Source organism: Acinonyx jubatus, chromosome B2 (genome assembly GCF_027475565.1).
Source record: "Acinonyx jubatus isolate Ajub_Pintada_27869175 chromosome B2, VMU_Ajub_asm_v1.0, whole genome shotgun sequence".
Taxonomy (NCBI): domain Eukaryota; kingdom Metazoa; phylum Chordata; class Mammalia; order Carnivora; family Felidae; genus Acinonyx; species Acinonyx jubatus.
In genome coordinates, this window is record NC_069385.1 from 147,081,602 (window position 1) to 147,153,690 (window position 72,089).

General features: G+C 40.6%; 4 protein-coding genes and 1 pseudogene across 4 annotated transcripts; 1 reads left to right on the top strand and 4 right to left on the bottom strand.

Moving 5' to 3' along the window:
* Nucleotides 1–2,866: 2,866 nt before the first annotated feature.
* Nucleotides 2,867–3,811, bottom strand: LOC128315738 (putative olfactory receptor 2B8; annotated as a pseudogene).
* An 8,314-nt stretch (nt 3,812–12,125) lies between these two features.
* LOC128315741 (putative olfactory receptor 2B8) lies at nt 12,126–15,044 on the bottom strand. The gene has a single exon (XM_053223296.1). It carries the CDS (start codon nt 14,560–14,562, stop codon nt 13,624–13,626), a length of 939 nt encoding a protein of 312 aa, XP_053079271.1. The 5' UTR covers nt 14,563–15,044; the 3' UTR covers nt 12,126–13,623.
* A 19,492-nt stretch (nt 15,045–34,536) lies between these two features.
* Nucleotides 34,537–35,481, top strand: LOC113597918 (putative olfactory receptor 2B8). Its single transcript, XM_027055079.2, has one exon. It carries the CDS (start codon nt 34,537–34,539, stop codon nt 35,479–35,481), a length of 945 nt encoding a protein of 314 aa, XP_026910880.2.
* Nucleotides 35,482–43,010: 7,529 nt separating this feature from the next.
* Nucleotides 43,011–44,600, bottom strand: LOC128315737 (putative olfactory receptor 2B8). Its single transcript, XM_053223291.1, has one exon. The coding sequence runs from the start codon at nt 44,598–44,600 to the stop codon at nt 43,659–43,661; it is 942 nt and encodes a 313-aa protein (XP_053079266.1). The 3' UTR covers nt 43,011–43,658.
* A 17,076-nt stretch (nt 44,601–61,676) lies between these two features.
* LOC128315742 (putative olfactory receptor 2B8) lies at nt 61,677–62,856 on the bottom strand. The gene has a single exon (XM_053223298.1). The coding sequence runs from the start codon at nt 62,613–62,615 to the stop codon at nt 61,677–61,679; it is 939 nt and encodes a 312-aa protein (XP_053079273.1). The 5' UTR covers nt 62,616–62,856.
* Nucleotides 62,857–72,089: the final 9,233 nt, after the last annotated feature.

Here is a 72,089-nt window from a genome sequence, read left to right on the forward strand (position 1 = left end):
GTGATCTGCAGGGATACTGTTACCACATACACTAGGATGTATTTGTATTTCAGAACATATTGGAAATACATCATGTATGAGCCTGGCACTTCTAAGTAGGATAAGCTCAAGGAAACATATTTTCTTGTAGTAATCATCTTCACAAAAGGGTTCAGAGATTGGCCCACAGGTGATTGGATATGGAGCACATTTTGTGCACGAGCATGTCCGTGGGTGTATGTGTTTAATAATATATTAATATATATATTGCTTCTACCTAAATGAAAACCAAAATGTAACACGTTGTGGCAGACTATGAGGAGAATCATTCTGTGGGAACAGAGATGGTTTTTCTAAGAGGGAGGGTGAAACCTGGGAGAGGCTGATTTTAAGCTAGAAAGAACACATTCTTAGTCAACATGCTTCCTTTAAATACATTAAAACTGAGTTCTCATTAGAGATAAGTTACTAAAGAAGCTTTCCAAAGAGAGTCTTTCAAAACCATTTCATGTTTCCAAGTGCTTGAAATGACGACTTACAAATGTGAAAAAGCATTATGTGTGACCTGCTACCACAGATTCAGGGGGACGGGGCCCTGTCAAAGGCTTTGACCACTGATCAAGACAGGCCATTGATCCTGGAGATCCCAAATAACCCAATCAATAGAAACATTCACGATGCTTCTCTGAGACTCAACACACAAGTACACCTGAACAGCCTCATCCTGAAAAGGGGTTGAAACCATTCTCAGAAAAGGTTCACGAATCAGAAGAACTTACACTTCCTAGAGACCTCATAGATTTCATTCACTCCAGTGGTTGAAATAAATCCACCCAACAATGTAAATCAATAGAATTAAATTTTTTAAACGGAGCAAGTGTGGGAACCCAGGGAGGCCCCCCAACGTGAACCTCAACAGCATATTGATCACCGTGAATAGAAGCTACTGGGGAAAGAGCAGGTGGGAGGACATCACACCCTCCTCTGTCCCCCTGGAAGCAGGAAATATCTCCCAAATGAAAGTCTCCTCCCAGGTCCAAGAAGTAAAAACAACCAGTTATCACCACAGCTAGGGACCTTAGAACTGAGAAGCCTGTAGAAATAAACCTGCTACTTTTTGCTAACCCACTACCTCAGCCCACGTTCTGCTTCGCATTCCCTGCTAACTGCAGCTGCAAACCCCAGTCTTCTTTGTCCTGTCAATTCCACGCTCATCTGTTGTCTCTCTGTAAACAGGGTAAAAACCACCTGGTTGTTCATTTCTTTGGGTCTTAATGTCCAGATTGGGCCTCCGTGTGGTGGTAATAAAACTTTGGCTGTTTTCTCCTGTTACTCTGTCTCATGTCAACTGAATTCCAAAATAGCAGGAAGGGCCATGGGAAAGAAGGAAATGTCTCCTCCCAGAAGCCAGTGTCCTGTCTCTGAGGCCACCTAGGGGAGCCCTTCCCCTGACCCCACTGATCTCCAGGAGTTCACCTTCTCCTTTCTGCATTGACACCCAGCCCCCCTTGTCCCTGCAAACCACATGTCTACACACGGTGGTTCCCAGTCTGCACCATCACGGCTCAAACATGACACAACACCACAGCAGTGAAAGAGAGCTCTCACCCGTGTCACAAAACAAGCATCCAAAAAGCAGTCACCTGCGAAGGTGGAGTTGGCAGCGGTCTGTGACCTGTTCCTGCCTCCTCCATGAGCCTGGTCAGAGCGGGACTCTGGCCAACAGTAGTGGCAAAATATGCAGACTAGGAGGTACAGGAGGGACTTACAGGGGTGATTGCGCTCTGATGACTGATCCAGGAGTGAGTTTAGCAGGATGCAGAGGGCGTGTTCAGAGTGCAGTCAACCTACACTGCACACCCTGACGTTATGTTAACATGTGACAATTCTAAGGCCAGGACAGGGCTACGAAGGTAGGGACGCATGAACTGAGAATGTCCCTTCCCTTCTCTGGGCTCACTGCTGCCACAGTGGATGGCCTGGGGGAGGGGTTAAAAAGGTGATGGAGATTAAAGAGAGCACCTGTGATGATGGAAATGTTGAATCACTATATTGCACAGGAAAGTACTATAAAGTACTTTATAAAGTACTGTTAAAGTATAAAGTAATATAATATAATGCTGTAAGTTAACTCTAAGGGAATGACAATAAAAATTAAATTATTTTTAAATTATTTTATTTTTATAATACATAAATTATATTTATTTTAATTATTAAATTATTAAAATTAAATTATTTTAATTTAAAATAAAATAATAAATATTAATTTCAAACAAGAACATTTGAAAACAAAGAATTGTGTTCAAAACGAAAACAGTGTCAGAATGGCAACATTACACCACAGAATGATATGTGACCAGCTTTATCAGGATGGATGTTTGCAAGCTTTCTCTCAGCTAAAGTCTGTTTTTCCTACAGTTGCCCTCCTACTTCTGGGAAAAAGTTGTGATCCAGTCAGGCTACAGCATTGTCATAGAGCCGTGATCAAATTGCAAGAATAAGCAATAGGCTCCAGCAATTGCTGGAGAATGCTACAATATTTATTATAGTGTACTGGTGGTTTCCATTCTTATTTTGCTATGTTTTAGGGTGTGTGTGTCTTTGTTCTTTGCAATTAGAAATGTAATAGTGTTCCCAAATGAGGGTGAAATGAGGAAAATCCTGTGAAACTTTTTACAATATTAATAGGATGCAGATGGCTTACGAACACTAACTCAGCATCTCTGGAGGCTGCCATGCGTCCATGAACTTAGAGTTTGAACACTCACTTGCATGAAAGAATGAATTAAGGAAGCTCCCTTCAGAGTTGTCAGGGGAAATGTTGAGGACACAGAAATCTTAAAGATTCTGGCATTCAAAGTCTTCCATGAAAGTGTCTTCCCCCCAGTCATCTGGAGTCATAGTCCCTACACAACACCTTCCTCATTGCTCCCGTCACATCCTTGTTCCGCAGAGTATATATGAAGGGGTTGGCCATGGGGGTGACGATGGTGTAGAAGAGAGAAATGAACTTGCCCTGATCCTGGGAGTAGTTGCTGCTGGGCTGGACGTAAATGTAGATGCCGTGCCATAGAACAGGGAGACCACGGTGAGGTGGGACCCACATGTCCCAAACGCTTTCCTCTGCCCTGTGGCTGACTTTATTCTTAACACTGCCCTGACTATCTGACCATAGGAGAATGTGATTAATGCCACAGGTATGAGGAGAATGATCACACTGGCAAAGAAGATCTCATTCTCATTCCCAGTGGTGTCAACACAGGCAAGCTTGAGTAGTGGGGCGACATCACAAAAGAAGTGGTCTATTTTATTTCTCCCACAAAGTGGTACAAGAAAGATGAGCACCGTCTGCAACGAGGAGTTGGCAAAGCCAATGAACCACGATGCAGAAGCCATCAGGGCACAGAGACGGGGGTGCATGATCACTGTGTAGTGCAGGGGCCTGCAGACGGCTGCATAGCGGTCAAATGCCATCACCCCCAACAGAATGCATTCTGTGGATCCCAACCCTAGAGCGACGAACAGCTGAGCTACACAGCCAGCGAAGGAGATAGACTTGTCTGTTCCCCTGAGATGAACCAGCAGCTGAGGAACAGTGCTGGTCGTGTAACACAGGTCCAGAAAGCTTAGGTTGGACAGGAAAAAGTACATGGGAGTCTGCAGGTGTGGGTCCAGGCGGGACAATGCAATGATGCTTGTGTTTCCCAGCAGGGTGAGCAGATAGAAGATGAGAAGAACCACAAAGAGGACTCGCTCCAGCTGAGGCCGGTCAGAGAAACCCAGCAGGATAAAGCCAGTGAAAGAACTTCCATTTTTCAGGTCCATCCTTTCATACCACATATATATCCTCTTAAGACCAAGTATTTAGCAATTTTTACGAGAAACCTTCAAAAGGAAAAAAAGGTGGCAGGGGGTTGAATTGATTGTATGAGAGGACAACGTCATGGACTTTATCAGTAATAATTTGAATAATGATATACTCATGGAAATTGACATAGCTTATACCAATACAGTCCACATTATCACAAAAAGTAAATCATTACTATTTAATGTAAGAAAAATCAAATATGGACCTTGTGTTTGCATCAGTCATAGGAATATAAGGTCTTTCAGTCCACACTTACTATAACTTAAAGTACTATAAAAAGGTATGTATGTTGCAGATTTAAGCTATGTAAAAATGTATAAGGGAGAAGGAGAGATGTTATTATAAATATGTGTCTCATGATTCTATACAACTGGATTTGCACACACCACACATGCATTAAAATAATATGGTGACACCTGAATGGCTTAGTGGGTAAGCACCCGGCTCCTGGTTTCAGCTGGGGCCATGACCTCATGCGTCGTGGGTTCAAGCCCTGTGTTGGACTCTTCACTGACAGCACTGAGCCTTCATGGGATTCCGTGTCTCTCCCTCTCTCTCTGCACCTCCCCTGCTCCCTCACTGTCTCTCTCTCAAAATACATAAATACACATTAAAAAATACATATATATATGACATATATATATATATATATAAATATATGAGCACTTACTGTGGAAAAAGCATGCTGATATAGGAACTTATGACCTAGGATGTACTTATATGAAGAATTCAATTACATTCAAAATCTCACTGCTATTTCTGCATAAACAGTCGGCAGTATTGCCTAACTAATGTATTATATTTGGAAAGACACAGGTTTTGTTTTGTTTTTGTTTTTGTTTTTTTTTTTTGGTAAGGTAGTAAAAAAATCAGAGAAAACCGGAAAACCACCATTCAGTTAAAATTCTTAACTTTTGCCTGAAAAATGCGTCAAATTATCATACCAATTTAACAGGAACTCTGAAAATTCATTGACCGTGCAGAACCAGCTGGAATCAGAACTCTAAAATCCATTGACCAACACTTTCCTCTTCCTTCTGGAGATTTCCATCTCACACATTACCAATTAAAGTTCATAAAATTCCTGAAAGAGGTAGGATTATTCCTTATCGACATCCTAATCAGAATAAACATTTTAAAAGTTTAGCCAACCATGTAAATATGTACAATCTGTAATGTTTTACATCACTCCTTATGATAAAATAAATAAAGAGATAAACACACAGAGATAAAGACAGATACATTCTCAAAGCAATGATGGGTCAAAGAACTATAAAGCAAAACTTAAAGTAGTATAAAGAAAGATATAAAGAAACCAATATTTTGGTGTTATACAAAATCTCAGACATCCGTCCACATTATGTCAACGATCACCTTTCTGGGAGCTACCTTTCAGAGTTAGTGACAATGGACCAAACACATTGCCAGATATGAGGTTGGGTGATGACCATTTTCATCCAATGCTTACTGTAACTGAAGAAGATGAATAGTTATACAGTGACGAAAGAGGCATCAGAAAATGAGTCCTTCAGTTGTATCATATTCAAATGGTAGGGCATACCATGCATTTTTAATTCTTCTAAGACTTTGCAACCTGAATCAGGTTTGGGGCAGGACCCAATGATGTGTGAAAGAAACAGGTACAAAACAGGCATCAAATATTCATAATATTTGGAGAGAGGATACGGTATTTCACACTATTTTATACCTCATTTGATTTCATATAAACATATGATCAGTGGTCTCCACACAAAAAATCTATGCAGAAAATTTTTCTTAAAAGTAATAGTTATACAGTTATTTGTGACAGTCTAAATGTGCAACAACAAAACGTGTCCTCTGACTAACATCTGCTCAGAAGAACAAATAAAAACAAACCATGCTTGAGTCTCATAGGCACACACACAGATATTGATACGTTTACTTGAAATAATTGCCCACAAACTTTTTAATGGGTCTGATAAAGGAAGCACTACTAAAGTGAAGAAGGGCAAAACTAAAATGTAAACTCATCCCAAGAAAACACCGATATGCTACTGCACCTTTAGAATAAACTAATGATACATGTTAACAATATCATGTCAATCAGGACAAAGAAGAAAGTTGAGAAAAGATAAAATCCTGGTGAGATGAACTTGTACATATGATTTGCTGCTTTCCAGGATCGTGTATGTGCGTGTGCGTGTGCGTGTGTGTGTGTGTGTGTGTGTGTGTGCGTGTGTGAAAGAATACATAATGGCTATCTATCTGACAGGTACAAAAATGATTATGATTTTCAGTTGAAAAATACAATATCAGACAAAGGAGTCTGCACTGAAGATGACAAGAATGTCCTCATCCCTGTGGTACAATTGCTCCCAGTGTCCTGAGGAGAGCACGCGGGGAGGGAACTACAGGACTCATATCATAGTCTACCATCTTCTGCTATTGTTGTTCTCATTACAATTCAGGAAAATCATTATCCTTTAGTAACACCAGACATGGGGCAGATCAGGCTGCGAAATGCGTTCTCCCATCGAGTCTCACGAGTATGTTCTGTTGAACTGGGTCACTCTGTTCCTTCCCCGTCCCCTTGCTTGTGCACCACACAGAGCAGTCTTCCAAGAGAAAGGACATGTGTCCACTGAGGTTAATGGGAAATTGCATTTCATTTCCTTCTCACCACATTTAAAAAATGTTGTAATTGGGGGCACCTGGGTGGCTCAGTCGGTTAAGCGCCCACGTCAGCTCAGGTCATGATCTTGCGGTTCGTGGGTTCAAACCCCATGTTGGGCTCCATGCTGACAGCTTGGAGACTGAAGCCTGCTTCAGATTCTGCGTCTCCTTCTCTCTCTGCCCCTCCCCTGCTCGCACTCAGTCTTTCTCTCAAAAACAAATAAATATTTAAAAAAATTTGAAGGATGGTGTAATTAGACAAAGAACCATCATCTATGTTTGGTAGCATGAAATAACTAAATGCCGTAAGATGGATTGATTCATCTGAGACAAACTATATAAATAAAACTGGCTGGAAATAGTGAACATGTCCTTCCCGGGCACAGGAGCAAAGTATGTGTCCCTAGTAACTATCATAATATGACACGGGACAGGAAAGCCCAGTGATAGATTACACCTATATTATTAATTTGCATATGAAAGATAAATACTTGAAAAAACCCAAAGATTATACATGGAGAGAAAGAAAAGTTATTAGTGAAAAGAAAAATTAACAGAAGCTACAAAACAAAGACACTGCCAATCTATGTAATAATTCACATCAGAAAAGTATATAATTCAAACGGCATCTCAATGTTACAATAATAACTAAGATAATTGTTTCAAATGTGAGAGGTTAAATTCTTAGTACTGACACACGTAAGGTGATAGAGTAGGAATTTCCAATTACCGTAATAGCTCAATGCTGACATACAGTTCTAAGTTTTAGTGCAAGAATACATAGTTTCACAAAAGTAGATGCTCAGTATGCAAACTACACATTTTAAAGAGAAAGTATCTTAAGAATATGTCTCTATTTAAGACATTTCAAATATATAACATTCACTGATATATTTGACATACACATGCTGCCCTATCCGGTTCCTGAATGAATCCTGAAAAATTGCAGGCAAGATTTGTGCAGCCTCAGTGCTACGACTGAATCGCTGTTGCTTGCTTGATGCTTCTGTCTCATGGGTCTAAGTTGACCTCAGACATATGAGAACAGGCCCCCGATGACGAGGGAGGACGAGCAAATGATGGGATATAGCCATCACTACATAGGAAATGACAGATGTGATGAACACTGACAGGGCTGTAGGGCAGGTTCTGTGGAGGAAGACGATGAAGTAGGATTTCCACTGCATGTTTATTCAGGGAATGCTCTCGGGATAAATGGGGTGAGGGAAGGAAGACAGCAGAGAATGTTGCTAAGCAAGGATGTGGTCTCCAGTGGAACAGAGCAGGAGCCTGATCCCATGAGATGCTGGCCAGGACTTTCCAGAAGAACCATCCATCTGTGATGGTAGAAATTCTCTGTTCTCACTGTCCAATACTATGCTCACTCTCTACCTGTCATACCTGAGCATTTAAAATGTCCTAGCTAAAAAAAAAATTAAAAAAATAAAATAAAATAAAATGTCCTAGCTAAGAAGTTGAATTTTATATTTTATTTAATTTAATGAATTTAAATGTAAGCAGCTAACGTGGCTATTTACTAAGGTATTGGACAGCACAGCTCTGGAGCATGAATTGCAGTCCTGCCTTGGCATTGGCACCTTTTGTCCATCTCATAGTCTGTCACTGGCTGTGAGCTGCCCCCACCAGTTTCCCCAGACCTCCTGGTAATGTGACTCCCTTTCAGCTGAGGGAAATTCTCTCATGAATGGAACGGCTGTGAACTCTGGAGCCCATACTCATACCAAGTAGGGTTTGGATTGGAGCCCCAGCAAGTAAAGAGCATCTGGCAGGTCACCAACAGTGGTCATACAAGAGTCCACTCATGATTGTGTGTAAGGATAGAAGGACAGGACCTGGTCTACTTTACACATCACCTCAGTGCAATCACACACACAAACATTCACATACGCACATACACATGGACACAAGTTGTCATTTGGCGATGTGGTCTCAAGTGGCAATGATAAATGAATGAACATTCAACTATCTTCATAACTTTGTCTCTTTCATATTGGTATTTGTATTCCCATGAGTGATCATCATACCTTGTTAACAATAAAGTCAACATAAAGATGCATTGAGATAATATTCACAATATAGAATTTCCCTGTTGTAATTTTCAACATACCATTTAAAATCTCCATGCATATTTTAGATATTGTGGTAACCCATAAGGGAGAAAATGAGCATTTAGAAAATATAAATACTCATAATGAGTTTTTGCATAGGGAACAAATATTATCCCATTTCACACATAGTAAGGAACCAAAGAGAAAGCATGGGAGCATGTAATCTAATACTTGTACACTTATGCAGAAAGGGCACATTTTATTATCACTAAACGTGAATATTTAATAATTTTCCACACGTGCATCTGGATGTATAATGAATGTACTGAAATAGAATGAAAAGTCTAGGAATGACTTGGTGGCATTCTAATGAACAATTAAATTTAGTTATATTATTTGACAACTTTCCATAGTTGGTTCCTTTAGACAACTGACCATACATGCAAACCATTTAGTATTTTTGTTTCAAGAACATTTGCATCTGAAAATAACCCAATTTGCCAATTTCTAGAGCAACACAGAGACTTTGTTCCATTTTACTCACCTTCTCTCACCTTCTCTATTGGATCTAAGCTATTTCCCTACCTCCACTACAAGTTACTGCCTAAATACAGCTCTGGGGATAGGAACGCAGACATGTCGAATCACTGCCTGCAGGAAACCAGCATTGGGGCATCCGTACGTTTTTCTTAAGCAAAAGGACACTTTCTCAGGATGACTTCACACGTCCTCATGTGACACCAGAGATCTGCACTTTGCCTCTCGGAGGTAGAAGGTGAAGGCAGTCACAAACTCTCAGTATGGTTTCCCGAATACAATGACCTGCCTCTGTGACTCTGAGACCCTTACGAGCAGGCGAGATGGTGCCGTGACTCTGAGCTGTGGCTGGGCTGGCACACAAAACCAAGTCCCTTCCTCCGCTGATGTCTCCTGGGAAAGGATGTCCCACACTTTTAATGAGCCCTTGTCACTGAGCTGCCCAGACATGGCAATCCTCAGGGACAATGACTGTGGAGGACAATGCCAGACAGACCTAATCTGTCTCTTCTATTACTTCACGTATCTCTTAGAGGACAAGTAACTCCCTAGACCTCCTCAGATACCTTAGCTCCCATCTGTGAATGACCTACATGTTTTATAGAAGACTACAGATTTTTTCCTCATAACTGACCAAAATATTTACATATAAATATGTAAGGAAGAATCCATTCCCTTACTTAATTTTAATTTTAAATATGTGAATAAATTCTTCATTCAATCTCATTCAGAATGACCTTATATTGGATCACAGAGCTAATAATGAAGCACATTCTAATCTTTAGCATGAATATAAAGGAGGGCAACCAAATTCTACCAAACTTCCAATATAGTTATGGGGAAAAAGTCTTAAATCCTCTAAAACACTGTTCAGTTTGTACCCGAGGGTTTTAACGATTAACTGAAATAAATTTTTACAGTATCTATTTTTTAAATACAGCGTACATGGGTTTTTTGAAACTCAGCTAGTCTCTGCAATCAAATTCCAAATCTTTTTAAAATAAATATATATATTTTAATTTACGTCCACATTGTGAGCCTATAGTGCAACAATGATTTCAGGAATCGAACCCAGTGATTCATCCCCTACACATGACTCCCAGTGCTCGTCACAAGTGTCTTCCTTAATGCCCCTTGCCCATTTAGCCCATCCCCCCTCCCACAACCTTTCAGCAACCTCAGTTTGTTCTCTGTATTTACCAGTCTCTTATGTTTTGCCCTCCTCCCTGTTTTTACATTACTTTTGCTTCCCTTCCTTTATGTTCATCTGTTTTGCATCTTAAACTCCTCGTATGAGTGAAGTCATTTTGTCTTTCTCTGACTTATTTCACTTAGCATAATACCCTCATCTACGTTGCTGCACATGGCAAGATTTCATTCGTTTTGACTGTTGAGTAATACTCCATTGTATATATCTTCTTTATCCATTCATCTGTTGATGGATATTTGGGCTCTTTCTATAATTTGGCTATTGTTGATGATGCTGCAATAAACATTGGGGTGCATGTGCCCCTTCGACACACTACACCTGTATCCCTTGGATAAATACCTAGTAGTGCAATTGCTGTATTTTAGGGCAGTTCTATTTTTAACTTTTTGTGGACCCTCCATACTATTTTCCAGAGAGGCTGCACCAGTTTGCATTCCCACCAGCAGTGCAAAAGAGATCCTCTTTCTCCAAATCCTTGCCACATCTGTTGTTGCCTGGGGTGTTAACTTTAGCCATTCTCACAGTCATGAGGGGATATCTCATTGTAGTTTTACTTTCTGTTTCCTTGATGATGGGTGATATGGAGCATTTTTTCATGTGTCTGTGGGCCATTTGGATGTCTTCTTTGGAAAAGTGTCTATTCATGTCTTTTTCCCATTTCTTCACTGGATTATTTGTTTTTTTGGGTGTTACGTTTGATAAGTTCTTTATAGATTGTGGATGCTATCCCTTTATCTGATACGTCATCTGCAAAAATATTCTCCCATTCCATTGGTTGCCTTTTAGTTTTGCTAATTGCTTCCTTTGCTGTGCAGAAGCTGTTTATCTCGAGTTCATTATGAATCAGTAGTTGATTTTTGCTTTTGTTTCCTTTGCCTCCGGAGATGGCTCAGGTCTTGTTCTCAAGGTCCATGAGTCCGAGCCCCATGTCAGGCTCTATGGTGACAGCTCAGCTCCTGCAGCCTGTTTCAGAGTCTGTGTCACCCTATCTGTCTCTCTGCCCCTCCTCCCTCTCTAATAAATAAATATTTAAAAAACCTTTTTAAGAAGAAAAAAGAAGGAAACAGGCAAAAGAGCATGATCCAAGAATGAGAGAAATAATATTGGCGAGAGTACAGAGAAAGAGGAACCTTCTTGCACTGCTGGTGCGAATGCAAACTGGTGCGGCCACTCTGGAAAACGGTATGTAGGTTCCTGAAAAAATTTAAAACAGAAATACCCTATGACCCAGCAATAGTGCTACTAGGTATTTATCCCAAGGATACAGAAGTGCTGATTCAAAGGGCCACATGCACCCCAATTTGGATAGCAGCACCACCGACAAAGCCAAAGTATGTGAAGAGTATAGATGTCCACTGAGAGACGAATGGATAAAGAAGATATGGAATATATATACGATGGGATATTACTCGGCATTCAAAAAATGAAATCTTGCCATTTGCAACAACGTGGATTGAACTAGAGTATGTCATCCTAAGCAAAATTAGTCAAAGAAAAACAAATATCATATGACTTCACTCATATGTTCAATTTAAGACAGAAAACAGGTGACTATAAGGTAGGGAAGCAAAAATAATATGAAAATGGGGAGGGGGACAAAACGTAAGAGACTCTTATATACACAGAACAAACTGAGGTTGCTGCAGGGGTTTTGGGTAGGGGAATGTGCTAATTGGGCAAGGGTCTTTAAGGAGGACACGTGCCGGCATGAGCATTGGGTGTCCCATCTGTGGGATGAATTACTGGAATCTACTCCCGAAATCATTACTGCACCATACCTTAAGTAACTTGGATGCAATTTAAAAAATTAATAAAGTAAAAAATAAAAGGAAGACTACAATGTCACATTCACTTGTTATGGGATGTTTCTATTTCTTACTCATCACTCAGAATTGTATAACACTTATTTCATAATGAGATGGCTACTTGTAAAGATAAGACATATGGAGTTTTTTTTTTACAATTAACATACAATCCTATTTTGTTTAAGTTTCCTCCTGGGGAATCTGAGCAATCTGCACAGAACATGGGATTTTCTGGGAAGTAGTATTCATTTCCCATATTTTCATAGTATGTCGCCGCATTCAAATATATGGGGCCCTTGGAGGATGTGAGATATAAAAGCCTTGATCACTTGAAGCCTGGATAAAAGAATTTGAAAATGGTATGAAAAGAGGATCTAAATACCTTTTACCCTTTAAAACGTTTCCTGTGTCACTATAGGTAAAACATGTAGCATATGAAATATGACTTGGGTCATGTATTGTTCCTCCATGATAATGTCCCCAAAAGTCATTTCTAATGAACGGGTTGGATCACAAACTGAATCTCACCAACGTGCACACCGCACATTGGTGCTTCTCCGACTTTGCACATAATGACACGTGAGCACCACCTGGCGTGTTACCAGCTCAAGTTCTTAGTGTCACTGGCAGGTATGCATCATGCCCTCCCCCTCCGTGACATGAAGGCTACATAAAACCATTGTCATACCTGTGAGGTCACACGAGGGCCTGATATCTGAATGGGTTTATCTGGATTGATGTTAGTAGGTTTTTCTTTGACCTAAAAGTTTTTTACACTGTTGCCCCACCTACTTGTGTCAAAGAGCTGTGATACAGTCAACTTATGGACCTTCTATCACAGCCATGATCAAAATGCAAGAAAAAGGGATATGCCTCCAGCAATTGTTAGAAAATACTAAAATATTAATATTTCTGGTGTGCTTGGGTGGCTCAGTCAGTTAGGCATCCAAATCTTGATTTTGCCTTGGGTCATGTTGTCACAGTTTGTGAGTTCCAGCCCCTAATCATACTCTGGGCTAGCTGCTCAGATCCTCCTTGGGATTGTCCCTCTCTTTGGCTCTCTCTGCCTCTCACTCACTTCTGTTCTCTGTCTCTCTCTCTCTCTCTCTCTCTCAAAATAAATAAACATTAAAACAAATTTAATACATAATTGTTTCTGACACTGTATTGGTGTTACATATTCTTATTGGCTGTGTTTTTATCATATGTGTGTAGATTCTGTTTGCAATTAGGAAAGAAATAGTGCTCCCAAAAGGGAGTGAAATAACAAAATCTTGTGGAGGTTTTTGAAAAATAATATGACGCAGATACTCTAAATCAGAATCTCTGGAGGTTGCAATGAATCCATGAACTCAGATTTTGAACACTCACTTGCACGAAAGAGGAGATAAGAAAATCCCCTTGAGAGTCGTCAGGGGAAATGTTGGATGACACGTGCAGGACACAAAAGCAGAAAGACTCTGAACTCAAATTCTCCCATCAGAGGGTCTTGCCCCCCAGTCATCTGGAGTCATAGCCCCCACAGAACACCTTCCTCATTGCTCCCGTCACATCCCTGTTCCGCAGAGTATATATGAAGGGGTTGACCATGGGGGTGACAATGGTGTAGAAGAGAGAAATGAATTTGCCCTGATCTTGGGAGTAGTTGTTGCTGGGCTGCAGGTAAGCATAGATGGCCGTGCCGTAGAACAGGGACACCACCGTGAGGTGGGACCCACATGTCCCAAACGCTTTCCTCTGCCCTGTGGCTGACTTTATTCTTAACACTGCCCTGACGATTCGACCATAGGACAACGTGATTAATGCCACAGGTATGAGAAGAATGATCACACTGACAAAGAAGAGCTCAGACTCATTCACAGTGGTGTCAACACAGGCAAGCTTGAGCAGTGGGGGGACCTCACAAAAGAAGTGGTCTATTTTATTTCTCCCACAAAGTGGTACAAGGAAGATGAGCACCGTCTGCAACGAGGCGTTGGCAAAACCAATGAACCACGATGCAGAAGCCATCAGGGCACAGAGACGGGGGTGCATGATCACTGTGTAGTGCAGGGGCCTGCAGACGGCTGCGTAGCGGTCAAATGCCATCACCCCCAACAGAATGCATTCTGTGCATCCCAACCCTAGAGCGACGAACAGCTGAGCTACACAAGCAGCAAAGGAGATAGACTTGTCTGCTCCCCTGAGATGAACCAGCAGCTGAGGAACAGTGCTGGTCGTGTAACACAGGTCCAGAAAGCTTAGGTTGGACAGGAAAAAGTACATGGGAGTCTGCAGGTGTGGGTCCAGGCGGGACAATGCAATGATGCTTGTGTTTCCCAGCAGGGTGAGCAGATAGAAGATGAGAAGAACCACAAAGAGGACTCGCTCCAGCTGAGGCCGGTCAGAGAAACCCAGCAGGATAAAGCCAGTGAAAGAACTTCCATTTTTCGGGTCCATTCTTTCTTACCACATGTTTCCTGTCAAGACCAAGTATTTAGCAATTTTTAAAAGAAATCTTCAAAAAGAAAACAACTTGGTAGGGGGTTGAAATGATCTTATGAAAAGACAAGGGCATGGAATTTATCAGCAATAACGTGAATAAATGATGTACTCCCTGAAATTGACGTAGCTTATACCAATATAATTTCACATTATCGCCAAAAGTTAATTATTAATATTTAATATGAGAAAAGTGAAATAATGGACATTTTGTTTGCATCAGTCAAAGGAATATAAGGTGTATCAGTCTGCACTTACTAGAACTTGAAGTACTGTAAAAATGTGTGTACATTCCAGACTTAAAGTTCTATAAAATGTATAAGGGAAAAGAGGAAGAGCTCAGAAAGAATCAGAAAGAGATGCAGAGAGAAGGAGAGATGTTAATACAAATATGTGTCTCCTGATTCTACACAACTGGATTTGCACACACCTCACATGTAATAAAATATAACAACAGGGGCACCTAAGTGGTTCAGTGGGTTAAGCATCCGACTCTTGATTTCACCTGGGGCCATGATCTCATGCAGCATGGAATTGATCCCTATGTCAGATTCTTTGATGACAGCAATGAGTCTGCTTGAGATTCCACCTCTCTCTGTCTCTCTGCACCTTCCCTGCTCCCCTCCTCTCTCTCTCCCTCTAAAATATAATAAACATTAAGATAAAATAAACATTAATAAACATTAAATAAAGAATAAAATAAACATTAAAATATAGAAAATAAACATATATATGTATATCTACATATATATATGTATGTATGTATGTATGTATATATAACAATGTGTACAAGCATTCTGACATATGAAATTATTACCTAGGATGTACTTATATGAAGAATTCAATTACATTCAAAATCTCACCACTATTTCTGCATAAACATTTTGGCAGTATTGCCTTTCTAACTAATGTATTATATTTGGGAAAGACACAGTTTTTGGGGTGATATTTTTGGTATTTGTAAAACAATAAACAATCAGAGAGAACCCGAAAAACCACTGTTCAATTACAGTGATCAACTTTTCCTGAAAAATGCTTCAAATGACCCTACCAAGTTAACAGGAACTCGGAAAATTCATTGGCCATGCAGAGCCAGCTGGAATCTGAACTCTAAAATCCAGTGACCAACACTTTCCTCTTCCTTCTGCAGATTTCCATTGCACATATTACCAATTAGAGTTCTTAAAATTCCTGAAACAGTTAGGATTATTCCTCACTGACATCTTAATCAGAATTAACATTTTAGAAAGTTATCTGACCATGTAATTATGTACAACCTGACATGTATTACATCACTCCCTATGATAAAATAAAGAGATAAACACACAGAGATAAAGACAGTTACGTTCTCAAAGCAATGACGGGTCAAAGAGCTATAATGCAAAACTTAAAGTACTTTAAGAAAAGGCATAAAGAAACCAATATTTTGGTATTATACAATATCAGACATCTGTCCACATTACGTCAATGATCACCTTTCTGGGAGCTACCTTGCAGAGTTAGTGACACTGGACCAAACACATTGCCATGTACGAGGCTGGGTGATGACCATTTTCACCAATGCTTACTGTAACTGAAGAAGATGAATAGTTATACACTGACCAAAGAGGCATCAGGAACTGAGTCCTTCAGTTGTATCATAGTCAAATGGCTGGGCATAACGTGCATTTTTAATTCTTCTAAGACTTTAAAATCTGAATCAGGTTCAATGGGGAGGACCCATTGGTGTGTGAAAGAAACAGGTACAAAATGGGCATAAAATATTCATAATATTTGAAGAGAGGATATGGTATTTGACAGCTATTTTATACCTCCTTTGATTTTGTATAAACTTCTGATCATGTGGTCTCCACACAAAAAAATCTATGCAGAAAAATTTTCTTAAGTAATAATTACAGTTATTTGACAGTCTAAGTGTGCAAAACAGGACATGTCCTCTGACTAACACCTGCTCAGAAGAACAAATAAAAAAAACCCTGCTTCAGTCTCATGCACACACGCACACATATCGATACATTTACCTGAAATAAATTGCCCAGAAACATTTTAATGTGCCTGCTTAAGGAAGCACTACCAAAGTGAGGAAATGCAAAAATAAAATGTAAACTCATCCCAAGAAAACACTGATATACTACTGCACCTTTAGAATAAAATCATGATATATGTTAACAATATTATGTCAATCAGGACAAAGAAGACAGTTGAGAAAAGATAAAATCCTGGTGAGATGAACTTGTACATATGATTTGCTGCTTTCCAGGATCATGTGTGTGTGTGTGTGTGTGTGTGTGTGTGTGTGTGTGTGTGTAAAAGAATACGTAATGGCTATCTATCTGACAGGTACAAAAATGATTATGATTTCCAGTTGAAAAATAAAATATCAGACAAAGGATATGCTCACTGAAGAAGACACAAGAATGTCATCGTCCCTGAGTGGTACAATTGCTCCCAGTGTCGTGCTGGAGAGCACGCGGGGAAGGAACTACAGCACCCATATCATAGTCTACCATCTTACTGCTATTGTTGTTCTCAACAAAATTCAGGAAAACTATTATCCTTTAGTAACTCCAGACATGGGAAAGATCAGGCTGCGAAAGCGCTTTCTCCCATCGATTCTCAGGAGTATGTTCTGGTCATCTGGGTCACTCTGTTCCTTCCTCTTCCCCTTCTCCTCATCCACCCCTCTTAAAGCTTGTGCACCACACAGAGCAATCTTCCAAGAGAAGGGACATGTGTCCACTGAGTTTAATGGAAAATTGCATTTCATTTCCTTCTTACCACATTGAAAGACTGGTGAAATTAGACTAGGAACCATCATCTATGATTGGTACCATCAAATGACTGATTGCAGTAAGAGGGATGGATTCATCTGGAAAACTACGTAATTGAAACTTGCTGGAAATATTGAACACGTCCTTCCTGGGCACAGTAGCAACGTATGGGTCCCTAGCAACTATCATGATATGACACGATACAGGAAAGTCCAGTGATAGATTACACCTTATTATGACTTTGCATATGAGAGATAAATACTTGGAAAAAGCACAGAGTATATATGGAGAGAAAGAAATGTTATTAGTGAAAATAAAATTAAACAGAACTACAAAACAAAGACATTGCCATTCTATGTAATAATTCACATCAAAAAAGTGTATTATTCAAATGAAATCTCAGAAGAACGCAATGTTCCATAATAATTAAGAGAACTGACTCAAATGTGAGAGGTTAAATGCTTAGTACTGACACACATAAGGTGATAGAGTAGGAATTTCCAATTACCCTAACAGCTCAATGCTGACATAAAATTCTAAGTTTTAGTGTAAGAATACATATGTCCACAAGACTATATACTAGTCTATGCACACTACACATCTTAAAGGAAATATCTCAGGATAATGTCTCCATTTAAGACATTTCAAGTATAAAACATTCACTGATATATTTGACATGAACAAGCTGCCCTATCTGGTTCCTGAATGAATCCTGAAAAAGCGGGGGCAAGGTTTCCACAGCGTTAGTGCTATGACTGAATCACTGTTGTTTTCTTGATGCTCTGTCTCATGGGTCTGAGCTGACCTCAGACATATGAGAACAGGCCCCGAATGACGAGGCAGTATGAGCAAATGAGGAGATACAGCCATCACTACATAGGAAATGACAGATGTGATGAATACTGACAGGGCTGTAGGGCAGGTTCTGTGGAAGAAGACGATGAAGTAGGATTTCCATGGCGTGTTGTTTATTCAGGGAATGCTCTCGGGATAAACAGGGTGAGGGAAGGAAAACAGCAGAGAATGTTGCTAAGCAAGGATGTGGTCTCTAATGGAACAGAGCAGGAGCCTGATCCCATGAGAAGATGGCCAGAACTCTCCAGAAGAACCATCCATCTGTGATGGTAGAAATTCTCTGTCCTCACTGTCCAATACTATGCCCACCCTTTACCTGTCATACCTGAGCATTTAAAATGTCCTAGCTTAGAAATTGAATTTTACATTTTATTCAATTCTAATGAATTTAAATTTAAATAGCTTATGTGTCTACTTACTAAACTATTGGCCAGCACAGCTCTGGAGCATGGATTGCATCAGATTCAGTCCTGCCTTGGCATTGGCACCTTTTGTACCTCCCATAGTCTGTCACTGGCTGTGAGCTGCCTCCATCATGTCACCCAGACCGCCTGTCAATGTGGCACCCTTTCAGCTGAGGGTAATTCTCTCAAGAAGGGAATGGCTCTGAACCTTGGAGCCCATACTCGTAATAAGTAGGGTTTGGATTGGAGGCACGGCAGGTAAAGAGCATCTGGGCAGGTCACCAACAGACTTTCATGAAGAGTCCATTCATGATCATGTGCAAGGATAGAAGGATGTAACCTAGTGTATTTTACACAACACCTCAGTGCAATCACACACACACACATGCACACACACATACACACCACGTCATTTCTCTAATTCATCAATATGTAAATGTTTAGGTTTGTTATTACTTTTTTCTCTCCAAATGGTATTTTTAGAATTTATTGTCAGAGAGGGAGAGAGAGAGAAAGAGAGGGAAAGTGGGGGAGGGGCAGAGAGAAGAACAGAGAGAATCTCAAGCAGGCACTGCACTCTCAGCACAGAGAGATGAGGGTCTCAAAACCACAAGCCATGAGATCATGGCCTGGCTGACATCAAGAGTCAGACGCTTAACTGATTGAGCCACCAGGATGCCCATTCAAATCAGTATTAAAACTCATTACAAGGGTCACCACTTATTGTTAAAATAAAGCCAAAATAATTTTCCATGAAACAATATATATTAAATGGAAGTTTCCTGTTGTAATTTTCAACATAGATTTTTAAAATTCCATGAACACTTTAGATATTTGGGGAGAAAATACATATTTAACAATGATAGCCACTGACAATAAGTTTTAAGCATAGAGAAGAAATATTATCTAAATTCACACACAATAAGGAACCAAAGGGAAAGTATGAAAGCATATAGTGTCATACTCCATATTCTAATACTGAAGGCCATATGTTACTCCCAGAAACCAGGCATATTTAATTATTTTCCACATGTACACAGAGAGTGCAATGCATGTACTACATTAATCAAAAGTCTAGGGATTACCTGGTGGCATCAGTAAAGAACAATTACACTCAGTTCTTATATTTCATGAACTTTCAGGGTCTGTTACGTTACACAATTCACCATGTAAGCATACAGATAAACCACCTTGTTTGTGAACAATTGCAACTGAAAATAAACTAATCTATTCCCAGAGCAACACAGCGACTTAGTGCCATTTTACTCACCTTTACTCACCTTCTCAGTGGGATCTAAGCCACTTTCCTACCTCATTCCAAGTTACTGCCTAATTACAGCTCTGGGGATAGGAACACGGACATGTAGGATCAGTGTCTCCAGGAAATACAAAGGCTGACTATACCAGAACTGGGTCATCCATGCATTTTTCTTAAGCAAAAGGACACTATCTCAGGATGACTTCACAGATCCTCATGTCGCACCAGAGATCTGCCCTTTGCCTCTGGGAGGTAGAAGATGAAGGCAGTCACAAACTCTCAGTATCGTTTCCTGAGTACGGTGACCTGCCGGTGTGACACTGAGACCCTTATGAGCAGGCGAGAGGGTGCCGTGACTCTGAGCTGGGGCTGGGCTGGCACACAGAACCAAGTCCCTTCCCCTGCTGACGTCTCTGGGGAATGGATGCCCCACGCTCTTAATGAGCCCTTGTCACTGAGCTGCCCAGACATGGCAATCCTCAGGGACAATGACTATGGAGGACAAGGCCAGAGGAGACATAATCTGTCTCTTCTAAGGTTCACAGATCTGACAGAGGACAAGTAACCGCCTAGACCACCCCAGCTACACTAGCTTTCATCTGTGCTTACCTAGATGTTTTACAAAGCAGTTAAGATTGTCTTCACAATTGCCAAATATTTACATATACATCTATAAGGAGGAACCATTCAGTTACTTAATTTTAAATGTGAATGAATTCTTGATGGGGTACGGGGCGCTGACCTGGACTGGGTTGTGGCGCAGGATTCTTCCAGACATCAGGGTTAGAATCCCAGTGGAGCACCTGGGAGGTGCCAGTTCCGCAGAGCAGGACACCCCGGGGCACTCGCACCCCCGTGACACTGAGAGGATGGCCTCAACACAGTGACTTGTGACAACCGGTCCCAGGAGCAGAGACTGGGGTGGCACCATTGTTCTCCCCATCACCATATGGCGGGGCTTCAGGGATGGGACAGCAGGGCCACAGGGGACTGGGACCCCATACGCCAAACCCTGACCGCACCCCACCTGCTAACTGCAGATCCACAGGAGCAGCATTGACACTGACCGAACCGACGGCCCCTCCCCAGGCCAGTGTTGGCACCAGTTCCATGGCGCCATCAGATATCGGTCTAGCGCTTTTGCATTTTCTGATTTGATTGATGGAAAATTCTTATGATACACGTATTAATTTTTTTCCTTTTCTTCCTCTTCTTTCTTCCCTTCTCGATCCTAGTTGTTAGTTTCTTTAAACAGAAATTTTTAATCTATTATGTTTATACCTCTTGTGTATCACCTTTTAATGTTCTTCTCTCTCTGGATTAAGCTACATAGTTTCTCTGTTTCTTTCCTGGGTCAATTTGTTTTCCTTTACTTTTTCCCCTCCCCTGTCATTTCTCTCTTCGTGTGGGATAAGGTTTCTTCCACCACCACACCCCCCTTTTAAGTTTTTCCAGGGTTACTTTAATGAACACATCAAAGCACACCTGGTGGAAGGTCCAAACCACCACTACAACTAGGGACATAAACGAACCAGACTCACAACAGAGAGCAAGCAACACCCTCAAAACACCCCCTGAAGTGCCAGACCCTGGACGGCACGATGACCCCTTTATACAATAGTAGTGCTCGCTGGTGCAGGACACATAACAAATTGTTAAAATACATAAAGGACAGAAAACTAGCCAAAATGACAAAAAGGAAGAATTCTCCTCAAAAGAAATTCCAGGAAAAATGACACCTAGAGAATTGCTCACAGCAGATATAAACAATATGTCTGATCAAGAGTTTAACATAATAATCGTAAGATTACTCTCCAGGCTTGAAAAGCATAGGAGAGAGCAGAGAATCTATTGCTGCAGACATCAAGGAACTAAGAAAGAGTTATGATGAGTCAAGAAATGTTGTAAATGACTGTAAAATAAACTAGAGGCAGTGACAGCAAGGAAGGAGGAATCAGAGGGGAAAATTAGTGAAACAGAAGTTAAAGTAATGGAAAAGAGGAAGCCGCAAAAAACAGGTAAGAAAATAGTAGCCCATGAGGGGATCATTAGAGAAATAAGCGATTCAAAGAAACGTAGTAATAGTCCATGTCATCAGAGTTCCAGAGGAAGAGGAAGAGATTGAGAAAGGGGCAGAAGGTTTATCTGAACAAATTATAGCTGAGAACTTCCCTAGTCTGGGGAAGGAAGCAGCCATCCACATCCGGGAGGCACAGAGAACTCCCTTCAGATTCAACGGGAATAGGCCTTCTCCATGGCATATCATATTGAAAATGGCAAAACACAAAGATAGAGACTTCTGAAAGCAGCTAGGGACAAATGGGCCTTAGCCCACAAGGGTAGATGCATAAGCGAGTACACACCTGACCCTGTCCACTGAAACTTGGCAGGCCAGAAGGGAGTGGCAGGAAGTATTCAATGTGCTGAATCGGAAAAACATGCAGCCAAGAATCCTTTATCCAGCAAGGCAGTCCGTCACTCAGAATGGAAGGAGAGATAAAGGCTTTCCCAGACAAACAAAAGCTGAAGGAGTTCATGACCACTAAACAAACCCTGCAAGAGATCCTGAAGGGCATTCTGTGAGCGGAACAATGCAAAGACTACAAAGGACTAGAGACATCTCCAGAAACATGAAACCTGCACATAACACAATGACACTAAATCCATAGCTTTCAATAATAACTCTGAATGTACACGGACTAAATTCCCCAATCAAAATGCATAGGATATCAGAATGGATAAAAAACGAGACCCATCTATATGTTGTCTACAAGAGGTCAATTTTAGACCTGAGGACACCTTCAGCTTGAAAGTCAGGGGATGGAGAACCATCTGTCATGCTACTGGAAGTCAAAAGAATGCTGGAGTAGCCATCCTTATATCAGACAAACTAGGTTTTAAACTAAAGACTGAAACAAGAGGTGAAGATGGGCATTATATCATAATTATGGGGTCTATCCAAAAAGAAGAGCTAACATTTGTAAATGTTTAAGCCACCAACGTGAAAGAACCTGAATGTATAAACCCATTAATGATAAACATACATGAACTTATTGGTAAGAATATGGTAATTACAGGAAATTTTAACACTCCACTAACAACAATGGAGAAATCATGTAGGCAGAAACTCAAGGAAACAGTCAACAAAGAAGTTAAAGGCCTGATAGACTGGACAGATATATTCAGAAGTTTTCATCCAAAAGCAGCAGAACACACATTCTTCTTGAGTTCACATGGAGCATTCTCCAAGATAGATCACATGCTGGCTCACAAAACGGCCCTCAATAAATGTAAAAGAATGAGATAATACCATAATCTAAAAGCTAGGAAACTTGAAATCAACCACAAGAAAAAATTTGGAAAGCTTCCAAATGTAGGGAGGTTAAAGCACATCCTACTAAAGAATTAATTGGTCAACCAGGCAACTAAAGAAGAAATTTAAAAAATACATGGAAGCAAACGAAAATGAAAACATGACAGTCCAACCCATTTGGAATGCAGCAAAGGCTGTCCTAGAGGAAAATTCATTGCAATCCTGGCCTATCTCAAGAAACAAGAAAAATCCCAAATATAAAACCTAACTGCACACCTAAGGGAAGTAGATAGAGAAGAGCAAAGAAATCCCAAAGCATACAGAAGAGAAATAAGAAAGATTAGAGAAGAAATAAACAACATGGAATCCAACTAAACACAGTAGAACAGGTCAATGAGTCTAAGAGTTATTTTGGAAGAAATAAACAAAATGATAAACGCCTAGCTAGAGTGCTCAAACAGAAAACAGAGAGAGAACCCAAAGAGATAAAATCATGATTGAAAAAGGTAAGATCAAATCTAACACCACAGAAATGCAGACAATTATTAGAGAATACTATGAAAAGTATATGCCAAAAATTGGACAACCTGAAAGAAATGGACAATTCTAAGCACCACACACTTCCAAAACTCATATGGGAAGAAATAGAAAATTTGAACACACCCATAATCAGTGAAGAAATTGACGCAGTTATCAAAAATCTCCCAACAAATAAGAGTCCTGGGCCAGATGGCTTCCCTAGGGAATTCTACCCAACATTTGAAGCATAGTTAATAACTATCCTTCTCAGGTGGTTCCAAAAAATAGAAATAGAAGGAAAGCTCCCAGACTGATTCTATGAAACCAGCATGACCTTGATTCCCAAACCAGACAGAGACCCCACTAAAAGGAGAATTACAGGGATGCAAAAATTCTCAACAAGATACTAGCAAATCGAGTTCAACAGTGTATTAAAAGAATTATTCACCATGATCAAGTGGGATTCATTCCTGGGCTGCAGGGCTGGTTCCATACTTGCAAGTCAATCGCTGTGATACATCACATCAATAGAAGCAAGGATAAGAAACATATGATCCTGTCAAATGATGCAGAAAAACCATTTGACAAAATACAGCATTCTTTCTTCATAAATACCCTCAAGAAGGTGGGGATAGAAGGAGCATAACTTACCATCATAAAAGCCATATATGGAAAGCCCACAGCTAATACCATCCTCAATGGGGAAAAACGAGAGCTTTCCCCCTGAGATCAGGAACAATACAGGGATGTCCACTCTTACCACTGTTGTTTAACATAGTGTTGGAGGTCCTAGCCTAAGAAATCATATAACAAAAAGGGATAAAAGGCATCCAAATTAGCAAAGAAGATGTCAACCTGTCACTTTTCGCAGAGGACATGTTACTCTACATGGAAAACCTGAAAGACTCCACCAAAAATCTGGTAGAGGTGATCCATGAATTCAGCAAAGTTTCAGGATATAAAATCAAGGTACAGAAATCAGTTGCATTTCTATACACCAATAGTGAGGCAACAGAAATAGAAATCAAGAAATCAATCCCATTTACAATTGCATCAGGAACCATAAAATACCTAGGAATAAACTTAACCAAAGATGTAAAATACCTGTATGCTGAAAACTATAGAAAACTTATGAAAGAATATGAAGGATACATGAAGGAATGGAACAACATTCCATGCTCATGGATTGGAACAACAAATATTGTTAAAATGTCAGCACAACCCAAACCAATCTACACATTCAATGCAATCCCAATCAAAATTGCACCGAATTCTTCTCAGAACAGGAACAAACAATCCTAAAATTTGTAGGGAAACACGAAAGACCCCAAATAGCCAAAGTTATGTTGAAAAAGAAAACCAACAGGGGAAGCATCACGATTCCCGACTTTAGCCTCTACTACAAAGCTGTAATCATCCAGACAGTAGGGTACTGGCACAAAAACAGACACATAGGCCAATGGCACAGAAGACAGAACCCAGAACTGGACTCACAAATCTATGGCCAACTAATATCCACAAAGCAGGATAGACCGTCCTATGGAAAAAAAGACAGCCTCTTTAGCAAATGGTGCTGGAAGAACTGGACAGCAACACACAGAAGAATGAAACTAGAGCACTTTCTTACACCATCCAAAAAGTAAACTCAAAATGGATGAAAGACCTAACTGTGAGACAGGAAACAGTCAAAACCCTAGAGGAGAAAGTAGGCAACAACCTCTTTGACCTCAGCCACAGCAATTTCTTGCTCAACTTGTCTCTAAAAGCAAGGGAATTAAAAGCAAAAATGAACTACTGGGACCTCATCAAGATAAAAAGCTTATGCACTGCAAAGAAAACAATCAACAAAACTAAAAGACAGCAACGGAATGGGAGAAGACATTTGCAAATGACCTATCAGATAAACAGTTAGTATCCAAAACCTATAAAGAACTTTCAACACTCAACACCCCAAACACAAATAATGCAGTGAAGACATGGGCAAAACACATGAATAGACACTTTGACAAAGACATCCAGATGCCAACAGACACATAACAAAAATGCTCACCATCACTCATCATCAGGGAAAGACAAATAAAACCACACTGAGATACCACCTCACACCAGTCAGAGTAGCTAAAATTAAGAACTCAGGCAAAAACAGGTGTTGGTGAGGATGTGGACAATGGGAACGGTCTTGCACTGTTGGTGGGAATGCAAACTGGTGCAGCCACTCTGGAAAACAGGATGGAGTTTCTTCAAAAAATTAAAAACAGAACTACCCAACGACCCAGCAATTGCACTACTGGTTATTTTCTAAAGAATGCAAAACTGCTGACTCAAAGGGGGCACGTGCACCCCAATGTTTAAAGCAGTACTATCAATAATAGCCAAATTATGGAAAGAACCCAAGTGTCAATTGACCGATGAACAGAGAAAGAAGATGTGGTATATACACACACTGCGTCTAATAGCTTTTTAAAACATAATTCTCAGGGTACCTGCATGGCATGGTCAGTTAAGCGTCCACCTCTTGATTTAGGCTCAGGTCATGATCTCACAGTTGAGTCCCATGTTGGGCTCTGTGTTGACAGCATGGAGCCTGCTTGGGATTCTCTCTCTTTCCCTCTCTCTCTGCCCCTCCCCTACTTGTGCTCTGTCTCTCTCAAAACAAATAAATAAACGTAAAAAAATATTCTCTTGTTGGAGTGACTGGGTGGTTCAGTTGGTTGAGTGTCCCACTCTTGATTTCAACTCAGGTCATGGGTCCCCAGGGTTCTTGGATCAAGCCCTGCATTGGGCTCCATTTTCATCATGGAACCTTTTTAAAATTCTCTCTCTCTCTTTCTACTTCTGCCCTTCCCTTCTCCCCCACTTGTACTCTGTCTCTTTCCAAAATAAAAATTAATAAATAAATAAAAAGAAATTAAAAAAATAATTTTCTTGCTTTTGAATTGAGATACAATTAGCATAACATTATATTAGTTTCAGGGGTACAATATGATTCGATATTTGTGTAGATTGCAAAATGATCACCACAATAAACATAATTAACATCCATCACCATAAACACCTAATAAATTATTTTTGTGATGAGAGATTTTCACATTACTCTCTTAGCAACTTTCACATAGGCAATACAATATTATTAACTCTTGTCACCATGATGTACATTATACCTTTATGACATTGATTTTGTAACTGGAAGTTGATAGATTTTGACCCCTTTTACCCATGATGCTCACCCCCACCCTCCTACCTGGCAAGGAGCAATCCGTTAAATCTCTTCCCTGTATCTATTGGCACTGTTTTTTAAAAGTTCCTTAGATAAGTGAGAATATACAGTATTTGTCTCCATTTCTCTGTTTTATTTGTTTTACTTGGTGTAGTGCATTCAAGATTCACCGATTGTGCAGCAGATGGCAAAATGTTCTTTTTTAAGGTTAAATAATATCCCATTGTATATACATACCACATCTTTGTTTCTTTTTAGTTTAAATTGTAGTTAGCTAACTTACAGTGCAATATTAGTTTCAGGAGTAGAATTCAGTGAATCATCATTTACATAGAACACCTAGTACTCATCACAACAAGTGCTCTCCTGATACCCATCTCTCTAGCCCCAACCACCCACCTTCCCTCCATCAATGCTCAGTTTGTTCTCTATGGTGAAAAGTCTCTTGTGGTTTGTCTCCCTTTATTCTCTTCCCACCCCTTCCCATATGTTCATCAGTTTTCTCTCTTAAATTCCACTTCTGAGTGAAATCATATGGTACTTGTCTTTTTCCGATTTATTCCACTGAGTGTAAAACATTCTACTTCCATCCACATCATTGCAAATGGCAAGATATCATTATTTTTGATGGCTGAGTGATATTCCATTGTATATTATATACCACGTCTTCTTTATCCACTCACCTATCAATGGACACACCTGTTAGAATGGCTAGAATCAAAAAGACAAGAGACAAATAGTGGTGGCCAGGATGTGGAGAAAGGAACCCTTGGGCACTGTTGGTGGGAACATAAATTGGTGCAGCCCCTGTGGAAACAGTAGGCTGGGTCCTCAAAGAATTAAAAACAGAACTACCATATAATCCAGCAATCCCACTCCTGGGCTTTTATCCAAAGGAAATGACTCATTATCTGAAAGAGATGTCTGCACTCCCATACTCATAGCAGTATTATTCACTATCCCAAAGTATGGAAACAACCTAAGTGTCCACCGGGGAATGAATGCATAAAGAAACTGTGGTGTGTATATACAATGGAATATCATTCAGCCTTTAGCAAACAGGAAATCCGGTCATTTATGACAACATGGATGTACCTGGAGGACATTAAGCTAAGAGAAATAAGCCAGACAGAGAAAGACAAATACCACGTGGTATCCTTCACATGTAGGAGGGAAAAAAGTACAACTCATAGAAACAGAATAATAAAAAAGTGTCTGCCAGGGGCTGGGGAATGGGAGGGGGGAACAAAGAGAAGTTGATAAAATGGTACAGACTTTCAGTTATAAGACGAAAAAGGTCTGGTGATCTAACATGTAGCATGGTGACTATCGTTGGTACCACTGTATTGTATAGAGAATAGAACTTAAATGTTCTCACACAGAAGCAAAAAGATAAACATAAAGATGGATGTGTTAATTAACTCAATGGGCAAATCCTTTCACAAGGTATATGTGTAACATCATGCTGTACATGTTAAAAATCTTAGTTTTATTTGTTAATTATGCTTCCTTAAAGGTGAGGGGGGAAAGATGAAAGTTTCTGGTAACAAACAGCAGGTTTTAAACAGCCTATTTAAGAACCATTATAGCAAAAGGTTATGTATTGGGGCTATGAAAATTTTTGCATAATAAAAACCACTTATTAAAAATTACACAGAAAAAGAACGTGATCCTTGAGCAACGTCTTGAATTAGTAATGGAACATGGTGTATGGGAAAATAGGACAAGAGAGTACCTTTCAAATGAAGCAAAGCAGTAGAATCATAAATGCATAATAGAATGCTGGCCCCAAGCTGATATGGTGTATCCACTGGTTAATACATTGTGAGATTCTTCCCACAACTAGAGGGTCCATAGAATAAATACAACTTCATATGTTAAAGGTGTGCCTTTTATTTAATCTTGGAGTCAATGGTTGCCATAACGATTTTTAAGCAAGGATTGATGTGGTTGTGTTGTTTGAGGAAAAATAATTCAGATAATCCTGTAGAAGCTTAGAGTTGGTTTGGTTCGAAGATTGCTTAAGAAATAAATGGTTTGGGCAAGGATACAAAGATCTTACTGACACATGGATAACAACTGACAAATGTGTGCTGGAGAGTGAATGTATTCTAAAAATATGTCGGAGAGAATGAACAAGGCTTAGGTTCAGTGTTAGGATGAAAATGGAGGGAAGAATCAAGAATACGTAAGGGGAGGGGTGCTGGAGTGGCTCAGTTGGTTAAGTGTCTGACTCTTTGTTTTGGCTCAGCTCATGATCCCATGGTTCATGAGATCAAGCCCTGCATTGGGTTCTGTGCTGACGGCATGGAGCCTACTTGGAATTCTCCTGCTCTCCCCCTCTTCCCCTTCCTAGCTAATGCTTTATCTCTTTCAATCAAAATAAATAATTTAATTAAAAAAATAATACTTCAGGGGGTTCTCACTGAGGTTACTGAGAGTTTGGTATTGAGATTCTGAAATCCTAACCTGTAGAAAAGCGTTGTTTTCAGTACATGAAACATCAGAAATTTTAGAGTTCACAAATAATCCACAAGTATATAGCCAAGATTCCATTTGCTTTAGGATGGAACTCAAGAGGGGGTGTAAACTGTGGATGTGGATTGCAGATTTATTGACAAAGATTTCTAGATAGACGGTAGTTCAAGCCATGGAAATGGCAATGTATCTCAGGAACAGTGTAGAGACAGAAGAGAAGAAAGGATAGAATGTTAGGAAATCAAAACATTGAAGTTTGTGCCCAGGTAGAAAGAAATGAGAATCAAGGGCCCACGAAATACAGGAAAAGAGAGAAGCCAATGGACAGCAGTTTCATGAAGGAGGGGACGTGCTTAACGCCATACTACACCAAGTAAGACAAAGACGGTGAGCTCATCTGCTTTGTGCAATGGAAGAACAGTAAAGGTTTTACAGAAAACCACTTCAACAGAGTGGTAGGGGGAGAAGGAACAAAGAACATTTGGAAGTGATGACAGAAGGAGAAAAAGCACCAATACTCTGTGTCCGGTCACAAACAGATGAAATTGATGGAAGAGGACAGCTAGAAGTAAATGGGGCGGAGAGACGGTCTTAAGTCCAATTTTATTTTTCTCATAGGATAGAGGAGCATATGTTTAGATGATGAACAAACAGATAGTGGGATATAAAAGTTGAAGAACGAAAAGAGATCACAGGGTAAAAAGGTCTCATAAAGTTGGAAGGTAATAGAGTTGATTACACCATTGGAAAATAATTTTCTTCAGTGACTCAGTAACAAAGAAAGGAAATGACTAACATGAGGGGGAAAGGCTCAGGAATATCCTCTTCTAAGTAGGAAAAGATGACAGTTCTGAAAACAAGGGGGGGACTCTAAAGACTGGCCCTGGGGATATAATGTACAGTATGGGAGCTACAGGAAATGACACTATCTTGTATACTTGGAAATTGCTAAGAGATCTTAGGAGTTCTCCTCACAAGAAAAAAAGGCCACTATGTGCAGGAACAGATGTTACCCAGACTTCTTGTGGTGATCATCCCACAATATATACCAGGATCAAATCATTATGTTGTATGCCTCAAACTAAAATTACGTTGTATGAAAATTGTACCTCAACTTGAAAAAGGAATTTAAAGACTAACAAAAAGTAGTGTAACCAATGGTATTAAATAGTATTGGTAAATAGAAGTTAGGAAGAGACAGTCGTTTCACTCCTAGTCAATTTGGTGGGAAAAGATTGACTACCTGCTCATCTCCAGAGCCTTCCTTCCTCTTTGGCTGCCTCTGGGGAGCCAAACTCTATATACTTCGACTGAGGCTAATGAGTTACATTGGGCAGGACCCTCCTGAGGCCACTAAAAATACACACATCCTCAGTCCCTAGAGCACGTACTTTGACTTTGGTGGCTTACAAAAAAACATCCCTCAGATATAATATTAGCCCTTTCATTCATGGGCAGATTCCAAAGTGTGTTTAGCTGCAGGCCCCACCGTCCACGCTCAACTACACCTCCTCACATGTGCCAAAACACTCTGCAATGAGTGGACAATCTTCCAGGTAAACCCTGGGGATGACAGAACCTGTGCTAACAGTAATGATGGAGAGAAGTGTTACTACCTTGAACAGAGCCTGAGCAGTGAGTAATTGTGTCTGCCCTTGCCTCTCAGATTCGCCTTTTTCAAGGTTTGTCCTGTTGAAAGTTGCCATATTGTAAATTCACGAATCTGTTTTTATTCTAAGGGTTCTGTTCTACCTATTAGATCCCCTAACACTTTCCTACAGATCAATGACCACACACCACTGGGAAGTGTCTAAGTGTCCTAGCTTTCACGGGGACAGTGGTCATATACTTTCATCTGCAGGACCTTCACTTTCCCATCCATATGCCAATCTCTTCACTTCATACAACTGTAGTGGTTCTTCAAAGACCAGTGGCTGCTTCCAAAAGTTAGGTGGATATCTGTAATCTTTGTTATTCTTCCTTGGAAAGAGAGGCCATGCTCTTACTCTAACACTCATTCAAATGTTACTAAGAAGATGTGAGATTCTTTCCTTTGCTGCTGATTCCTTACACCCGGGAGGTTGATGGTGCTGCCTGCAGAACTGGTGTCTGTGGGTGAGTTGCTCTTTCCTGACAGTAACTTCTAGATGGAGGAGTAATGTGACCTCCAGGTTAGCTGATTACCACTTCACTGGAGAGTGAAAGACTGTAAGTGTTTTCTCTTCCAGCTCAAACCAAATGCTCGGTGGCAGATCCCACAAGCATGGAATCTGTGTTATGTTTCAGATCTGTGAGTGTAACAAACAGGTCTGTAGGACAATTGCCTTCATTGGATATTCATGCCAGATACGGGGAATCAGTGTTTCCTACCACTGTAGGCTTCTGCTGTAGGAATAAGAGAATACGAGAACTTGAAATCAGATAGAACTCATACCTGCATCTTGGTCTTACCAGTGCATGCAGGTATTTATTTATAATAAAGAACTGTTATCATTTCACAGGCATATGTATATTCTACTATTGCAATTCGGTTGAACTGTGACCCTTGCAAACCTCCCCTACCAGAAAAGTGGTTGAAACCCTAAAGCTCAGTTCAGGTTAATGGGACTTTATGTGAAAACAATTTTCTGCAAACATATTCAAGTTCAGATGAGGTTACACTCAATCAGGGCATGCTCTAACACAAAGTGACTGGTATTTCTATAAGAAGGACAGAGTAGACAGGTGAAGGAGAATGCCATCTGCCTACAGAGGCAGTAGTTGAAATCCTGCAGCCACAACTCAAGGAAATCCCAAAACTGCCAGCAAACAAGCCACCAGAGACTAGAAGGGTCCAAAGATGTATATTCTCCCCGACAGGTTTCAGAGGTCCCGCCAATATCTTCGTGTTGGATTTGTGTCCTCCTGACATATGAGACAGTGCATTCCTGCTGTCCTGAGGACGGACCTGGTTAGTGGACCTTGGTTATCAAGACTAGGAAAATAATACAGCATATGGAAATTCATGTGAAAATGTCTATGTCAACTTAATTCTTCCCTTCTAGGCACAATGCAGTTTACACGCTTCTTAGCAGAATATATGGTTTCTTGGTTCCAATCACTTTCTCTGCATCACTGAGAAGAACAAAATCATTGAGAATCAAGTTCTTGGCTGAGTGATGAGCTGTTTTGTTGATCTCCCAGAAATAACAGCCTATTGTAAACCCTGTGGGAGCCTTCTGGGCACCACGATGGCCTGCAGAAGCCCCTTCTCTCACCCTTACAGCACATGGATAGAGGGAAGAAGCAGAGGTAAGCCCCAAAAACATGTGACAAATTCTACTGACTAGTGCCCTTTGTATGATTCTGGATATTTGGGACCAAGGCCTGATCATGTGGAAGATATAGACGTTAAGATCCATGCTGTTGCTACAGACAAGCAAGGACTGAGGAGGCTTCTTCAGTATGAGACAATGGATCTATTGGAACATAAATCTCCCAGGGTTCAACAAAGAGCTACAATCATCATATCTCCTATTTCCTATTGAAAGCTAGAAACATCATGTCATTTATTTGAAGGGGACAGTTGGGGTGGGAGAGTAGTCTTGAGAATCTCAAAGCTTATTACTGGTAGACTTATACTTATGACCCTGGTATTCTGTTTCTTACTTGATTGCATTTTTAAACTTATTTTCTCAAATTCATTATACCCTTCAGCAACACAGCAACAAGAGCCAAAGAAGCAGTGAAAGGATTTAGGAATAAAAGGATAAATGGACCAAGAATCCTAAAGGAAGCATAATAGAGAGGTGACCGGAGCTCCTCTAGGCTCATCATTGATTTTGCTATTAGAAAAGTTACTTTTAAAAATACAGAGTTCTGCAAGTTTCCATACAACATAGCATTTGGTGAAAAATCCTAGAATTTGAATAATCAAGACTATCTACTTGTTGTTCCGGATTTCCTTTGCTTTGCTAAGGTCTCTGAGTGTCTATAAACCCTAGACTCATTTTCAATAACGTGTTCAAGTTCATAATCTTCTTGACTATTCTGATTCATTCAACAAAGACTGTTTGTGACTCTAGTAAATGCCAGATTCTTTTCCATCACTTTATGAGTTATAACTCTTTTCCAGGTTGTATTTATTATTAAGCTTGCCTCATGGTGCGAAGGGTGAAGGGAGTTTATTTCTAAGAGCAAGCCCAATGATTTTGGTAAAAAACAGAATGATTCCTACGAGGTTGACCTTTACAGGAAGTACAGACTGAGATGCTGATAAAATATTTCTCCACTATACTAAAAAAGTTTGAAAGGGAGTTGTAATGTGAGACAAAAGAAAATGAAACATTGGATTGATGATTTCCTGACATTTTACTGAAATTGCTGTCAGTGATAATTAGTCAGGTTTAGTCATCCTGCAAAGTGAACGCTGGGCACGATGAATTCTTCAATCATTTCCAATAGATGCTTCCCAATCATAACCACGATTTCAGGCTCCATCCCCAGCGTTCATTAGTTTATGCATCAAAATGTATTGTTCCCCTTGTATAAAATTGCTAATGGTAAATTTCTCTATGCACTTTCAGAAAACATATTTTTTTCTCCCCATAAATTAGAAGTAGGAAAGCCAGATGCACGTATTACAATTCTTGATGGCAAACAAACATAGAGGGAAGGGACAGTGCAAACTTGCACCTTACTCAGAACGACTAGATTAATTTTTTTGAGAAACAACAGTTACCTTCAGTGTTCATGCATTCACAAAAAGTGAATGCTGGTGTCCCTGCTGGTCAAGAACCCAGGTTGTGGAGTCAGTCTGAAGCCTGGTGAGTGCCCCTGGGCAACTTACTGAACCTCCTTCACACTCACTTTGCTCATCTAGTCAACACAGATCAGGAACGTGCCAACCTCAGAAGTCATTGGGAGAAAGTGCACCCACGTCTAGGGCAGTGCCCGAAACACAGAAGATGCTCCCGTTTAGTGGCTGTTTATCACCCCGTCGCTCCCCAACAAGGAAGGGTGTGTGCAAACTCTCAGGCCTCTACCCAGACTCAACGTGCCCACTCTGGGAAAACAGGGCTGGACTGAAGCTGCAAGAGAAAACAGGGGAGTCCTGCTAACTGTGCAGACTGCGTGCCATGGAAAGAGCGAATGGCAGCACCTCCTCAGGATTCCTCCTCCTGGGCTTCTCCGACAGGCCTCAGCTGGAGACGCCTCTCTTTGTGGTCATCCTGATGGGCTATGTCCTGAGCTGTCTAGGCAATGGCACCATTATACTCCTGTCGCTGTGGGACCCTCGCCTGCACACCCCCATGTATTGCTTCCTCTCCAACCTCTCTTTCATGGACCTGTGTCTGACTACCTGCACCGTCCCTCAGACTCTGGCCAACCTCAAGGGGCGGGACAAGACTATCACCTATGGCGGCTGCGTGACCCAGCTCCTCATTGCCCTGGGGCTCGGGGGCGTGGAGTGTGTGCTCTTGTCGGTCATGGCCTATGACCGCTACGCCGCCGTGTGCCGCCCACTGCACTACCTGATCATCATGCACCCGCAGCTCTGCCTGCGCCTGGTCCTAACTGCTTGGCTCACAGGGTTCGGCAACTCGGTGCTACAGACGGCCCTGACCATGACCCTGCCCCTGTGCGGGAGAAACCAGGTGGACCATTTCTTCTGTGAAGTGCCCGTGATGCTCAAGCTGGCCTGTGCTGACACCTCCTTCAATGAGGCTGAACTCTTCGCGGTCAGTGTCTTCTTCCTCGTGGTGCCTCTGTCGCTCATCTTAGTGTCCTACGGCCACATCACCAGGGCCGTCCTGAAGATCAAATCGGCCCGGGGCAGGCGGAAGGCCTTCGGAACCTGCGGTTCCCACCTGATGGTGGTGGTCATCTTCTTTGGCACACTCATCTCCATGTACCTCCAGCCTCCCTCCAGCTACTCGCAGGATGTCAACAAAAGCATTGCTCTCTTCTACACTCTGGTGACTCCCCTACTGAATCCCCTCATTTACACTCTGAGGAACAAGGAGGTCAAGGGGGCGCTGAGGAGACTGGTGAGAGGAACCACAGGCTCCAGAGGGAGCTAATACAGGGTTTGCAGATTCTGGGTGACTACAACCCGGTTGTCACTGAAGTCAACAAATCCTTATAAAGCACCTCCTCTGTCTAGGGCATTGTTCCACTGACTTTGACTGTGATCAGCAATCACAACACTCAGCCCTGTCTCCATGGAGCTCAACATTCTAGTGGGGAGAATATGGGTTCAATAAAAGAATCTAAAAATAACTATGATGTATCCTCTATTGGAATGTATACAATAATGAGAATCAACAAATAATAGCTACATACATCAGCATGAATGCCTCTTGCAAACACACTGCTGAGTGAAGGAAGCCAGCTACAAAACAGTTCATACTGTTCGAATTGAATGGTATAAAATTTACTTTTAATTCATGTGAAATTCAGAAGCAGGCACAATGAATCTGTGGTATTGGAAGCCAGAATGGTGGTTGCCCAGAAGAGTCACGACTGGAAGCAGAAGTGGGGGAGGAGAATTCGGGGTTCTGCTTATATTCTGATGATGGATCTGAGCGTGGTTGATAGAAGGTGTACAACATGGGAAATGTCATCAGACTTTACCCTGAAGCTACTTCCACTCTCGTGTGCATGATGTACTTCGAATCACTTAATTTTAATCAGTTTGAAGCAAGCCTGATATGATCAGAATACTATGATACTAAATAATCACATAAAGATTTGTGTTCCTTTCACACGTGATTGGCTTTGTATTGCAAATGAGCTATGTTACTTCTTTCCGGTGTACTGAACCAGTAGACTATATAGTGCTTATGATCTAAATAATATTTAGTCTAGTAGAATGAACTTACCTAACTTTCCTTCGAAGACCTCAAAAGAAGATCATTTGTACAGTGAGTTCTGGTTCTCTTCTTCCTTCTAAGTTGATTTGCAATTGTTTTATGGTGTCCATTTCATTTATTTCAGTTCGAACTTGGTTATTTCTTTCCTTCTGCCAACTTGGAGCTTATTTTGGTCTTTTCCTAGTTATTGGAGGAGTAAAGCTACGTCGTTGATTTAAGAATATTTTGTCTTACTGTAGTGCTTTAAATGCTGTAAACTTTCCCTTTAGCATTGCTTTAGCAGCATCCTATAATTTAGTAAGTAGTGTTTTCGTTTTTTCAAGATGTTTCTTGATTTCCCTTTGATGTCTTGTTTGACCCATTAGTTTCGGGGAGGTATGTTATTTAATTTTTAAATCTTTGCAAAATTGAGCTTTCTTTTTTTTTTTTTTGGCTTTTCTTTGTTGTCAATGTTCATTTTCATCGGAGTGTGATCAAAAAAGACACTTGCAAGAGGGCAATTTTCCCCAATTTTCACAGACTTGCTATATAAATTATCTTATGGTCTATCCTGCAGAATGCTCCTGGTGTGCTTGGTAAGAATATGCATTGTGTTGCTGTTGGATCAAAGTTCCATATATGTGTATTGAATGTTTTTAATTATGGCTCAAGTCCAATATTTCCTTGTTGACTTTCAGTCAGAATGATTTGTCCATTGTTAATATTAGAATATAAGTCCCTACTGTTATTATATAGTTGTCTATTTCTCTCTTCATAACTGTTAGCATTTGCCTAATACATTTGGGTGCTCCCGTGTTGGTTCCCATATATTTACCCTTGTTATATCTTCTTGATGAATTGACCCCCTTGTATACTGAAGGTTTTATCCCTTGTTTTCATTTTTAGCTTAAAGCCTATTTTGTCTGATACAAATATAGTTACCTCTTCCCTCATAAATATTTATAAAACAGCTAGCACCAATCCTTCTCAAACTCTTCAAAGAAATTGAAGAGACAAAACATCCCAAACACATTTCACAAGATTAGCATTAACCTTATGTAAAACACAGATAAATCATAGAAAGAAAAAAAGAAGGAAACCTATAGACCAGTATCTCTGCAAAATATAGATGCAAAATTTTTCAACAAAATATTGATAAATCGAATTCAGCAGCACATTTAAAGTTTCACCATGATCAGAGGGATGTAGTAGGGATACAGGACAAACCAACATACACAAATCAGTCAATGCAATACATCACATGAGTAGAGTGGAATAAAAAACTTATGTTTTTCTCAATAGATGCAGTAAGACATTTGAGAAAACATGATATATTTTCATGGTAAACACTCTCAACAAATTAGTTGTAGATGGAATGTGCTTCAACATAAGAAAGGCCATACATGACAGACTCGTGGTAACATACTCAGTGGCAAAAGGTTGAAAGCTTTTCCTCTAAGATCAGAACAAGACAAGGATGCCCACCCTCATTACTCTTACAGAACATAGTACGGGAAGTCCAGTCATTTGCTGAAGAGACTCTCTTTTGTCTACTGGATATCTTTCCTGGTAGGTTGAAGATTAATAGGCCATTGATTTGTGGGTCCATTTCTGGATTCTCGAGTCTGGCCCATTGATGTATACATCTGTGTTGGTGCCAGTACCATACTGTCTTAATGATAACAGCGTTGTAATACAGCTTGAAGTTTGGAATCGTGCTGCCTCCAGCTATAGATATCTCTTTCAACATTACGTTGGCTATTTGGCATCTTTTCTGGTTTCACACATTTTGGAATTGTTTGTTCTAGCTCTGTGAAGAATGCTGGTGTAATTTTGATAGGGATAGCATTGAATGTGTAGATTGCTTTGGGTAGTATCTACAATTGAACAGTATTTGCTCTAGTAATCCACAAGAATGGAATGTTTTTCCATTTCTTTGTGTCTTCTGTAATTTCTTTCCTAAGCTTTCCATAAGTTTCAGTGGATTCAATAAAGCAGGAAAGAATATCCAGTGGAAAAAAAGACAGTCTCTTCAGCACATGGTGTTGGGAGAACTGGACAGTGACATGCAGAAGAATGAACCTGGACCACTTCCTTACACCATACACAAAAATAAACTCAAAATGGATGAAAGACCTAAATGTGAGACAGGAAACCATCAAAATGTTAGAGGAGAAAACAGATAACAACCTCTTTAACCTATGCTGCAGCAACTTCTTACCAGACATGTCTCCAGAAGCAAGGGAAACAAAAGTAAACATGAACTATTGGGACCTCATCAAGATAAAAAGCCTTTGCACAGCAAAGGAAAAAAAAATCAACAAATCTAAAAGGCAACCATCGGAATGGGTGGAGGTATTTGCAAACAACATACGAGATAAAGGGTTAGTATCCAAAATCTATAAAGAACTTGTCAAATTCAACACCTAAAAATCAAGTCATCCAGCTAAGAAATGGGCAAAAGACATGAACAGACACTTCTCAAAAAAAAAGACACAGATGGCTAAAAGACACATGTCATATGCTCATTGTCTGGGAAATACAAATGAAAACCACAATGAGACACCACCTCACACCTGTCAGAGTGGCTAAAATTAACAAGTCAGGAAACAACAGATGTTGGCAAGGATGTGGAGAAAAGGGAACCCTCTTGCACTGCTGGTGCAAATGAAAACTGTTGTACCCACTCTGGAAAACACTGTGGAGATTTCTCAAAAAATTAGGAATAGAATTACCCTATAACCCAGTAATAGCACTACTAGGAATTTATCCACAGGATGCAAGTGTGTTAATTTGTAGGGGCATATGTACCCCAAAGTTTATAGCAGTGCTATCAACAATAGCCAATTTATGGAAACAGCCCAAATGGCCATAAACATTTGCATGAAGTAAGAAGATGAATGAATGGATAAAGAAATTGTGGTGCTTACACCTGTCAGAATGGCTAATATTAACAACTCAGGCAAAAACAGATGTTGGCCAGGAGGCGGAGAAAGAGGAACTCTTTTGCATTGTTGGTGGCAATGCAAGCTGGTGCAGCCACTCTGGAAAACAGTAAGGAGGTTCCAAAAAATACTAAAAATAGAACTACCCTATGACCCAGCAATTGCACTACTAGGCATTTATCCACAGGATACAGGTGTGCTGTTTCAAAGGGACACGTGCACCCCCAGGTTTAGAGCAGCACTCTCAACAATAGCCAAAGTATGGAAAGGTCCCTAATGTCCATCGATGGATGAATGGGTAAAGAAAATGTGGTATATATTACCACATCCTCCATATACAATGGAGTATCACTTGGCAATCGAAAGGAATGAAATATTGCCGTTTGCAACTACATGGATTTAACTGGAGGGTATTATGCTAAGTGAAATAAATCAGTCAAGAAAGACAAAAATCATATGATTTCACTCATATGAGGACTTTAAGAGACAAAGCAGATGAACATAAGGGAAGGTAAACAAAAATAATATAAAAACGGGGGGACAAAATAGATAAGACTCATAAATATGGAGAACAAACTGAGGGTTGCTGGAGGTGTTGTGGGAGGGGGGATGGGCTAAATGGGTAAGGGGCATTAAGGAATCTACTCCTGAAATCATTGTTTCACTATATGCTAACTAGTTTGGATGTAAAGTTAAAAAAAATTAAATTAAAAAAAAGCAACTGTGATACACACACCACACACACACACACACACACACACACAATGGAATAGTACTCAGCAATAAAAAGAATTAAGTCTTGCCATTTCCAAAAACATGAAAAGATTTTTTTTATCCCACATTCACAATAGCATCAAAAATGATAAAATACATAGGATTAAATTTAACCAAGGAGGCAAAATAGCTCTACATTTAAAACTGCATAAGTTGATGGAACAAATTGAAGAGAATTAAGGTATCCTGTGTTCGTGAATTGGGCATTGGGGAGGGCACTTGTTGGGATGAGCACTGGGTGTTGCAATATAAGCGATGAATCATGGGAATCTACCCCTGAAACCAAGAGCACACTGTATGTTAGCCAACTTGACAATGAATTATATTTAAAAATATTAAGACTGAAAAATTTTCACAGTATTCAAAATCATCTCTAGGTTCAATGCAATCCCTATCAAAATTTGAATGGCATATTTCACAGATAGAATAAGAAACAATCCTGAAATGTGTATGGAGCCACAAAAGTCCCAATTGCCAAAGCCATTCCAACAAAGAAGAACAAAGCTGGAGGCAGCCTACTTCCTGATTCAAACCACATTATAAATATCTAGGAATCAAAACAGCGTGTTACTAGATCAAGAAACGGACACATACACCAAAGGAACACAATTAAGAGCACAGAAATAAACCCATCCACATACAGACAACTAATATTTGAAAAAGAGTCAAGAATTTTCACGGTGACTTCTAAATTTCTTAGCTTATTGTGTCTATAGGGGTATAGTTTGTTCCATGGAGCTCTTTAGTGGTACCAGATTCTACCAACAGCCATTACTCCCACCACCTCTTGGAAAGAGTTTTTTTTTTCTCCATTCAATGTGATCTGCAGGGATACTGTTACCACATACACTAGGATGTATTTGTATTTCAGAACATATTGGAAATACATCATGTATGAGCCTGGCACTTCTAAGTAGGATAAGCTCAAGGAAACATATTTTCTTGTAGTAATCATCTTCACAAAAGGGTTCAGAGATTGGCCCACAGGTGATTGGATATGGAGCACATTTTGTGCACGAGCATGTCCGTGGGTGTATGTGTTTAATAATATATTAATATATATATTGCTTCTACCTAAATGAAAACCAAAATGTAACACGTTGTGGCAGACTATGAGGAGAATCATTCTGTGGGAACAGAGATGGTTTTTCTAAGAGGGAGGGTGAAACCTGGGAGAGGCTGATTTTAAGCTAGAAAGAACACATTCTTAGTCAACATGCTTCCTTTAAATACATTAAAACTGAGTTCTCATTAGAGATAAGTTACTAAAGAAGCTTTCCAAAGAGAGTCTTTCAAAACCATTTCATGTTTCCAAGTGCTTGAAATGACGACTTACAAATGTGAAAAAGCATTATGTGTGACCTGCTACCACAGATTCAGGGGGACGGGGCCCTGTCAAAGGCTTTGACCACTGATCAAGACAGGCCATTGATCCTGGAGATCCCAAATAACCCAATCAATAGAAACATTCACGATGCTTCTCTGAGACTCAACACACAAGTACACCTGAACAGCCTCATCCTGAAAAGGGGTTGAAACCATTCTCAGAAAAGGTTCACGAATCAGAAGAACTTACACTTCCTAGAGACCTCATAGATTTCATTCACTCCAGTGGTTGAAATAAATCCACCCAACAATGTAAATCAATAGAATTAAATTTTTTAAACGGAGCAAGTGTGGGAACCCAGGGAGGCCCCCCAACGTGAACCTCAACAGCATATTGATCACCGTGAATAGAAGCTACTGGGGAAAGAGCAGGTGGGAGGACATCACACCCTCCTCTGTCCCCCTGGAAGCAGGAAATATCTCCCAAATGAAAGTCTCCTCCCAGGTCCAAGAAGTAAAAACAACCAGTTATCACCACAGCTAGGGACCTTAGAACTGAGAAGCCTGTAGAAATAAACCTGCTACTTTTTGCTAACCCACTACCTCAGCCCACGTTCTGCTTCGCATTCCCTGCTAACTGCAGCTGCAAACCCCAGTCTTCTTTGTCCTGTCAATTCCACGCTCATCTGTTGTCTCTCTGTAAACAGGGTAAAAACCACCTGGTTGTTCATTTCTTTGGGTCTTAATGTCCAGATTGGGCCTCCGTGTGGTGGTAATAAAACTTTGGCTGTTTTCTCCTGTTACTCTGTCTCATGTCAACTGAATTCCAAAATAGCAGGAAGGGCCATGGGGAAAGAAGGAAATGTCTCCTCCCAGAAGCCAGTGTCCTGTCTCTGAGGCCACCTAGGGGAGCCCTTCCCCTGACCCCACTGATCTCCAGGAGTTCACCTTCTCCTTTCTGCATTGACACCCAGCCCCCTTGTCCCTGCAAACCACATGTCTACACACGGTGGTTCCCAGTCTGCACCATCACGGCTCAAACATGACACAACACCACAGCAGTGAAAGAGAGCTCTCACCCGTGTCACAAAACAAGCATCCAAAAAGCAGTCACCTGCAAAGGTAGGGTTGCCAGTGGTCCGTGACCTGTTCCTGCCTCCTCCATGAGCCTGGTCAGAGCGGGACTCTGGCAAACAGTAGTGGCAAAATATGCAGACTAGGAGGTACAGGAGGGACTTACAGGGGTGATTGCGCTCTGATGACTGATCCAGGAGTGAGTTTAGCAGGATGCAGAGGGCGTGTTCAGAGTGCAGTCAACCTACACTGCACACCCTGACGTTATGTTAACATGTGACAATTCTAAGGCCAGGACAGGGCTACGAAGGTAGGGATGCATGAACTGAGAATGTCCCTTCCCTTCTCTGGGCTCACTGCTGCCACAGTGGATGGCCTGGGGGGAGGGGTTAAAAAGGTGATGGAGATTAAAGAGAGCACCTGTGATGATGGAAATGTTGAATCACTATATTGCACAGGAAAGTACTATAAAGTACTTTATAAAGTACTGTTAAAGTATAAAGTAATATAATATAATGCTGTAAGTTAACTCTAAGGGAATGACAATAAAAATTAAATTATTTTTAAATTATTTTTATTTTTATAATACATAAATTATATTTATTTTAATTATTAAATTATTAAAAATTAAATTATTTTTAATTTAAAAATAAAATAATAAATATTAATTTCAAACAAGAACATTTGAAAAACAAAGAATTGTGTTCAAAACGAAAACAGTGTCAGAATGGCAACATTACACCACAGAATGATATGTGACCAGCTTTATCAGGATGGATGTTTGCAAGCTTTCTCTCAGCTAAAGTTTGTTTTTCCTACAGTTGCCCTCCTACTTCTGGGAAAAAGCTGTGACCCAGTGAGGCTCCAAATGTTGTAATAGAGCCGTGATCAAATTGCAAGAATAAGCAATAGGCTCCAGCAATTGCTGGAGAATGCTACAATATTTATTATAGTGTACTGGTGGTTTCCATTCTTATTTTGCTATGTTTTTAGGGTGTGTGTGTCTTTGTTCTTTGCAATTAGAAATGTAATAGTGTTCCCAAATGAGGGTGAAATAGGAAAATCCTTTGAAACTTTTTAAAATATTAATAGGATGCAGATGGCCTTGGAATACTAAATCAGCATCTCTGGAGGCTGTAATGCATGCATGAACTTAGAGTTTGAGCACCCACTTGCATAAAAGAATGAATTAAGGAATTTCCCTTGAGAGTTATCAGGGGAAATATGGAGGACACAAAAACCTGAAAGACCCTGGCATTCAAAGTCTTCTGTCAAATGGTCTTCCCCTCAGTCATCTAGGGTCATATCCCTACAGAACACTTTCTTCATTGCTCCAATCATATCCCTATTCCGCAGAGTATATATGACAGGGTTGACCATGGGGGTGACAATGGTGTAGAAGAGAGAAATGAACTTGCCCTGATCCTGGGAGTAGTTGCTGCTGGGCTGAAGGTAAATGTAGATGCCTGTGCCATAGAACAGGGAGACCACGGTGAGGTGGGACCCACATGTCCCAAACGCTTTCCTCTGCCCTGAAGCTGACTTTATTCTTAACACTGTCTTGACAATCCGACCATAGGAGAATGTGATTAATGCCACAGGTATGAGGAGAATGATCACACTGACAGAGAAGAGCTCAGACTCATTCACAGTGGTGTCAACACAGGCAAGCTTGAGCAGTGGGGGGATCTCACAAAAGAAGTGATCTATTTTATTTCTCCCACAAAGTGGTACAAGAAAGATGAGCACCGTGTGCAATGAGGAGTTGGCAAAACCAATGAACCACGATGCAGAAGCCATCAGGGCACAGAGACGGGGGTGCATGATCACTGTGTAGTGCAGGGGCATGCAGACGGCTGCATAGCGGTCAAATGCCATCACCCCCAACAGAATGCATTCTGTGCATCCCAACCCTAGAGAGACGAAGAGCTGAGCTACACAGCCAGCGAAGGAGATAGACTTGTCTGTTCCCCTGAGATGAACCAGCAGCTGAGGAACAGTGCTGGTCGTGTAACACAGGTCCAGAAAGCTTAGGTTGGACAGGAAAAAGTACATGGGAGTCTGCAGGTGTGGGTCCAGGCGGGACAATGCAATGATGCTTGTGTTTCCCAGCAGGGTGAGCAGATAGAAGATGAGAAGAACCACAAAGAGGACTCGCTCCAGCTGAGGCCGGTCAGAGAAACCCAGCAGGATAAAGCCAGTGAAAGAACTTCCATTTTTCAGGTCCATCCTTTCTTAACACATGTTTCCTGTCAACAGCAAGTATTTAGCCATTTTTAAGAGAAATCTTCAAAAAGGAAAAAAAGGTGGCAGGGGGTTGAATCGATCATATGAAAACACACGGTCATGGACTTTATCAGTAATAATTTGAATAATGATATACTCATGGAAATTGACATAGCTTATACCAATACAGTTCACATTACAAGAAAAAGTAAATCATTACTATTTAATGTAAGAAAAATCAAATTATGGACCTTGTGTTTGCATCAGTCATTGGAATATAAGGGTCTTTCAGTCCACACTTACTATAACTTAAAGTACTATAAAAATATATGTATGTTGCAGATTTAAGCTATGTAAAAATGTATAAGGGAGAAGGAGAGATGTTATTATAAACATGTGTCTCATGATTCTACACAACAGGATTTGCACACACAACACATGCATTAAAATATAATCTGGTGACACCTGAGTGGCTCAGCGGGTAAGCACCTGACTCTTGGTTTCAGCTGGGGCCATGGCCTCATGCGTCATGGGTTCAAGCCCTGTGTTGGACTCTTCACTGACAGCACTGAGCCTTCATGGGATTCCGTGTCTCTCCCTCTCACTCTGCACCTCCCCTGCTCCCTCATTGTCTCTCTCTCAAAATACATAAATACACATTTAAAAATACATGCATATATATGACCACTTACTGTGGAAAAAACATGCCGATATAGGAACTTATGACCTAGGATGTACTTATATGAAGAATTCAATTACATTCAAAATGTCACAACTATTTCTACATAACCATTTTGGCAGTATTGCCTCTCTAGCTAATGTATTATATTTGGGAAAGCCACATAGGTTTTTTTTGTACGTAGTAAAACAAACACTCAATCTGAGAGAACCCAAGAACAGTACCGTTCAATTACATTGCTTAACTTTGGCCTGAAACGTGCTTCAAATTATCATACCAATTTAACAGGAACTCTGAAAATTCATTGGCCATGCAGAGCCAGCTGGAATCTGAACTCTAAAATCCATTGACCAACACTTAGTCTTCCTTCTGCAAATTTCCATCTCACACATTACCCATTAAATTTCATAAAATTCCTGAAAGAGGTAGGATTATTCCTTATCGACATCCTAATCAGAATAAACATTTTAAAAATTTACCCAACCATGTAAGTATGTACAAACTGTAATGTTTTACATCACTCCCATGATAAAATAAATAAAGAGATAAACACACAGAGATAAAAACAGATACATTCTCAAAGCAATGATGGGTCAAAGAAGTATAATGCAAAACTTATAGCAGTATAAGGAAAGATATAAAGAAACCAATATTTTGGTATTATACAAAATCTCAGACATCTGTCCACATCACGACAATTATCAGCTTTCTGGGAGCTACCTTGCAGAGTTAGTGACACTGGACCAAACACATTGCCAGGTTCGAGGCTGGGTGATGACGATTTTCTACCCACGCTTACTACTGAAGAAGATGAATAGTTATACACTGACCAAAGAGGCACCAGAAAGTGAGTCCTTCAGTTGTATCATATTCAAATGGTTGGACATACCGTGCATTTTTAATTCTTCTAAGACTTTACAATCTGAATCAGGTTTGGGGGAGGACCCATTGATGTGTGAAAGAAACAGGTACAAAATGGGCATGAAATATTCATAATATTTGAAGAGACGATAATGTATTTCACACTTTTTTATACCTCCTTTGAGTTCATATAAACATATGATCAGTGGTCTCCACATAAAAAATCTGTGCAGAAAAATTTTCTTCATAGAAATAATTATACAGTTATTTGTGACAGGCTAAGTGTGCAACAACAGGATGTGTTCTCTGACTAACACCTGCTCAGAAGAACAAATAACAAACCATGCTTGAGTCTCACGCACAAACACACACATATCGATATATTTACCTGAAATAAATTGCCCACAAACTTTTTAATGTGCCTAATTAAGAAAGCACTACCAAGGTGAAGAAAGGCAAAACTAAAATGTAAACTCATCCCAAGAAAACACCGATATGCTACTGCACCTTGAGAATAAAATCACGATATATGTTAACAATATTATGTCAATCAGGACAAAGAAGACAGTTGAGAAAAGATAAAATCCTGGTGAGATGAACATGTACATATGATTTGCTGCTTTCCAGGATCATGTGTGTATGTGTGTGTATGTGTGTATAAAAAATTATGTAATGGCTACATGACAGGTACAAAAATGATTATGATTTTCAGCTGAAAAATAAAATATCAGACAAATGAGATGTGCACTGAAGCAGACACAAGAATGTCATCGTCCCTATATGGAACAATTGCCCCCAGTGTGTTGCTGGAGAGCACGTGGGGAGGGAACTACAGCACTCACATCATAGTCTACCATGTTACTGCTATTGTTTTTCTCATCACAATTCAGGAAAATTATTATCCTTTAGTGACACCAGACATAGGAAAGATCAGGCTGCGAAATGCGTTCTTCCATCGAGTCTCACGAGTATGTTCTGCTGATCTGGGTCACTCTGTTCCTTCCTCGTCCCCTTCTTCACATCCACACCTCTTAAACCTTGTGCAGCACACAGAGGCAATCTTCCAAGAGAAAGGATATGTGTCCACTGAGGTTAATGGGAAATTTCATTTCATTTCCTTCTCACCACGTTTAAAAAGATGTTGTAATTGGGGGCACCCAGGTGGCTAAGTCGGTTAAGCGCCCACGTCAACTCAAGTCATGATCTTTCAGTTCATGGGTTCAAACCCCATTGTGGGCTCCATGATGACAGCTTGGAGCCTGAAGCCTGCTTCAGATTCAGTGTCTCCTTCTCTCTCTGCCCCTCCCCTGCTCACACTCAGTCTTTCTATCTCTCAAAACCAAATAAACATTTTTAAAATTTGAAGAATGGTGTAATTAGACAAAGAACCATCATTTTGTTTGGTAGCATGAAACAAATAAATGCAGTAAGATGCATTGATTCATCTGAGACAAACTATATAAATAAAACTGGCTGGAAATAGTGAACATGTCCTTCCTGGGCACAGGAGCAAAGTACGTGTCCCTAGCAACTATCATGATATGACACGGTACAGGAAAGCCCAGTGATAGATTACACCTATATTATTAATTTCCATATGAAAGATAAATACTTGAAAAAACTACACATTATAGATGGAGAGAAAGAAATGTTATTAGTGAAAAGAAAAATTAACAGAAGCTACAAAGACACTGCCAATCTATGTAATAATTCACATCAGAAAAGTATATAATTCAAATGACATCTCAGAAGAACACAATGTTACAATAATAACTAAGAGAAATGCATCAAATGTGAGAGGTTAAATGCTTAGTACTGACACACATACGGTGATGGAGTAGGAATTTCCAATTACCATAATAGCTCAATGCTGACATACAATTCTAAGTTTTAGTGGAAGAATACATATGTCCACAAAACTAGATACTAGTCTATGCACACTACACATCTTAAAGGAAAAGATCTCAGGATAATGTCTCTATTTAAGACATTTCAAATATATAACATTCACTGATATATTTGGCATACACATGCTGCCCTATCTGGTTCCTGAATGAATCCTGAAAAATTGCAGGCAAGATTTCCGCAGCCTTAGTGCTACAAATGAATAGCTGTTGCTTTCTTGATGTTTCAGTCTCATGGGTCTGAGCTGACCTCAGACATATGAGAGCAGGCCCCCAATGATGATGGGGGATGAGAAAATGAGGGGAATGCAGCCATCACTACATAGGAAATGACAGATGTGATGAACACGGACAGGGCTGTAGGACAGGTTCTATAGAAGAAGACAATGAAGTACAATTTCCATTGCGTGTTGTTTATTCAGGGAATGCTCTCGGGATAAATGGGGTGAGGGAAGGAAAACAGCAGAGAATATTGCTAAGCAAGGATGTGGTCTCCAGTGGAACAGAGCAGGAGCCTGATCCCATGAGATGTTGGACAGAACTCTCCAGTAGAAGCATCCATCTGTGGTGGTAGAAATACTCTGTCTTCACTGTCCAAAACTATGCCCACTCTTCACCAGTCATAGTTGAGCATTTAAATGTCCTAGCTGAGACATTGAATTTTATATTTTATTTAATTTAATGAATTTATATGTAAGCAGCTAACGTGGCTACTTACTAAAGTATTGGACAGCACAACTCTGGAGCATGAAACGCAGTCCTGCCTTGGCATTGGCACTTTCTATCCATCCCATAGTCTGTCACTGGCTCTGAGCTGCCCCCACCAGTTCCCCAGACCGCCTGGCAATGTGGCTCCCTTTCAGCTGAGGGAAGCTTTCTCATGAAAGGAATGGCCGTGAACTCTGGAGCCCAAACTCATACCAAGTAGGGTTTGGATTAGAGCCCCTGTAGGTAAAGAGCGTCTGGGCAGGTCACCAACAGTGTTCATACAAGAGTCCACTCATGATCGTGTCCAAGGATAGAAGGACAGGACCTGGTCTACTTTACACATCACCTCAGTGCTTTCACACACACACAGGAACACACACACACACTCACACACACACACATACACACAAACACATGGACACAAGTTGTCATTTGACAATGTGGTCTCGAGTGGCAATGATAAATGAATGAACATTCAACTATCTTCATAACTTTGTCTCTTTCATATTGGTATTTGTATTCCCATGAGTGATCATCATACCTTGTTAACAATAAAGTCAACATAAAGATGCATTGAGATAATATTCACAATATGGAATTTCCCTGTTGTAAATTTCAACATACCTTTTAAAATCTCCATGCATATTTTAGATATTTTGGTAACCCATAAGGGAGTAAATGAGCATTTAGAAAATATAAATACTCATAATGAGTTTTTGCATAGGGAACAAATATTATCCCATTTCACAGACAATAAGGAACCAAAGGGAAAGAGGATGGGAGCATGTAATCTAATACTTGTACACTTATGCAGAAAGGGCACATTTTATTATCACTAAACGTGAATATTTAATAATTTTCCACACGTGCATCCGGAGGTATAATGAATGTACTGAAATAGAATGAAAAGTCTAGGAATGACTTGGTGGCATTTCTAATGAACAATTAAATTTAGTTATATTATTTGACAACTTTCCATAGTCGGTTCCTTTAGACAACTGACCATACATGCAAACCATCTAGCATTTTTGTTTCAAGAACATTTGCATCTGAAAATAAACTATTTGCCAATTCCTAGAGCAACACAAAGACTTCGTTCCATTTTACTCACCTTCTCTCACCTCCTCTGTTGGATATAAGCTATTTCCCTACCTCATTCCAAGTTATTGTCTAAATTCAGTTCTAGGAATAGGAATGCAGACATGTAGAATCAGTGCCTGCAGGAAACGCAAAGGTTGACTCTACCAGCACTGGGGCATCCGTACATTTTTCTGAAGCAAAAGGACACTTTCGCAGGATGACTTCACAGACCCTCATGCGGTACCAAAGATCTGCACTTTGCCTCTCAGAGGTAGAAGGTGAAGGCAGTCCCAAACTCTCACTATGGTTTCCCGAATACAATGACCTGCCTGTGTGACTCTGAGACCCTTACGAGCAGGCGAGAGGTGCCGTGACTCTGAGATGTGGCTGGGCTGGCACACAGAACCAAGTCCCTTCTTCCGCTGATGTCTCCTGGGAAAGGATGCCCCACACTCTTAATGAGCCCTGTCACTGAGCTGCCCAGACATGGCAATCCTGAGGGACAATGACTGTGGGGGACAATGCCAGAGGAGACCAATCTGACTCTTTTTTTAGTTCACATATCTCACAGAGGACAAGTAACTCCCTAGACCTCCCAGCTACCTTAGCTCCCATCTGTGAATGACCTACATGTTTTAGAAGACTTCAGATGTTTTTCTCACCATTGTCCAAAATATTTACATATAAATATATAAGGAAGAATCCATTCAGTTACTTCATTTTAAATGTAAATATATGAATAAATTTTGTATTTAATTTCATTCATTGACAACTTGTATGGAATCACACAGCTAATAATTAGGCACATTTTAATCTTTAGCATGAATGTAAAGGAAAGCCACCAAATTCTATGAAACTTCTAATGCTGTTGTGGGGAAAAAACTCAATTTCTCTACACCACTGTTCCGTTTATATCTATAGGTTTTAATGATGTTCTCAAAGAATTTAAAAATTTATGTCTTTTTACTAAAATGGATGTGATTTCCTTAAATTCAGCTAGTCTTGCTGTTAAAATCAAATTGATTTTGAATTATCAGGAGAGTTATAAATAATTACTGAGAAAAAAGGAAGGAAGTTGATGGGTACTTTATGGCTGTTTCTCAAAGATCTATAACTTCCAGTTTCCTTTGTCATGTGTTGCCTAAAGAGATAAACCACCTCCTGCTAAAAACATTCTTACATTTAAGGGCGCCTGGGAGGTCAGTCGCTTAAGCTTCCGGCTTTGCCTCAGGTCATGATCTCCTAGCTCGTGGGTTCGTGCCCCTTGTCAGGCTCTGTGCTGACAGCTCAGAGCCCGGAGCCTGCTTCAGATTCTGTGTCTCCCTCTCTCTCTCTGCCTCTCCCTGCTCATGCTCTGTCTCTCTCTTGCTCTCTCAAAAATAAATAAACACACAAACAAAAATTTTAAAAAGGCATTCTTACATTTGAATTTTCTACGTTATTCCCATACCAGCTAGGTCCTATCCTGAGGGTTATGGGGAAAACTGGCAAAGACAATACCCCCCGGTGTCACACCTGCTATTATGCTTTTCATCCCAGGCCTCACTCACTGCTGCCAGTCATACATGCTCAAATCACTTTGATAACAGTGTGGCATTATCGAGTGATGCTGACCCACACTGACATTCCTAGATGCGATATGACCTAGGGGAATGCTCGGTCACCTGTCCGAAGACACGTATATAAGAACGGTCAGCAGCACCATTGTTTCTATCAAGCAGAACGTGCAACCATCCTAATGCCCAACAACCATACTGGGTGAACTGTGGTGTGTTCATACAAAAGTGTGTGCTCTACAACAATATGAATGAAACCACCGTTAAACATATTGAAATAACGCTGTTCACACAAAGGTGCTGAGCAAATGATGCAGGTTACAAAGAAATCCATCCCTCCGCATAAAAAAACAGGTAGAAAGAACGGCTGTTGATGGACTCACATATGGGTGATAAGACTGTAGTCACAGTAAAAAATTGTAATTAAATCTAAAAATGGTAACAAAGGGTTGCTTATAACAAGTCACCATAAACGCCAAGAGACAGTCTGCAGTTGGGGACAGGCCAGTCGAGGTTCCATGCGAGGTTCTAATTTACAAGGGAGGCGACAGCATGAGCATTCCCTTGTTAATTATTCTTTAAACTGAACATATTTTACATAACAGTGTGGTGCCCAATATAATAACTATGACCATAAGACAGCAGGACACAAGGAGGCTAATAAGAGTAAGATATATATGATCTCAGGTAGTTTTTAAATGGATGAAATGAGAATGATAAAATCACATTTAGAAAGGCTAAGCTTAGGCAAAAAAGAAACATTATAAGGAATTTCTAAGCAATCAGAAATGTGCACCAAAAGAATGCTAATTGAACTATGATTTTACAGAAAAGCAACGGGATAGAGAAAGGAAGGAGCAGGAAGCTTCTCCAGCAGGGACCTGACACCATCCTCTCTGTGAAGCTAAAATCGTCGGCACAGGCCTTCATCAGAAACATGCAAATTGTCACCAGTTTAATAAATTCTCAAACGGGCCATTTCTAGTCTCTGAATTGTCCCGGCCATCTGACCCTCTTCCTCACCATCATCCTCCATCTGAGGGAAGTAGCGGGAACAGTCCAACCTTCCTAAGGGAGACACGACCGTCCTGCACTGCTGCCCTGCGTTTGGTTTCCGTGGTCACCACTGGATACATGGGTAAAGAGCTTAAGTGGGGACAGTGAAGAGGGAAAGTCTCAAAAAGAGGAAAAGAGACAGAAGACAAATACAGACAGACAAATATCAGAAGCTGAAATAGACAGGAAACACATACAGAGATTCGCATTAAACAGAGAACAGAAAACTCACTAAAAGTGAAAACAGAAGGAAAATGGCAGGGAAAACAACACATTGATGGGCAAGACAGTCTCAAAGTTCGAAAAGCTCAGAAAAGGTTGAAGTAATCACAAGTGCGGTAACACAGGGCCAGACTGCAAGGCTGGCATCTGGTGTCATGGTTCCACACTGAGAAGGAGTTCGTTCCTGAAGGGACCATCACCCCCAAGGACGTCTCACACAACAGGTGGGACGTGTGCACCCACATGTCCACCCAGAGTCAGCGGTAACGACACCTGGTGGCTCCCTGTTTGGCACACACACAGCCCCGCGCCCTCTCTTGCAGAAGGAGAGACTCTGGAGGCCCTGGGGAAGCAGTGCTCCCAGGCTGGCTCTGCACACTCCTTTGCTCCCGTGGGCTTCTGTGGGGGCAGGTCCTCCCAAACCAGTGCATCTTCGTGGGAATCTCCTGGAACCTCAACCAACTGGGTCTATGACACTGACGAGGAACTGTGAGCACCAGAGGCCCAGACATGTGGAAAGAAGCCATAGGTCACTTGCTACGTTGCTGTCATCCAGCACATCCCCTCCACACCCAAAACACACAGTCACGTCCACGCGCACATCATGTGCATTGAGAAGATTCCAGCGTTTGGTTCACTATGTCTTAGAATATTTAACCAATGAACAAATCGCTGTTCAGGCTACTAAATATACAAGAAAAATTAAAACAGTATGAACCAATTTCTATCTTTGTGTATTAAAATTATTTTAATGTTGGCCATTTGGGGACCAATGCTATAATTATTGTGTAATTAAACTCTGAACAAAATTAATAACTTTAAATGGAAAATTATAAACATAATGCTTGTGATCACTGTTAGGAAATCTTAGTTCAGTGAGCTAAATCATTAAGAACAGTTGATCACAGCCTTTTGGTAACCTGCAGTCTTCACCTGGTAGGAGGGGTGGGCTTATTAAAAGCAATTTTCAAAAATACTCCATAGTGCCATGGAAAGAGCATATTTGGAAGTCTGTATGTGTAGGTTCACATCGTGGCCCCATCATTTAAAATTCTGTCATTTCAAGTAAGAACTTAACCTCTCAGTTCCAGAGTGTGCAGGGCTGTAAAGTAAGGATAATATCTCTCGGTGCTATGGGACATAAATAAGAGTATATGAAAAGGCATGAAAAATTATAAAGTGCTGTGTAAATACAAAGAACTACTAGCAGTTCTGGATAAATTCACACCTAATCTCAGTCCATTTTCCCCATCACCGTCCATCAAACCTTGCTATCAGCCACTCTTTGCTAAAATGGCCTTCATGCAGCTTTTATGAAACTATCAGCCTAATAGTCTCACATATCAGTGACCATTGCTTTCTCATTCTTCTACAGCCCAACGTCCTTTAACTTTAATTCTGTCTTTACCCATTTCCCCTTTAAAAATAATCACACTTCAACTGAACCACCAGAGATCATTGTGCCACTGTATCAAGATCCTAACCCTCTCTCCAAGGACAATCTCATACTTCCCAGGGCCCATCCTGACATATCTACTTGGAGGTTTTCAGTAATATGGTCCCCACCCAGGGTAGCTGTACACATTCCTTGGGGCTTCCATGAAAAGTACCAATACTGGGGACTTAAAACAAGACACTTATTCTCTCATGGCTCTGGAGGCCAGTCCAAAATCAGGTGTCATGTGGGACACCCTCTCGTTGAAGCTTCTAAAGGATGATGTATTCTATGCCTTTCTTAGAGTTTTGGATGTTCCCAGAAATCCTTGACATCCTTGGTGTAGACTGAACATTGTTCCAGCTCGGCCTCTATGGTCACCTGCTCTTCTCCCTGTGCCTGTGTCTCTGTCTCTGTTTTCCCTTCTTAGTCTCAGGAAATAGGCCATTCTGGATGAAAGCCACCTTATTCATGTATGGCCTCATCTGAATTTGATCACATCTGCAAAGACTCTATTTTCAAATAAAGTCACCTTCATATGCACCAGGTATTAGATTATGATCATATCTTGGTGGGGGGGCGGGCACAATTCAACACACACAGGAGTTTTTTCTCTTGATTCTCCACTCCTAGAAAGGGACCAACTGACCTCTCAGTCACCACCTCTGGCATCCTTGATCATACCGTGGATCCCTGATAATTCCCCTAGAGTCACTTATCATGTGCTGTCCTGTCTCATGCTGCCATCAAGCTCCATGAGCTGATCCAGATTTAAAGGCAGAATTCGTGATGTACTAAATTGTGTACTTGAAAATTGCCAAGAGAATAGATGTTAAAAGTTAAATACATGGAGGTTAAATAACATCCTACAAAAGAATGAATGGGTCAGCCAGGAAATTAAAGAAGAAATTTAAACATACATGGAAGCAAATGAAAATGAAATCACAACAGTCCAAATCCTTTGGGATACAGCAAAGGCAGTCCTAAGGAGAAATACATTGCAATCCAGGCTTATTTCAAGAAGCAAGAAAGCTCCCAAAAGCAGAACCGAATATCACACTGAAAGGAGCTAGAAAAACATTAGCAAATAAAGTCCAAAGCCAGCAGGAGAAAAGAAATTATAAATATTAGAGCAGACATAAACAATATAGAATTTTAAAAAATGGTAGAAGAAATCAAGGAATCTAAGAGCTGGTCTGGTTTTTTTTCTTTTCTTTTCTTTTCTTTTTGGAAGAATAAACAAAATTGAGAAACTTTTAGCCAAATATCTCAAAAAGAAAAGAGAGAGGACCCCAATTGATAAAATCATGAATGAAAAAGGAGAGATCACAATCAACCCCATAGAATACAAACAATTATTAGAGAATACTATGAAAAAATTTTGGCCAGCAAACAGGACAATCTGAAAGAAATCGACAAATTTCTAGACATTTACACATGCCAAAATTCAAACAGGGAGAAATAAAAAATTTGAACAGACCCATAATCCATGAAGAAATTGAATCATTTATCAAAAATCTCCCAACAAATAAGAGTCCTGGGCCAGATGGGTTTCCTGGGGAATTCTACCAGACCTTTAAAGCAGAGTTCATACCCATCCTTCTCAAGCTGTTCCAAAAAATAGAACTGGAAGAAAAGCTCCCAGACTCATTGGATGAGGCCACAATGACCTTGATTCCCAAAGCAGACAGACACGCCACTAAAAAGAAGAATTACAGGCCAATCTCTCTGATGAACGTGGATGCAAAAATTCTCAAGAAGATACTAGGCAGTTGAATTCAACAGTACATTAAAAGAATTATTCACCATAATCAAGTGGGATTTATTCCTGGGCTGCAGGGCTGGGTCAATATTCATGAATCAATCAACGTGATACTTCACATTAATAGAAGAAAGGATAAGAACCAGGTGATCCTGTCAATAGATGCAGGAAAGGCATCTGACAAAATAGAATATCTTTTCTAAAGAAAAAGCCTCAAGAAAGTCGAGATAGAAGGAACATACCTTAGTATCATAAAGCCATATATGATAGGCCCACAGTTAATATCATCTTCAATGGGGAAAAACTAACAGCTTTCCCCCCTATGATCAGGAACACGACAGGGATGTCCACTCTCACCACTGTTGTTTAACATAGTGTTGGAAGTCTGAGCCTCAGCCATCAGACAACAAAATGAAATAAAAGGAAAACAAATTGACAAAGAAGGAATCAAACTTTTACTTTTCACAGATGACATGATAGTCTACATGGAAAACTTGAAATCTCCATGAAAAAACTGCAAGAACTGATCCATGAATTTATGAAGTCACAGGATGTGAAAACAATGTGCAGAAATTGGTTCCATTGCTATATTCCAATAATGAAGCAACAGAAAGAGATATCAAGGAATCGATCCCGTTTACAAATGCACCAAAACCCACAAAATACCTAGGAACAAACCTAACCAAAGAGGTAAAAGATATGTATGCAAAAAATTAGCGAAAGCTTATGAAAGCCATTGAAGAAGACACAGAGAAATGGAAAAACATTGAATGCACATGAATTGGAAGAAGAGCTAATATTAACATGTCAATAATGTCCAAAGCAACCAACATAGGCAATGCAATCCCCATCAAAGCAGCACCAGCATTCTTCATAGAGCTAGAACAATCCTAAAATTTGTATGGAACCATAAAGACACCAAATAGCCAAAGTAATGTTGAAAAAGAAAACCAAAGCAGGAGGCATCACAATCCGGGACCTAGTCTTTGTTACAGAGCTGTAATCATCAAGACAGTATGGTATTGGCATAAAACAGACACATGCTCCAGTGGAATACAATAGGTAACCCAGAAATGGACTCACAGATATACAGCCAAAATTTTTCAACAAGCAGGAAAGACTATCCAATGGGAAAAAGACAGTCTCTTTAGCAAATGGCGCTGGAAGAACTGGACAGCAACATGCAGAAAAATGACATTGGGCCACTGTCTTAGACCATACACAAACATGAATTCACAATGGATGAAAGGCCTAAATGTGAGACAGGAAACCATCAAAACCCCAGAGGAGAAAGCAGGCAGCAACTTCTTCGACCTTGGCCACAGCAACTTCTTACTTGACATGTCTCCAAAGGCAAGGAATATAAAAGCAAAAGAGAACTAGTGGGACTCATCAAGATAAAAAGTTTCAGCACAGCAAAGGAGACAATTAACAAAACTAAAAGGAAGCCAATGAAATGGTAGAAGATATTTGCAAATGACATATCAGATAAAGGGTTGTATCCATAATCTATGAAGAAGAACTTACCAAACTCAACACCAGAAAAACAAAGAGTCCAGTGAGAAAATGGAAAGGAGATATGAATAGACACTTTTCCAAAGAAGACATCCAGATGGCCAACAGACATGTGAAGAGATGTTCCCCATCAGGGAGCAAATCAAATACAAATCAAAACCACGGTGAGATAAACCACACCGGTCAGAATGGCTAAAATGAACAACTCAGGAACCAACAGCTATTGGCGAGGATGTGGAGAAAGGGAAACTTCTTGAACCATTGTTAGGAATTCATACAGTTCAGCCACTCTGGAAAACAGCGTGGAGGTCCCTCAAAAAATTAAAAATAGGTTTACCCTACAACCCAGCAATAAAGCTACTAGGAATTTACCCAAAGGATACAGGAGGGCTGATTTGTAGGGGCACATGTACTCTGATGTTTAGAGCAGTGCTATCAACAAGAGCCAAATTGTGGAAAGTGCCTGAGTATCCATCAACTGATGAACGGATAAAGAAGATGTGATAGAGGTACACAATGGAAGACATCCCAGCAAGAAAAACAGAATGGAATCTTTTCATTTGCAACAACGTGGATGAAACTGAAAGGTAGCATGCTAAGGAAAACAAGCCAGTCAGAGAAAGACAGATGTCACATCATTTCGTGCCTATGTGGAATTTGAGAAACTTAACACAAGACCACAGGGAAGGGAAGGAAAACTAAGTTATAAACAGAGAGGGAGGCAAACCGTAAAAGACTCTTAAATACAGAGAGCAAATTGAGGTTGAGGGAGGTGGGAGGTTGAGGGGGTGGGGAAAATGGGTGATGAGCATTGAGGCGGGCACTTGGGATGAGCACTGGGTTTTGTATGAAAGGGATGAATTACAGGAATCTACTCCTGAAGCCAAGATTATACTGTATGTTAGCTAACTTGACAATAAACTTTTAAAAATCTAATACATGTTATGTGAAAATTGTATGTCATTTAAAAAATGAATCCGAAGACTACCCAAAATATGTTAGCCAATAATATGAACTAGCTTTGGTAAATGGAAGTTAAGAAGAGACAATTGTTTCACTCCTAGTCAATTTGGCGGGGAAAGATTGACTACTTGCTCATCTCACGCCTCCAGAGCCTTCCGTCCTCTTTGGCTGCCTCTGGGGAGCCAAACTCTGAATACTGGGACTGAGACAAATAGTTACATGGGGCAGGCCCCTCCTGGGGCTCTAAAAATACACACATCCTCGGTCCCTAGAGCACATACTTTGACTTTGGTGCTTATAAAAATATCCCTCAGATATAACATGAGCCCTTTTATTCATGGGCAGATTCCAAAGAATTCATAAATTCCAACTTCTGTTTACCTCCAGGCTCCATTGTCCACTCTAAACTACACCTCTTCGCTTGTGCCAAAACACTCTGCAATGAGTGACAATCTTTCTGGGTAAACCCTGGGGATGACAGAACTTATGCTAACAGTAATGGTGGAGAGAAGCATTATTACCTTGAACAGAGCCTGAACAAAGTCGTCCCTTGTGACTTCCCTTCCCTTCAATTGTGACTTCCCTTGTCTTTCAGATTCACCATTTTCAAAGACTATCCTGTCCAAGGTTGCCATACGGTAAATACACGAATCTGTCTTTATTCTAAGGGCTCTCTTCTACCTATTGTATCCCCTAACGCTTTCCTACAGATCCACAACCACACACCACTGGGCAGTGTCTGAGTGTCCTAGCTTTCACAGGGACAACAGTCATGTACTTTCATCTGCAGGACATTCACTTTCCCATCCATATGCCAATCTCTTCACTTCTTACAACTGTAGTGGTTCTTCAAAGACCATTGGCTGCTTCCAAAAGTTAGGTGGATATCTGTAATCTTTGTTATTCTTCCTTGAAAGGAGAGGCCACATTCTTACCTAAACATCCATTCAAATGTTCCTACAATGACATGACCTTGTTCCCTTCCCTCCTGATTGCTTAGACCCAAAAAGGTGTGGCACGACCTGCAGAACTTGTGTCTATGGATGAGGCTGCTCTTCTTTAGACCAAGTTCTAGAAGGAAGTGAAATCTGAACTCCCAATTAGCCAATTACCACTTCACTGGAGAAGGAAAGACTGTAAGTATTTTCTCTTCCAGCTCAAACCAAATGCTCAGGGGCAGGTCTTTCCAGCATGCAATCTGTGTTTGTCTTTTATCTGTAAGCATAACAAATGGGAGTCAGGAGAATAGCCTTTTTTGGCAATCAAGCCAGATAAGGGGAATCTGGTCTTTCTTATTGCCGAGGGTTTCTGCTATCTAGACAACAATAAGAATAAAAGAAATCCCAACATTCTCAATAAGAATCTTAGCAATTACCATGACCACAATGTACCTCATTTATGAACTTGGAACAGGATAGAAATAATACCTGCATCTTGGTCTCACTACTGCATGCAGGAATTTGTGTATAATAAAGAATTTTGAAATCTGCTCAGATAATCACATTAACTATTACTATGGGGTTGAATGCTGTGTGACATCCTAATGCCCAGTTCAAGTTAATGAGAATTTATGTGAAAATAGGGTTTTGCCAGGGGAGGGAGGGTGTGCCTAGGTGGCTCATTTGGTTGAGCAACCAACTGTTGATTTCAGCTCAGGTCATGATCTCACAGTTTGTGAGTTCAAGCCCTGCACTGGGCTCTGTGATGATGTTGCAGAGCCTGCTTGGTATTTTCTCTCTCCCCCTCTCACTCTGACCCTGCCTGGCTCACACAAACATGCAATCTTCTTCTTTCTTAAAAACAAAAGAAAGCAGCAGGAAGAGTAAAGGGGATGGAAATGTAGGAGGACTCTGGGCTCTTCTCCCTAAAACACAGTTGTATTAATGTCTGATTACTTGAAATAACCAGGAAATGGATCTCCATTTCAGCTTGCTTTGGTCATTTCTTTGGGTCTCAATTTCCAGATTGGGCCTGCCTGTGCAGGTAATAAAACTCTGGGTGTTTTCTCCAGTTACTCTGTCTCATATCAGTTTGATTCCAAAACAGGTGGAAAAGCCCTGGGGAAAAAGGAAATGTCTCCTCACCAAAACCAGTGTCCTGTCTCTCAGGCCACCTCAGGAACACCTGCCCCAATCCTCTGATCTCCAGTCATTCACCCTCCCCTTTCCACCTTGACACCCAGCCTCCCTTCCCAGGAAACCACAGGTCCATACATGGTGGTTCCCAGTCTATACCATAAGGGCTCAAACATGCCACAACACCACTGTGGTGAAAGAGAGCTCTCACCCGTGTCACAAAACAAGCATCCAAAAAGCAGTCACCTGCAAAGGAGGGGTTGCCAGGGGTCTGTGACCTCTTCCTGCCTCCTCCATGAGCCTGGTCAGAGCGGGACTCTGGCAAACAGTAGCTGCGAAACGTGCAGACTAGGAGGTACAGGAGGGTCTCACAGGGGTGACAGTCCTAAGGCCAGGACAGGGCTAGGAATTAGGGATGCATGAACTGAGAATCTCCCTTCTCTTCTCTGGGCTCACTGGTGCCACAGTTGATGGTCTGGGGGGAGGGATTAAATAGGTGATGGAGATTAAAGACAGTACATGTGATGATGAAATGTGGAATCACCGTATTGTACACCAGAAAGTAATATTAATACTGTAGTTAACTCTAATGGAATGACAATAAAAATTTAATTAAACACTAAAACCATAAAAATCAATTCTAACGAAAAAATTTTGAAAAACAAAGAACTGTGTTTCAAGACAAAAACAGTATCACAAGGGCGACATTACACCACGGCTTGATAGCTGAATTGCTCTATCAGGATAGATGTTGGCATATTTTCTCTCACCTAAGTTTGATTTCTCACAGTTGTCCTCCTACTCTGGGAAAAAGCTGTGATCCAGTCAGGCCACAGACATTGTAATAGAGCCATGATCTGACTGTGAGAAGAAGAAATAGCCTCCAGAAATTGCTAGAATTTTCTACAATATTGATATTTATTAGCGTGTTCTGGTCATTTTTATTCTTATATTGGTATGCTTTCATGGTGTGTGTGTCACTGTCCTTTGCAATTAGAAATGGGATAGTGTTCCCAAATGGGGGTGAACTAAGAAAATCCTCTGAAACTTTTTACAATATTAATATGATGCAGATGGTGTAGGTACACTACCTCAGCATCTCTGGAGGCTGCAATGCATCCATGAACTTAGAGTTTGAATACTCACTTGCATAAAGAATGAATTAAGAAAGTTCCCTTGAGAGTTGTCAGGGGAAATGTTGAGGACACAGAAACCATAAAGACTCTGTATTCAATGCCTTTCATGAAAGGGTCTTCCCCTCAGTCATCTGGAGTCATAGCCCCTACACAACACCTTTCTCACTGCTCCCATCACATCCTTGTTCCGCAGGGTATATATGAAGGGGTTGACCATGGGGGTGATGATGGTGTAGAAGAGAGAAATGAACTTGCCCAGATCTTGGGAGTAGTTGTTGCTGGGCTGGAGGTAAGCATAGATGGCCGTGCCATAGAACAGGGAGACCACCGTGAGGTGGGACCCACATGTCCCAAATGCTTTCCTCTGCCCTGTGGCTGACTTTATTCTTAACACTGCCCTGACGATTCGACCATAGGACAACGTGATTAATGCCACAGGTATGAGGAGAATGATCACACCAACAAAGAAGAGCTCAGACTCATTCACAGTAGTGTCAACACAGGAAAGCTTCAGCAATGGGGGGACCTCACAAAAGAAGTGGTCTATTTTATTTCTCCCACAAAGTGGTACAAGGAAGGTGAGCACCGTCTGCAACGAGGCGTTGGCAAAACCAATGAACCATGATGCAGAAGCCATCAGGGCACAGAGACGGGGGTGCATGATCACTGTGTAGTGCAGGGGCCTGCAGACGGCTGCGTAGCGGTCAAATGCCATCACCCCCAACAGAATGCATTCTGTGCATCCCAACCCTAGAGAGACAAACAGCTGAGCTACACAGCCACCGAAGGAGATAGACTTGTCTGCTCCCCTGAGATGAACCAGCAGCTGAGGAACAGTGCTGGTCGTGTAACACAGGTCCAGAAAGCTTAGGTTGGACAGGAAAAAGTACATGGGTGTCTGCAGGTGTGGGTCCAGGCGGGACAATGCAATGATGCTTGTGTTTCCCAGCAGGGTGAGCAGATAGAAGATGAGAAGAACCACAAAGAGGACTCGCTCCAGCTGAGGCCGGTCAGAGAAACCCAGCAGGATAAAGCCAGTGAAAGAACTTCCATTTTTCGGGTCCATTCTTTCTTACCACATGTTTCCTGTCAAGACCAAGTATTTAGCAATTTTTAAAAGAAATCTTCAAAAAGAAAACAACTTGGTAGGGGGTTGAAATGATCTTATGAAAAGACAAGGGCATGGAATTTATCAGCAATAACGTGAATAAATGCTGTACTCCCTGAAATTGACGTAGCTTATATCAATATAGTTCCACATTATCGCCAAAAGTTAATCATTAATATTTAATATGAGAAAAGTGAAATAATGGACATTTTGTTTGCATCAGTCAAAAGAATATAAGGTGTATCAGTCTGCACTTACTGAACTTGAAGTACTGTAAAAATGTGTGTACATTCCAGACTTAAAGTTCTATAAAATGTATAAGGGAAAAGAGGAGGAGCTCAGAAAGAATCAGAAAGAGATGCAGAGAGAAGGAGAGATGTTAATACAAATATGTGTCTCCTGATTCTACACAACTGGATTTGCACACACCTCACATGTAATAAAATATAACAACAGGGGCACCTAAGTGGTTCAGTGGGTTAAGCATCCGACTCGATTTCACCTGGGGCCATGATCTCATGCAGCATGGAATTGATCCCTATGTCAGATTCTTTGATGACAGCAATGAGTCTGCTTGAGATTCCACCTCTCTCTGTCTCTCTGCACCTTCCCTGCTCCCCTCCTCTCTCTCTCCCTCTAAAATATAATAAACATTAAGATAAAATAAACATTAATAAACATTAAATAAAGAATAAAATAAACATTAAAATATAGAAAATAAACATATATATGTATATCTACATATATATATGTATGTATGTATGTATGTATATATAACAATGTGTACAAGCATTCTGACATATGAAATTATTACCTAGGATGTACTTATATGAAGAATTCAATTACATTCAAAATCTCACCACTATTTCTGCATAAACATTTTGGCAGTATTGCCTTTCTAACTAATGTATTATATTTGGGAAAGACACAGTTTTGGGGGGATATTTTTGGTATTTGTAAAACAATAAACAATCAGAGAGAACCCGAAAAACCACTGTTCAATTACAGTGATCAACTTTTCCTGAAAAATGCTTCAAATGACCCTACCAAGTTAACAGGAACTCGGAAAATTCATTGGCCATGCAGAGCCAGCTGGAATCTGAACTCTAAAATCCAGTGACCAACACTTTCCTCTTCCTTCTGCAGATTTCCATTGCACATATTACCAATTAGAGTTCTTAAAATTCCTGAAACAGTTAGGATTATTCCTCACTGACATCTTAATCAGAATTAACATTTTAGAAAGTTATCTGACCATGTAATTATGTACAACCTGACATGTATTACATCACTCCCTATGATAAAATAAAGAGATAAACACACAGAGATAAAGACAGTTACGTTCTCAAAGCAATGACGGGTCAAAGAGCTATAATGCAAAACTTAAAGTACTTTAAGAAAAGGCATAAAGAAACCAATATTTTGGTATTATACAATATCAGACATCTGTCCACATTACGTCAATGATCACCTTTCTGGGAGCTACCTTGCAGAGTTAGTGACACTGGACCAAACACATTGCCATGTACGAGGCTGGGTGATGACCATTTTCACCAATGCTTACTGTAACTGAAGAAGATGAATAGTTATACACTGACCAAAGAGGCATCAGGAACTGAGTCCTTCAGTTGTATCATAGTCAAATGGCTGGGCATAACGTGCATTTTTAATTCTTCTAAGACTTTAAAATCTGAATCAGGTTCAATGGGGAGGACCCATTGGTGTGTGAAAGAAACAGGTACAATATGGGCATAAAATATTCATAATATTTGAAGAGAGGATATGGTATTTCAAGCTATTTTTACCTCCTATGATTTTGTATAAACTTCTGATATGTGGTCTCCCCAAAAAAAAATCTATTCAGAAAAATTTTCTTAATAGAAATTGACAGTCTAAGTGTGCAAAACAGGACATGTCCTCTGACTAACACCTGCTCAGAAGAACAAATAAAAAAAACCCTGCTTCAGTCTCATGCACACACGCACACATATCGATACATTTACCTGAAATAAATTGCCCAGAAACATTTTAATGTGCCTGCTTAAGGAAGCACTACCAAAGTGAGGAAATACAAAAATAAAATGTAACCTCATCCCAAGAAAACACTGATATACTACTGAACCTTTAGAATAAAATCATGATATATGTTAACAATATTATGTCAATCAGGACAAAGAAGACAGTTGAGAAAAGATAAAATCCTGGTGAGATGAACTTGTACATATGATTTGCTGCTTTCCAGGATCATGTGTGTGTGTGTGTGTGTGTGTGTGTGTGTGTGTGTGTGTGTGTGTAAAAGAATACGTAATGGCTATCTATCTGACAGGGACAAAAATGATTATGATTTCCAGTTGAAAAATAAAATATCAGACAAAGGATATGCTCACTGAAGAAGACACAAGAATGTCATCGTCCCTGAGTGGTACAATTGCTCCCAGTGTCGTGCTGGAGAGCACGCGGGGAAGGAACTACAGCACCCATATCATAGTCTACCATCTTACTGCTATTGTTGTTCTCAACAAAATTCAGGAAAACTATTATCCTTTAGTAACTCCAGACATGGGAAAGATCAGGCTGGGAAGCGCTTTCTCCCATTGATTCTCAGGAGTATGTTCTGGTCATCTGGGTCACTCTGTTCCTTCCTCTTCCCCTTCTCCTCATCCACCCCTCTTAAAGCTTGTGCACCACACAGAGCAATCTTCCAAGAGAAGGGACATGTGTCCACTGAGTTTTAATGGAAAATTGCATTTCATTTCCTTCTTACCACATTGAAAGACTGGTGAAATTAGACTAGGAACCATCATCTATGATTGGTACCATCAAATGACTGATTGCAGTAAGAGGGATGGATTCATCTGGAAAACTACGTAATTGAAACTTGCTGGAAATATTGAACACGTCCTTCCTGGGCACAGTAGCAACGTATGGGTCCCTAGCAACTATCATGATATGACACGACACAGGAAAGTCCAATGATACATTACACTTATTATGACTTTGCATACAAGAGATAAATACTTGAAAAAAGCACAGAGTATATATGGAGAGAAAGAAATGTTATTAGTGAAAATAAAATTAAACAGAACTACAAAACAAAGACATCGCCATTCTATGTAATAATTCACATCAAAAAAGTGTATTATTCAAATGAAATCTCAGAAGAACACAATGTTCCAATAATTAACTGAACTGCCTCAAATGTGAGAGGTTAAATGCTTAGTACTGACACACATAAGGTGATAGAGTAGGAATTTCCAATTACCGTAATAGCTCAATGCTGACATAAAATTCTAAGTTTTAGTGGAAGAATACATATGTCCACAAGACTATATACTAGTCTATGCACACTACACATCTTAAAGGAAATATCTCAGGATAATGTCTCCATTTAAGACATTTCAAGTATAAAACATTCACTGATATATTTGACATGAACAAGCTGCCCTATCTGGTTCCTGAATGAATCCTGAAAAAGCGGGGGCAAGGTTTCCACAGCGTTAGTGCTATGACTGAATCACTGTTGTTTTCTTGATGCTCTGTCTCATGGGTCTGAGCTGACCTCAGACATATGAGAACAGGCCCCCAATGACGAGGCAGTATGAGCAAATGAGGAGATACAGCCATCACTACATAGGAAATGACAGATGTGATGAATACTGACAGGGCTGTAGGGCAGGTTCTGTGGAAGAAGACGATGAAGTAGGATTTCCATGGCGTGTTGTTTATTCAGGGAATGCTCTCGGGATAAACAGGGTGAGGGAAGGAAAACAGCAGAAAATGTTGCTAAGCAAGGATGTCGTCTCTAGTGGAACAGAGCAGGTGCCTGATCCCATGAGAAGCTGGCCAGAAATCTCCAGAAGAACCATCCATCTGTGATGGTAGAAATTCTCTGTCCTCACTGTCCAATACTATGCCCACCCTTTACCTGTCATACCTGAGAACTGAAAATGTCCTAGCTAAGAAATTGAATTTTACGTTTTATTTAATTTTAATGAATTTAAATTTAAAAAACGTATGTGTCTACTTACTAAACTATTGGGCAGCACAGCTCTGGAGCATGGATTGTATCAGATTCAGGCCTGCCTTGGTCTTGGCACCTTTTGTACCTCCCATAGTCTGTCACTGGCTGTGAGCTGCCTCCATCATGTCACCCAGACCGCCTGTCAATGTGGCACCCTTTCAGCTGAGGGTAATTCTCTCAAGAAGGGAATGGCTCTGAACCTTGGAGCCCATACTCGTAATAAGTAGGGTTTGGATTGGAGGCACGGCAGGTAAAGAGCATCTGGGCAGGTCACCAACAGACTTTATGAAGAGTCCATTCATGATCATGTGCAAGGATAGAAGGATGTAACCTAGTGTATTTTACACAACACCTCAGTGCAATCACACACACACACATGCACACACACATACACACCACGTCATTTCTCTAATTCATCAATATGTAAATGTTTAGGTTTGTTATTACTTTTTTCTCTCCAAATGGTATTTTTAGAATTTATTGTCAGAGAGGGAGAGAGAGAGAAAGAGAGGGAAAGTGGGGGAGGGGCAGAGAGAAGAACAGAGAGAATCTCAAGCAGGCACTGCACTCTCAGCACAGAGAGATGAGGGTCTCAAAACCACAAGCCATGAGATCATGGCCTGGCTGACATCAAGAGTCAGACGCTTAACTGATTGAGCCACCAGGATGCCCATTCAAATCAGTATTAAAACTCATTACAAGGGTCACCACTTATTGTTAAAATAAAGCCAAAATAATTTTCCATGAAACAATATATATTAAATGGAAGTTTCCTGTTGTAATTTTCAACATAGATTTTTAAAATTCCATGAACACTTTAGATATTTGGGGAGAAAATACATATTTAACAATGATAGCCACTGACAATAAGTTTTAAGCATAGAGAAGAAATATTATCTAAATTCACACACAATAAGGAACCAAAGGGAAAGTATGAAAGCATATAGTGTCATACTCCATATTCTAATACTGAAGGCCATATGTTACTCCCAGAAACCAGGCATATTTAATTATTTTCCACATGTACACAGAGAGTGCAATGCATGTACTACATTAATCAAAAGTCTAGGGATTACCTGGTGGCATCAGTAAAGAACAATTACACTCAGTTCTTATATTTCATGAACTTTCAGGGTCTGTTACGTTACACAATTCACCATGTAAGCATACAGATAAACCACCTTGTTTGTGAACAATTGCAACTGAAAATAAACTAATCTATTCCCAGAGCAACACAGCGACTTAGTGCCATTTTACTCACCTTTACTCACCTTCTCAGTGGGATCTAAGCCACTTTCCTACCTCATTCCAAGTTACTGCCTAATTACAGCTCTGGGGATAGGAACACGGACATGTAGGATCAGTGTCTCCAGGAAATACAAAGGCTGACTATACCAGAACTGGGTCATCCATGCATTTTTCTTAAGCAAAAGGACACTATCTCAGGATGACTTCACAGATCCTCATGTCGCACCAGAGATCTGCCCTTTGCCTCTGGGAGGTAGAAGATGAAGGCAGTCACAAACTCTCAGTATCGTTTCCTGAGTACGGTGACCTGCCGGTGTGACACTGAGACCCTTATGAGCAGGCGAGAGGGTGCCGTGACTCTGAGCTGGGGCTGGGCTGGCACACAGAACCAAGTCCCTTCCCCTGCTGACGTCTCTGGGGAATGGATGCCCCACGCTCTTAATGAGCCCTTGTCACTGAGCTGCCCAGACATGGCAATCCTCAGGGACAATGACTATGGAGGACAAGGCCAGAGGAGACATAATCTGTCTCTTCTAAGGTTCACAGATCTGACAGAGGACAAGTAACCGCCTAGACCACCCCAGCTACACTAGCTTTCATCTGTGCTTACCTAGATGTTTTACAAAGCAGTTAAGATTGTCTTCACAATTGCCAAATATTTACATATACATCTATAAGGAGGAACCATTCAGTTACTTAATTTTAAATGTGAATGAATTCTTGATGGGGTACGGGGCGCTGACCTGGACTGGGTTGTGGCGCAGGATTCTTCCAGACATCAGGGTTAGAATCCCAGTGGAGCACCTGGGAGGTGCCAGTTCCGCAGAGCAGGACACCCCGGGGCACTCGCACCCCCGTGACACTGAGAGGATGGCCTCAACACAGTGACTTGTGACAACCGGTCCCAGGAGCAGAGACTGGGGTGGCACCATTGTTCTCCCCATCACCATATGGCGGGGCTTCAGGGATGGGACAGCAGGGCCACAGGGGACTGGGACCCCATACGCCAAACCCTGACCGCACCCCACCTGCTAACTGCAGATCCACAGGAGCAGCATTGACACTGACCGAACCGACGGCCCCTCCCCCAGGCCAGTGTTGGCACCAGTTCCATGGCGCCATCAGATATCGGTCTAGCGCTTTTGCATTTTCTGATTTGATTGATGGAAAATTCTTATGATACACGTATTAATTTTTTTCCTTTTCTTCCTCTTCTTTCTTCCCTTCTCGATCCTAGTTGTTAGTTTCTTTAAACAGAAATTTTTAATCTATTATGTTTATACCTCTTGTGTATCACCTTTTAATGTTCTTCTCTCTCTGGATTAAGCTACATAGTTTCTCTGTTTCTTTCCTGGGTCAATTTGTTTTCCTTTACTTTTTCCCCTCCCCTGTCATTTCTCTCTTCGTGTGGGATAAGGTTTCTTCCACCACCACACCCCCCTTTTAAGTTTTTCCAGGGTTACTTTAATGAACACATCAAAGCACACCTGGTGGAAGGTCCAAACCACCACTACAACTAGGGACATAAACGAACCAGACTCACAACAGAGAGCAAGCAACACCCTCAAAACACCCCCTGAAGTGCCAGACCCTGGACGGCACGATGACCCCTTTATACAATAGTAGTGCTCGCTGGTGCAGGACACATAACAAATTGTTAAAATACATAAAGGACAGAAAACTAGCCAAAATGACAAAAAGGAAGAATTCTCCTCAAAAGAAATTCCAGGAAAAATGACACCTAGAGAATTGCTCACAGCAGATATAAACAATATGTCTGATCAAGAGTTTAACATAATAATCGTAAGATTAATCTCCAGGCTTGAAAAGCATAGGAGAGAGCAGAGAATCTATTGCTGCAGACATCAAGGAACTAAGAAAGAGTTATGATGAGTCAAGAAATGTTGTAAATGACTGTAAAATAAACTAGAGGCAGTGACAGCAAGGAAGGAGGAATCAGAGGGGAAAATTAGTGAAACAGAAGTTAAAGTAATGGAAAAGAGGAAGCCGCAAAAAACAGGTAAGAAAATAGTAGCCCATGAGGGGATCATTAGAGAAATAAGCGATTCAAAGAAACGTAGTAATAGTCCATGGCATCAGAGTTCCAGAGGAAGAGGAAGAGATTGAGAAAGGGGCAGAAGGTTTATCTGAACAAATTATAGCTGAGAACTTCCCTAGTCTGGGGAAGGAAGCAGCCATCCACATCCGGGAGGCACAGAGAACTCCCTTCAGATTCAACGGGAATAGGCCTTCTCCATGGCATATCATATTGAAAATGGCAAAACACAAAGATAGAGACTTCTGAAAGCAGCTAGGGACAAATGGGCCTTAGCCCGCAAGGGTAGATGCATAAGCGAGTACACACCTGACCCTGTCCACTGAAACTTGGCAGGCCAGAAGGGAGTGGCAGGAAGTATTCAATGTGCTGAATCGGAAAAACATGCAGCCAAGAATCCTTTATCCAGCAAGGCAGTCCGTCACTCAGAATGGAAGGAGAGATAAAGGCTTTCCCAGACAAACAAAAGCTGAAGGAGTTCATGACCACTAAACAAACCCTGCAAGAGATCCTGAAGGGCATTCTGTGAGCGGAACAATGCAAAGACTACAAAGGACTAGAGACATCTCCAGAAACATGAAACCTGCACATAACACAATGACACTAAATCCATAGCTTTCAATAATAACTCTGAATGTACACGGACTAAATTCCCCAATCAAAATGCATAGGATATCAGAATGGATAAAAAAACGAGACCCATCTATATGTTGTCTACAAGAGGTCAATTTTAGACCTGAGGACACCTTCAGCTTGAAAGTCAGGGGATGGAGAACCATCTGTCATGCTACTGGAAGTCAAAAGAATGCTGGAGTAGCCATCCTTATATCAGACAAACTAGGTTTTAAACTAAAGACTGAAACAAGAGGTGAAGATGGGCATTATATCATAATTATGGGGTCTATCCAAAAAGAAGAGCTAACATTTGTAAATGTTTAAGCCACCAACGTGAAAGAACCTGAATGTATAAACCCATTAATGATAAACATACATGAACTTATTGGTAAGAATATGGTAATTACAGGAAATTTTAACACTCCACTAACAACAATGGAGAAATCATGTAGGCAGAAACTCAAGGAAACAGTCAACAAAGAAGTTAAAGGCCTGATAGACTGGACAGATATATTCAGAAGTTTTCATCCAAAAGCAGCAGAACACACATTCTTCTTGAGTTCACATGGAGCATTCTCCAAGATAGATCACATGCTGGCTCACAAAACGGCCCTCAATAAATGTAAAAGAATTGAGATAATACCATAATCTCAAAGCTGGGACAATTGAAATCAACCACAAGAAAAAATTTGGAAAGCTTCCAAATGTAGGGAGGTTAAAGCACATCCTACTAAAGAATTAATTGGTCAACCAGGCAACTAAAGAAGAAATTTAAAAAATACATGGAAGCAAACGAAAATGAAAACATGACAGTCCAACCCATTTGGAATGCAGCAAAGGCTGTCCTAGAGGAAAATTCATTGCAATCCTGGCCTATCTCAAGAAACAAGAAAAATCCCAAATATAAAACCTAACTGCACACCTAAGGGAAGTAGATAGAGAAGAGCAAAGAAATCCCAAAGCATACAGAAGAGAAATAAGAAAGATTAGAGAAGAAATAAACAACATGGAATCCAACTAAACACAGTAGAACAGGTCAATGAGTCTAAGAGTTATTTTGGAAGAAATAAACAAAATGATAAACGCCTAGCTAGAGTGCTCAAACAGAAAACAGAGAGAGAACCCAAAGAGATAAAATGATGATTGAAAGAGGAGAGATCACAACTATCACCACAGAAATACAGACAATTATTAGAGAATACTATGAAAAAGTATATGCCAACAACCTGGAAGAAATGGACCAACACACTACCAAAACTCATACAGAAAGAAATAGAAAATTTGAACAGACCCATAATCAGTGAGGAAATTGACGCAGTTATCAAAAATCTCCCAACAAATAAGAGTCCTGGGCCAGATGGCTTCCCTAGGGAATTCTACCCAACATTTAAAGCATAGTTAATAACTATCCTTCTCAGGTGGTTCCAAAAAATAGAAATAGAAGGAAAGCTCCCAGACTGACTCTATGAAACCAGCATGACCTTGGTTCCCA

Bases quoted from the DNA above. Each gene is read 5' to 3' on its own strand.
- LOC128315737 (XM_053223291.1), bottom strand. From the start codon at position 44,600: ATGGACCTGAAAAATGGAAGTTCTTTCACTGGCTTTATCCTGCTGGGT.
- LOC128315742 (XM_053223298.1), bottom strand. From the start codon at position 62,615: ATGGACCCGAAAAATGGAAGTTCTTTCACTGGCTTTATCCTGCTGGGT.
- LOC128315741 (XM_053223296.1), bottom strand. From the start codon at position 14,562: ATGGACCCGAAAAATGGAAGTTCTTTCACTGGCTTTATCCTGCTGGGT.
- LOC113597918 (XM_027055079.2), top strand. From the start codon at position 34,537: ATGGAAAGAGCGAATGGCAGCACCTCCTCAGGATTCCTCCTCCTGGGC.